The following is a 72,089-nucleotide window of genomic DNA, read 5'->3' as shown; positions in this document are numbered from 1 at the left end:
CATTTCGTGATCGGTGAGAGTGATCTTTCCCCTCCTTGTCCTAACGTTGTGCAAACAACTCCTGTGCCTCGAACCGAATAACATATGATCTAACATCTTCTTTCGCATCTGTTGGTCAGGTGGGTTAAATGTATACCGGTGCACTAACCGGTGTCGAAACCAGGTTCCACCAATCAACAGGTCATGAGAGACACAAAAGGACAACAATTTTTCTGAGTTATCATTCTCCTCGCCCATTCCAAAGGGGCCTCGGCAAGGCATGTTGACATCTGATTGTTGACCAGGTTCCGCATTGAAGTCTCCGACGAGGCAGACTCTCTCCCTTTGTTTGAAACTGGATACCAAGCTGCTCAACTGATTCCAAAAGTTGTCTTTCGCTAAGTCGTCAGCTTCATTTGTGGGCGCATAACACGCAATCACAACAAGGTTAGCTCGTCTCTGAGCTGCAAAATTCACATAAGCCATTCGCTCACTAAGAGCACTACTACTACTACTACTACTACTACTACTACTACTACTACTACTACTACTACTACTACTACTACTACTACTACTACTACTACTACTACTACTACTACTACTATTTTTACTATCCCCGTTAGAAAGTAAAAACAGGAAATGAATCCCTGAGTGCATAATTCAAATTCAAACAAATTTTCCTAATTTTTTTATCGCTGTTATCTTACAAGACGAACTTTTCATTTTGAGAGTGCAAACTTAACCCTTGAGAGAATCCAGAAAAAAAATGAAGATAGAACTACTCCGCATATTTGACTCAATTGGTTATTTTGATCCATTCACTCTAAGTTTAAAAATATTTTGAAAAATTTTTGGGTTGTCAGTGGCAATGACCTGAGTAGAATGCCAAAATCGTCTCTACTGTAGAATGCCCGAAGGATCTCTCCAGTAGAACGGCGGATGGGTCTCTACTGTCGCCGTAACCTCCTCGTTGGCCATCCTGCAAACATTTCGGTCTATTGAAGTCTCAAAATCCTCGAGCAATCTCAAAAATCACCAGGACTCGAAGACTTAGTGTCAAATACATGTTCATTGCCGGTCCAATAATCATTGCAGGCATGAACCGGAGATGAGGAAGTTAAGGTAGGCATTGAACAGTACCCTTGAAGGAACTGAGCAAAAGTAGAGTAGTCATCGTTGGGACCCTGTATTAAGGTGGGTCTTGAGGCCAAGTCTTACCGATTAATACCTGTTGGGATGTCTTCAATGAGCAACAGATGGTCTTGCTGACTAGAAAATCAACAAAGTAAATGTGGTGAAGTCGAGACTAGTAGATGACGTTCGACCCTTTAGTAGCAGTTTGGCTAGACTCCAATGCAAGTCTCTTGCAAACTCTAATCATCCTGAACCACACTGCTATTAGGCAACGAAAGCAGGGCTAGTAGGGTTGAGATAGAATGCAGCTTGGGAAGATAGCTGCACTGTATGACCGAAAGTTGATGAGTAGTGGATGAGAAAACTGTGTAATTCCTGCAAACAATTAGTATCTTCTTGTTTGAAGTACTGTGGTCGGTCCAGAAAAAACAGATGTAGTGATGGTTACAGAAATAAAATCACAGTATAGTGTTGTATCTGTGATAGCAGAGCTCAATTTATAAGAGTGGCTATGCTACATTTCCTGTCTAGACAACACATGCTCTTCTATTTCCAGATTTAGAAAGATGAATTAAGGAGACTTGAGGCTCACGGTACTCAACACTGAGGCTCACGGTACTCCACATACAGTCTTTGTACTTATGCTCTGGTTTTCAAGGGTCAGAACAAGTTGGATTAAAGATCTGATGACTAAATAAATGAGGCATCGGCCAAACGTGAGGTGCACTGGGATGACGAGATGCCTATATAGACCAAAGAGCAAGTTCTTGGTTGGATTGTTTAAATGTTCCAATTGGCTGAAATTTTATACACAAGAAGCTACATTACAGGATGGTTCAATTATCTAATTTTATTTTCTTTTCAAGAAATCTAACAAGACATTTTCCAAGTACCTTCTCTTTCCTTGAGACTTAATGAGAACCTATATTTGATCAGGCAAAATGCAACTAAGAAGTTGATGACCCTTCCTAAGTGGGAACTGCAATTTGCCATTATCGCTGGAGGCTGAGGAAGGGAACTTTATTGATCATCGACAATTACTGTATGTCAACAGATAGTACCATCGACTTGAGTTAACTCAACCTACAAACATCCCATCTTTTTTCTAAATCTTCTGAATAATATATTGGAGCATACCATGGGTGGACAGTGTAAACACGCCGCCACTTGAAATTATCCGACAGATAATGAAAAATTTGTACGTGTAAAGGGGTTTTAAATTCTTGAGAGCCAACGAATACATTTTGGTACCAGATTATGACGTCATAGATAACATCAAGATTGGAGTTGTAACCAAGCAACAAGATGATAACATCTCATCTTTGCCTCCATCTGACTGTTAGCAAACCAAGAAAAACTCAGATCCCGTTTGATAAATTCATCTCTGACCAAAAACTACTCTGTATAACGTCTTAAATGCTGCGTTGGCCCTCACAATCACAAAAATGTAACCATACTATTGGCTGTAGCATAGGCGACCCTTTAGAACCTGATGAACCAGCGCCAGCGTCATTTCCAGCAAGCTGTTCAAAGAGATTTTTCACTACCGAAAGAAAATTTTTCTTGAAAACAAAACCAGCAAGAATAATGGTTAATAGCTAGATAGATTTTGAACTGGCTAGTCCGGTGAAAACTTGATTTAACATGAAATTGCACTGTTCATTAAACTAGTGGACCTGCGATTCACCGCAGTTCCACGTAGACATCCAATCTGTGTAATATAGAACAAAATAAGATGTAGGGTTGATATAGACTGGAGTTAATATCCAAATGCGCAATCGTTACCTTTCTACAGTGCTGCAATTGAAATTGTCCAAAAACAGACAACTCAAAGAACCAGATTTCTGAACAGTTCTACAAAACCACCTAAGAAATTTAAATTAGGTTTAATTAGTGACACTTCTCGACGCTCACATGGTGAAGAGTCCATCGATTGGGAATAGTACCTACAAGACTATTCGGTTATTAATCCGGGTGAGCTCGAAGACGTCCCAAGGGTACTCCATGGTGAGGATAAATTCCACAAAGCATCTTTGAACAAAAACCTCTTTTCTTGATCCAATTTTAAAACAGATTTTTTCAATTTATTCATAGGATTCAGACAAAAACCATATTCAATTTTGTCCTACATAGGAGGGAAGCTATTTTTGGGTTTGTGTTTAATCACGTGACTAGTCAATAGTGAATTTTTTTTTGCGGGAGGAGAAAAAAAATTTAAGTGGTGTATCGATACACGCGCCATGATTTCGGGCCTGAAAACTCACCCAGTCGTTCGAACAGCGCACGTCACGTCATAATGCTAATGGGAAACCAGAGGCAGTTAAGGTAGTCCTAGAACACTTTTAATTGAACGAAAAGTTGGATCCAGTGAAGTGTCCCGAGAAAGCCCTCAACCTATCAAACTAAAGAAAACAGTTTCTTCATTTAGTTAGATTTAAGCTTATTGAGTACCCCTGCTGGCCTATGGGATTTATGGATGCCATCAATCAAATGAATCCAAGACCAAATTTTTACCGAGCTAAGAAGCTAAGATTGATTTCACATGCTTTAGCCTAATTGGGACCAAAATAAATATTCGCCAGTTGTGAGCAGGACTGAAAGCAGCCATAAAGCGACACTTTTATCACATCACTTTGTGCAAATCCCAGTGACAAAAATATTTGACCCAATTGGTCTTGTTGAATTGCTTGATTTAAGTCTACAATTAAATTTGAGAAACATTTGCGGTGTCGGTGGCAACACTGGGAGGACGAGTTGCCTATACACACCTTAGAACATGTAGTTCGTCGGAAAGTTGAACTGTTCCAATTGGCTGAAATTTTTTTAACGAGAAGCTTTTTTACAGGACGGTACAAGTATTTCATATCGTTTTTTTTTCATGACAACTCACAAGTCGTTTTCCAAGTACCTTCTTCTTCCGAGAGGTTAAATTAGAGCTTAAATTTTTTCGGACAACTTGCAATTAAGAGGGTGACGACTGTTTATAATTGGGAACTGCAATTCGTCTGTATCGCTGCTGGCTGACAAAAGTAATTTTATCGAGCATTGACCGTTACTGTGTGTGTACAGATTATACCATCAATGTGCAGTGAATAACTCAAACTACAATTAGCCCGTCTTCTAAATCTTGTAAATGAAATCTTGGAACATACCAGTGGTGGCCAGTGGAACCACCTCGCCACTTGTAATAATCTGACATATGCTAAAAACATTTGTATGCCAGCTGCAATTTTGTATTCCAATAGCTGTTTAACGGGTTTTAAGTTCTTGAGAGCTAAACCGTTCCCTTTCGTACCAAATGCTGACGTCATAGATATCATTTAGATTGGAATCGTAACCATGCATGCAACAAGATGATAACATCTCTTCTATGCCTCCATCATGAGCCTGTTAGCAAACCAAGTGAAGTTCAGGTCCCGTTTGATAAATTAATCTAGTTTGATTACTAGTCTGTATAACGTCTTAAATGCTGCGCTGTCCCTCAGAATCACCCAAATGTTATCGTAACACTGAATGTAGCATAGGCGATCTTTTAAAAACTGACGAAGCTCAGCGCCACCGTCATTTCCAGCAAGCTGTTCAAAAAGATTTTTCTGTACCAAAAGAATGGATATTTATGTTCATTTTCGTCCTATATAGGAGGGAATCAATTTTTGGGTCTTTGTTCAATCACGTGATCAGTCAATAGTGAAATTTACTTTGAGGGAGGAGACAAAAAATGCAGTGATGCATCGATACACGCGCGATGGTTTTGGGCCTGAAGACTCACTCACTTGTTCGAACTGCGCATTACAATGCAGGTCACTTGATATTGCTAACGGGAATTCGGAGGCAGTTAAGGTAGTCCTAGAACACTTTTAGTTGGACGAAAAGTTGGATCCAGTGAATTGTCCCGAGAAGGCTCTAAATCTATTGAAGCAATTGGTACAGTTTTCTCATATAGTTAGGGTTACTCTGATTGAGTACCTCTGCTGGCCGATGGGATTTATGCTTGTCCTCAATCTAATGAGCCCAAGGTGACATTTTTATTTAGCTAATTCTGATCAAGTTTTGGCCTAATTGGAACTAAAGCAAATCTTTGCCAGTTGTCAGCAAGAATAACAGCAGCCATATGGTGACACATTCAATCAGACGCTTTGTGCTAAGTGCAGCGCCAAGGATATTTGTCTCATTCGGTCTTGTTGAACCGTTTACTGTAAGTATACATTTTTTGAAAATATTTGGAGTGTCAGTGGCTGCAATCGGATGACGATTCACCTAAATACACAATGAAACATATTTTTGGATGGAGCATTGAACAGATCCAATTGGCTGAAATTACAGCAACAAGAAGTTAATTTACAAATATCTCTTAATATGTGTTTTTTGTGACAGCTCACCAGACATTTTCCAAATACCTTCTCCTTCTGTGAGACTAAAATAGAGCTTACATTTCTTCGGTTGAATGCAACTTAAAGGGTGATTACCGTTCTTAAGTGGGAACTGCCATTATCGCTGCCAGCTTGGAAAGGGAGTTATATCTAGAATTGACCGTTACTCTGTGTGTACAGATAGTTCAATCAACTTGCAGTGAGAAAACACAAACTAAAATCACCTTATCTTTCTTCCTAATTTTGTAAATGAAATTCGGGAGCATACCAGTGGTAGCCAGTGGTACCAGGTCGTCACTTGTAATAATCCGACAGATGCTGAAGGAAATTGTACGTCAGCTGAAGTTTTCCAGTCTAGTCGCCGGATAACGGGTTTTAAGTTCTTGAGAGCTAAGCAGTTCCCTTTCGTACCAAATGCTGACGTCATAGATAACACCATGATTGGAATCAGAACCGAGCAACAAGACAATAAAATCTCATCTATGCATCCATTAGCTTGTTAGCAAATCAAGTGAAGTTCAAATCCCTTTTGGTAATATCATATGTGATCAAAAACTACTCTGTATAACTTCCTAAACGCTGCTTTGTTGCTGAAAACTACAGAAATGTAACCGCTACATTGACCTTACCATAGCCGATCCTGTAGAACCTGACGAAGCCAGCGTCATCTTCAGCAAACTGTGCAAAGAGAATTTTTTAGTACCGAAAGAAGGAAAATTCTAGAAAACAAAATCATCAAGAATAATGGTTAATAGTAAGAAACTTTTTGAACTGGCTAGTCCTGTGAACATTTGGTTTATAATTAAGGCGCACGGTGAATTAAACTAGCGTACCAGCAATTCACCGCAGATCCACCTAGGCATCTAATCTGTGTATTATGGAACAAAATAAAATGTACACTAAAGAGCACGTCACGTGATATTGCTAACTGGAAACAAGAGGCAGCTAATATCATCATAGAACAATTCTAAGCGGTTGAATAGTTGGATTCAGTGAGGTGTCCCGAGAGGACCATCAATAGGTGAAGGTAATTGGTACAATTTGATCACCTAGATGAGTTTAATTTTTTTAGGTTCCTCTTTAATGTACGGGAGCTGGTCTATGGGATTTATGGTTGTCCTCAATCTAATCAATCCAAGGCCAATTCTTTTTATCAGGCTAAGGTTCATCACACGTGCTTGCGCTTGAGTGGACCAATAACAAATAATCTGCAGTTGTGAGAAGGAATAACCGCAGCACCATATCGACACATGCAAACCAACGCTTTGTGCAAAGTGCAGTGCCATGGATATTTGACCCAATTGGTCTTGTTGAACCGTTCACTGTAAGTGTACATTTTTTATGAAAATATTTGGGGTGTCAGTGGCGGCACCAGATGACGAGTCGCCTATATACACAATGAAACAAATTTTGGTTGGAGCATTGAAATATTCCAATTGGCTGAAATTTTAGTAACAAGAAGTTGATTTACAAGACGGTACAAATACCTCATAATATGTTCTTTTTGTGACAGGTCACAAGACGTATTCCAAGTAGCTTCTTCTTCTGCTTCTGTGAGACTAAAATAGAGCTTCATCGGTTTCATTGGGTAAGTGCAACTTAAAAGGTGATTACCGTTTTTATGTGGGAACTGCCATTATTGCTGCCGGCTGCGAAAGGGAATTTTATCTAGAATTAACGGTTGCTGAGTGTGTACAGTTAGTACCATCAAATTACAGTGAATAAATTCAAGCTAAAATCATCCCATCTTTCCTCATAATCTTGTAAATGAAATCCTGCAGCATACCAGCGGTGGCCAGTTGAACCACGTCGGCGCTTACAATAACCCGACAGAGCTGAAAAAGTTGTATGCCAGCTTGAAGGCTTCAGTTTTATAGTCTAGTACACGGGTAACGGGTTTTAGGTTCTTGAGAGCAAAGCAGTTCCCTTTGGTACCAAATGTTGACGTCATAGATAATATCAGGACTGGCATCGTAACCAATCAAGAAGATGACAAAATCTAATCTATGCCTCCATCAGCCTGTTAGCAAACCATGTGAAGTTCAAATCCCGTTTGGTATTTTTATCTCTGATCAAAAACTACTCCGTATAACGTCTTAAAGGCTTCGTTATCTCTCACAGAAATGTTACCGTAACATTGACAGTTGCGTAGCCGATCCTGTAGAACCTGACGAAGCCCAGCGCCAGCGTCATCTCCGGCAATTTGTTGAGAGGGAATTATGTTACCGAAAGAAGAGATATTCTTGAAAACAAAACCATCAAGAAGTTTAGCGCTCTTGCTCAGTTTTCACTGTTTATTTGGCCTCAATGTTTCACCCGTTCTTTAGGTAAACTCAGAATGCTAGTGGAGGCTGACTGCAACGTTAGGATCCCTATTGCGTTGAAGGCAACTCATCTTTTGTTAATGTAATTCAACGGCATTCGCTGCAAGATTACCTTCAAATCTTTTACTACTTGCGTGCTAAACTACGCAAAAACCTATGCCATGCCATCCTTAGATTACTTTCCTCACTACGTTACAGTAATTCGGCATGTGTTTTGTGCAGAAAGTTCGGAGACGTCCCGTTCATGCACACTAGTGCTTTTTGTATGAGATTGGAATGGTCTTTTTGTCGGGGAACGCCTACCATGATTTGATCTGATAATGGTTGACCTTCGTTGGAACTAGAAAAAGAGCTTAGTGAGTGTATTGAAAAAAGAACACGCTCAGTATTACATTTGAGTTTGCATATAAAATCTTTTAGTGGAGGTTCAATCTACCCATTTTCACACACCAGGTGGCATCTAGGAGAGGGTGGTCCGTAATTTTAACAGAGTACTGTATACATTCCTCTTTGGATGTCGCTTCAAAGAAGGAGCTTTGAATACTACAATTTGTCTAGCCAAAGACGCAAAGGCCGCATGTCGGTACACGCCCATGAGCATCGGCCCCAAAAAAATTGGCGCTACAAACGCTAATCGTTTTCTACTTGATAGCCAAACAAATGAATTCACGTCATTTGTTTTGATTTACGAGTTCGGTAAATTGTGAACGGTAATCTCTTGCAAAGTCCTATACCAAATATGTGGCAGAAAATTGCCAAGCAGCATTTTGAGGCCAGTGACTGAGTGTTGATAGTCAATGAAAGTAATCCTAATTTTTTTTATCCAACTGCTCGTATTGAAGAACTCCGGTTTGGCACCGACAGCATCAAATGCGCTTGCACCGTACGCTAGTCGTTGGTTTGCTCGTTGACCTGCTCGTTAGGCGTGTCGGAATCCCCCGAACACTTTCCCGGCAGGTTGGGCGTAACCGAGTATAATTAATTCAGCGGAATTTTCAGAAAATTTTCACCCAAATCTATAATACGTTTTAAACTCCGTAGAGAGATCGTAAATATCTTGGAAATTGTTATATGCATCTTTTGCTGCTCATAAGAAATTTTGTTTTGTTTAGCAAACTTCAAAAAATTTACGATCGTTCTGCATAACAACAGTGGCGCAAAATTGTGCCCCATCTGTGGGCTGAGTGTCTTTGTAGTGGACTTTTTTGGAGCACTGTACAACTGATTTCTATTTTTTTGCCAAAGTTATTCAGAAAAGCTCAAAAAATCCCAGCAAATATAAAAAGCCTTTTTTTGAATTCTGATCTCTCAAAACGACCTTTGCCTTTTTCTGGAAACAGTTTCCACGTGGTGCACCTCCCCTTTGGTCGGAGCCTTGAGTATTTAGTCTACTGACATTTAGAGGAAAGAATTCCAAGCAATGGCAAATTAGAGCTTCGGTGTGAAGATCATCTGGGTTCCAGCTCTTTGAGATGTTGTGTCCCAGAGCAGCAAGTCTCTTTGTATCTCAACTATCTTTTGGGACAAACGTGTAGTATATCCAACTTTTATCTATTAGCTCTGCGATCACAGTTGCAACACTACTCTGTGATGTCCTTTCTGTGAAAGGCACTACATCTTTTTTGTCTGGATCATACAGAGTATTCCCTATTAGAGTACGTGCGTTTCAGATACTAGTTGTGCGCAGGTATCGCACACAGTTTTCTCTTCCACTACTTATTATCTTTCAGTGAATACAGTGCAGCAGTTGCCTCGAGCTCCCTCAGAAGTCAACCGGACTAACCCTGCGTTCGTTGTCTACTAACACGGGTTTCTGGCCGATTAGTGTTCACAAGCGTCTTCAATTGGGGTCTAGCCAAGTCAATAATAAATAATCAAAACCTCATGTACTAGTCTCGATTTAACTTTTGTTGCTTTGTTGACTTTCGAATTCACTAATTTTGAACATCTTTTGCTCATTGGAGACATTTTCAACAAAAAGAATTCAACGATACTTGAGTACCAGAGCCCTTTCTATTCACAGGGTCCAGCCAACAACCTATTTTCTTCACTTTTTTCATGGGCGCTAATTCATTGCTCTGCCTCAAAACCTCGCATCTCAGGCTCTTGTCTGCGCTGATGTGAAATGGACTGGCAAAAAGAGAGTTCTTTAGAACTGTTTTGTTTTAGGTAAAAGTGACTTTTTCAGGGCTCAATCCTCACAGTGTCAGCTTAGCAAACTTCTTTTGACTGAGCTAGCGGCAGTGTCCTAGAGGGCCCGCACGTAGAGGTTAATGTCCAAGCCTGCAATCTACGCCTCAGGTCCTTCCTCATAAAGGTAACTTCCTAGCATTGCACAACCAAGTTTCCCATGATAACGTCTTTCTTTCCCCAAAAGACTTGTGTGAAAAAACTAAGTTGCATTTGTACGTTGGCTATGTCTCTATTATTCCTAGAAGAGTTTTTTTGAGCTTGTCAACATAGACTAGAAAAAGTGTTGAAAAGTTGTAACTGTTTCGATTTTTTCCCAACCCAATTTGTTGGGAGAGGAAATATATACTCAAACAGATCTTGCAAACTGTTATATGCATCTTTAGCTGCTCATTAAAAAGTTTGTTCTGTTTAGCAAAATTCAGAAAACAAAGGTCGTTCCGCATAACGAATGTGGCGCAAAATATTGCCTCTCATGTTAGCTAAATCTTTTAGAGAAAATTTTTTGACCTGAGTTTCCGTTAAGTTATGCAAGCTTTCTTGATAGGCCTTGTAGTGGAATATTTTGGCGCACTGTACATTTTGTTTTCAGTTTATGTGGCAAAAATTGTTCAGAAAACTACAAAAAATACCAGCAAATATGAAAAGTCCCTTTCTAATTTTGGTCCCTGAAAACGAATATTGCCTTTTTCAGAAAACAGTTTCCCCGTGTTGCACTGCCCCTTTGGCAGAGACTTGGGTATTTAGTTTACTGACCTTTAGCGGAATGAATTCCCAGCCAGGGCAAACTAGAACGTCGGTGTGAAAACTATCTGGGTTTTGCTCTTTTGCTACTTCCAGCTCATGTGATGTTATTTCTGTGACTGGCACCATATCTGTGTTGTCTGAACCATTCAGAGTATTCCCCTGTTAAACAAAAAGTTGCATATCAGATACTAGTTGGGCGCATGGATCACGCACAGTTTTCACTTGCACTACTCATCAACGTTCAATGAATACAGTGTAGCAGTCGCCGCAGGCTCCCTCACATCTCAATTAGATCAAACTTGCCTCTTTTGCCGACTGACAAGGGTTTTTGGCCCATTAGATTTCAAAAGAATCTTTAAATGGAGTCTAGTCAAGTCCATAATAAATGATGAAAACCTCATCTTTTAGTCTCGATTTAACTTTTGTTGCTTTGTTGACTTTCGAATCCACTAATTTTGAACATCTTTTGCTCATTGGAGACATTTCCAACAAAAAGAATTCAACGATAATTGAGTACCAGAGCCCTTTCTTTTCACAGGATCCAGCCAACAAACTCTTTTCTTCACTTTTTTATGGTCGCTAATTAATCGCTCTGCCTCAAAACCTCGCATCTCATTCTCTTGTCTGCGCTGATGTGAATTGGACTGCAAAAAGAGTTCTTTAGAACTGTTTTTTTAGGTAAGGTGACTTGTTCACTGCTCAATCCTCAGAGTGTCAGCTTAGCAAACTTCCTTTTACTGAGCTAGCGGCAGTTTCCCAGAGGGCCCGCACGTAGAGGCTAATGTCCAAGGCTGCAATCTACGCCTCAGGCCCTTCCTCATAAAGCTATCTTCCTAGCATTGCACAATCAAGTTCCCCATGATAACGTCTTTCTTTCCCCAAAAGACTCGTGTGAAAAAACTAAGTTGCATTTGTACGTTGGCTATGTCTCTATTAGTCCTAGTAGAGTTTTGTTGAGCTTGTCAACATAGACTAGAAAAAGTGCTGAAAAGTTGTAACTGTTTCAATTAGTTCTCAGCCCATTTTGTTGGGAGAGGAACTATATATTCAAACAGATCATGGAAACCGTTATATGCATCTTTTGCTGCTCAATAAAAATTTTGTTCTGATTAGCAAAATTCAGTAAAAAAGGTCGTTCCGCATAACGAGTGTGGCGCAAAATGTTGCCCCTCATGTTGGCTAAAATTTTTAGAGACAATTTTTTGACCTGAGTGTCCGTTAAGTTATGCAAGTTTTTCTTGATAGGCCGTGATGTGGAATCTTTTGGCGCACTGTTTGTTTCTTTTTCAGTTTATTTGGCAAAAATTGTTTAGAAAACTACAAAAAATACCAGCAAATATGAAAAGTCTTTTTCTAATTTTGGTCGCTGAAAACGAATATTGCCTTTTTCAGAAAAGAGTTTCCCCGTGTTGCACTGCCCCTTTGGCAGAGACTTGGGTATTTAGTTTACTGACCTTTAGCGGAATGAATTCCCAGCCAGGGCAAACTAGAACTTCGGTGTGAAAACCATCTGGGTTTTGCTCTTTTGCTACATCCAGCTCCTGTGATGTTATTTCTGTGACTGGCACCATATCTGTGTTGTCTGAACCATTCAGAGTATTCCCCTGTTAACCAAAAAGTTGCATATCAGATACTAGTTGGGCGCATGGATCACGCACAGTTTTCACTTGCACTACTCATCAACGTTCAGTGAATACAGTGTAGCAGTCGCCGCAGGCTCCCTCACATCTCAACCAGATCAAACTTGCATTTTTTGCAGATTGACAAGGGTTTTTGGCCAATTAGATTTCATAAGAATCTTTAATTGGAGTCTAGTCAAGTCAATATTAAGTGATCAAATTTCATCTACTAGTCCCGGTTTAATTTTCGTTATTTTGTGGACTTCCTAGTCCGTTAATTTTGAACATGATTTGCTCATTGGATACCTTTCCAACAAACAGAAATCAACATTGCATGAGTACAAGAGCCTCTTTTATTTACAGGGTCCAGCCAACAACCTTTTTTCTTCACTTTTTTCAAGAGGCCGCTAATTCATTTCTCTGCCTCAACGCCTTGCATCTCAGGCTGTTGCCTGCTCTGATATGAATTGGTCTGGCAATGAATGCTTTAGAACTAATCTGTTTTAAGTCCAAGTTGATTTGTTCAGGGCTCATACCTCAGACTGTCAGCTCAGCAAAATTCTACTATGTGAACTAGCGGCAGTTATCCTGGGGCCCCACGTGGAGGTTTTTGAACAAGGTTGCATCCAACACCTCAGGCCTGTCCTCGTAAAGCTATCCTCGTAGCATTACACAACCAGGTTCCCCATGGTAACGTCTTTCTTTCCCCAAAGGACGCGATTGAAAAAACTAAATTGCATTTGTACATTGGCTGTTGCTCTATTAGTTGTAGAAGAGTTTTGTTGAGCTTGTCAAAATAGATTAGAAAAAGTGTCGGAAATTTGTAACAGTGTCTATTTTTTCCCAACGCATTTTGTTGGGAGAGGAACTATATACTCAAACAGATCTTGGAAACTGTTATATGCATCTTTAGCTGCTCATTAAAATGTTTGTTCTGTTTAGCAAAATTCAGAAAACAAAGGTCGTTCCGCATAACGAATGTGGCGCAAAATATTGCCTCTCATGTTAGCTAAATCTTTTAGAAGAAAATTTTGATATGTTTGCAAACTTTTATTGTTTTTGATTTGAGCGTCTGTTAATTTAAGCAAGTTTTTCATGATAAGCCTTGTAGTGGAAACTTTTGGCGCACTGTACGTTTCTTTTTCAATTTTTTCTCTTCCACTACTTATTATCTTTCTGTGAATACAGTGTAGCAGTTGTCTCGAGCTCCCTCAGAACTCAACCGGACTAACACTGCGTTCGTTGTCTACTAACACGGGTTTCTGGCCGATTAGAATTCACAAGCGTCTTCAATTGGGGTCTAGCCAAGTCCATAATAAATGATCAAAACCTCATCTACTAGTCTCGATTTAACTTTTGTTGCTTTGTTGACTTTCGAATCCACTAATTTTGAACATCTTTTGCTCATTGGAGACATTTCCAACAAAAAGAATTCAACGATACTTGTGTACCAGAGCCCTTTCTATTCACAGGGTCCAGCCAACAACCTCTTTTCTTCACTTTTTTCATGGGCGCTACTTCATTGCTCTGCCTCAAAACCTCGCATCTCAGGCTCTTGTCTGCACTGATGTGGAATGGACTGGCAAAAAGAGAGTTCTTTAGAACTGTTTTGTTTTAGGTAAAAGTGACTTGTTCAGGGCTCAATCCTCAGAGTGTCAGCTTAGCAAACTTCCTTTGACTGAGCTAGCGGCAGTTTCCCAGAGGGCCCGCACGTAGAGGTTAATGTCCAAGCCTGCAATCTACGCCTCAGGCCCTTCGTCATAAAGCTAACTTCCTAGCATTGCACAACCAAGTTCCTCATGATAACGTCTTTCTTTCCCCAAAAGACTCGTGTGAAAAAACTAAGTTGCATTTGTACGTTGGCTATGTCTCAATTAGTCCTAGAAGAGTTTTGTTGAGCTTGTCAACATAGACTAGAAAAAGTGTTGAAAAGTTGTAACTGTTTCGATTTTTTCCCAACCCATTTTGTTGGGAGAGGAACTATATACTCAAACAGATCTTGGAAACTGTTATATGCATCTTTTGCTGCTCATTAAAATGTTTGTTCTGTTTAGCAAAATTCAGAAAACAAACGGTCGTTCCGCATAACGAATGTGGCCCAAAACATTGCCTCTCAGGTTAGCAAAATCTTTTAGAGGAAAATTTTGATATGTTTGCAAACTTTGATTGTTTTTGACCTGAGCGTCTGTTAATTTAAGCAGGTTTTTCATGATAAACCTTGTAGTGGAATCTTTCGGCGCACTGTACGTTTCTTTTTCAATTTTTTTCGCAAAAATTGTTCAGAAAACTACAAAAAAACACCAGCAAATATGAAAACTCATTTTCTAATTTTGGTCTCTGAAAACGCATGTTGCCTTTTTCAGAAAAGAGGTTCCCGGTATTGCACTTCCTCTTTGGCCAGAGACTTGGGTATTTAGTCTATTGACCTTTAGCGGAAAGAATTCCAAGCCAGGGCAAACTAGAACTTCAGTGTGAAAACCATCTGGGTTTCTGCTCTTTTGCTACTTCCAGCTCCTGTGATGTTATTTCTGTGACTGGCACCATATCTGTCTTGTCTGAACCATTCAGAGTATTCCCTTACTAAAAAAGTTGCATATCAGATACTAGTTGGGTGCTTGGATCACGCACAGTTTTCACTTGCACTACTCATCATCGCTCAGTGAATACAGTGTAGCAGCCGCCGCAAACTCACATCTCAATCAGATCAAACTTGCCTTTTTTGCCGACTGACAAGGGTTTCTGGCCGATTAGAGTTCACGAGAATCTTTAATTGGAGTCTAGTGAAGTCAATACTAAGTAATCAAACTTCATTTACTAGTCTCGCTTTAACTTTTGTAATTTTGTTGACTTCCTAATCCGTTAATTTTGAACATGATTTGCTCATTGGAGACATTTCCAACAAACAGAAATCGACATCACATGAGTACAAGAGCCTTTTTTATTCACAGGGTCCAGCCAACAACCTCTTTTCTTCTTTTCTTTCAAGGGCGGTAATTCAATGCTCTGCCTCAACACCTTAGATCTCAGGCTCTTGCCTGCTCTGATATGAACTGGTCTGGCAAGGAATGCTTTTGAACTAATCTGTTTTAAGTCCAAGGTGACTTTTTCACGGCTCAATCCTCAGACTTTCAGCTCAGCAAAATTCCGCTAGGTGAGGTAGCGGCAGTTAACCAGTGGCCCCACGTGGAGGTTACTGACCAAAGTTGCACCCAACACCTCAGGCCCGTCCTCGTAAAGCTATCTTCGTAGCATTGCACAACCAAGTTCCCCATGGTAACGTCTTTCTTTCCCCAAAAGGTTCTTGTGAAAAAATTAATTGGCGTTTGTACGTTCATTATGGCTCTGACAGTCCGAGAAGAGTTTTTTTGAGCTTGTCAACATAGACTAGAAAAACTGTTAAAAGTTGTCACTTTTTCAATTTTTTCCCAACCCATCTTGTTGGGAGATGAACTTTATACCCAAACTAGTTTTTTGTTCAAACAATTGTGGCCAATCGATATATTCATCTTTGAGTGTCGTGCATGTGTGCGTGACATTACTAGAAATCCTGTCATGCGTAGAATACATAAGTAAAAATATTTTCCCTTAACTTTGGTCTTCATCACTGAGATATTATTGTTTAAGGCTTGGTTAGCATTTACTGATTTCAGTTATTTTTGTTCACATCTTGTTTGTTGTATAGACTTTTCTGTCAAACTTGCTCTAAGTCTAGTGAAATTGTCATAGGAAATGTTATCATTTTTGCCTCTAAAGCAAAGGTAGAAGAGTCTGGTTTATCCAAAATTCTGGCTGAAGTTTTGGCTAAGTTTTCCAAAAAGCAGCTTTTTAAATCAGAATTGGACCAAGTAAGCCTCTTTAGTCCAGTTTGTTTAATTATTTCAGAGACACAAACTCAAAAACTGGGGACACAATCTTTGTTTTCTCAAAATTTCAATTGCTTTGTGTTAAAAAGTTCCTTTTTGTCAATTGTGCTCAGAGGTTAGTAAAATTTTGTCTAAAACTTTGGCTAAGTCTTCCAAAAAGCAGCTTGTGCTCATTTTTTCCACTCTTTTTTCCACTTTGTTTTTTATGCACAGATACAATAACAAAAATTGCTAAAGCGTTCTTTGTAAGCTCTAAATAGGTTTAGTTATGATTCAACGTACTACGAGAAGATTATGCAAAAAAAAATTGATGGGTGCTGACTTATTTATTTCGCTAATTATCCAAAATGCATCATATATCTTTCAAGCGTTGATTTTGTGCAATAAATTGTCCCTTTAGAGGTTCAATTCATCGATTTAGCCACACCAAGGCGGCATCTAGGTAAGGGTGGTCCGTACTTTCAGCAGAATAGCGTATATATACCTCTTTGAACGTCGCTTTACAGAAGGGGCTTTGAATACTGCATTTCATCTGGCCGAAAACGCAAAGACTGCACGTCAGTAAACGCCCATGAGCATCGGCCTAACCAATGATCGCAATACAAGAGCAAATCGTTTTCTATTTGATAGCCAAACAATTGAGTTCCCGTCATTTGTTACAATTTACAAGTTCGGTCATTGTGGACTGTAATCTCATGCAAAATCCTATGCCAAATAAAGGGCAGAAATTTGCCAAACAGCACCGTAAGACCACTGACTTAGTGTTGATAGTCGATGAAAGCAACCTTGAGGTTTACTCTCACGCTGCTTGGATTGAAGAACTCCGGTAAGGTCTTAAAAGAATCAAACGAGCTTCCACCGTGCGCTACTTTTCCGGATTGCTGTTCGGACTTCTTGTTAAGATTGTCACAATCCTCTAAGCTATAATACGTTGTAGCCTATGCAGTGAGATCGGAAATAATTTGTTTTATTTTCATCACTTGCTGCTGATTCATAATTTTTGTTCTGTTCAGCAAACCTCAGCAAAAAAATACGGCCTATCTGCAAAATAAATGGGGCGCAACATATTTCACTTGATGTTGGCTAAATGTTTAAGAGGAGAATATTTATTTGTTTGCAAGTATTGATAACTTTTGATCTGAATGTCTGTTGGAGAGCGAGCCGGTTTTTTCTAGGTAAGTTTTAGAGTGGAAAGTTCGGCGCACTCTACCACTCTTTTCATTTTTCCGGCAAATATCATTCAGAAAATTTTCAAATATATCATTGAAAAAAATGTATTTTTTTATCTCAGAAAACGACTACTACATTTTCTAGAAACAGTTTCCGCTCGTTGGTGCAGATCCTCTTTGGCCGAAGCCTCAGGTATTTAGTCATCAGACCTTTAGAGGAATGAATTCCAAGGCATGAAGACCAGAGCATCGGTGCAAAGACCATCTGGGGTCTAGCACTTTGAGGAGTCGAGTCCCGTGAGCCTCAAGTCTCCTTAAAACCTTTTTTCGGGACTTTACAGAGCGTGTGTTGTCTGGACCAAACTTGTAGTGTAGTCACTCCTTATCTTTTAGCTCTGCGATCACGAACATCTTTTGCTCATTGGAGACATTTCCAACAAAAAAGACAATATTACATGAGTACAACAGCCTCTTTTATTCACAGGGTCCAGCCAACAACCGCTTTTTGTCACTTCTTTCAAGGGCGACAGTTCAATGCTCTGCCTCAACAAATTGAATCTCAGGCTCTTGCCTGCTCTGATATGAACTGGTCTGGCAAGGAATGCTTTAGAACTAATCTGTTTTAAGTCCAAGGTTGCCTGTTCATTGCACAACCAAGTTCCCCATGGTAACGTCTTTCTTTCTCCAAAAAGGTTCTTGTGAAAAAATTAATTGGCGTTTGTACGTTCATTATGGCTCTGACTGTCCGAGAAGAGTTTTGTTGAGCTTGTCAACATAGACTAGAAAAACTGTTAAAAAGTTGTCACTTTTTCAATTTTTTTCCCAACCCATTTTGTTGGGAGATGAACTTTATACCCAAACTAGTTTTTTGTTCAAACAATTGTGGCCAATCGATATATTCATCTTTGAGTGTCGTGCATGTGTGCGTGACATTACTAGAAATCCTGTCATGCGTAGAATACATAAGTAAAAATATTTTCCTTTAACTTTGGTCTTCATCACTGAGATATTATTGTTTAAGGCTTGGTTAGCATTTAATGATTTCAGTTATTTTTGTTCACATTTTGTGTGTTTTAAAGACTTTTCTGTCAAAGTTGCTGTAAGTGTAATGAAATTGTATAGAAAGTGTTATCATTTTTGTCGCTAAAGCAGTAGAAGAGCATGGTTTACCCAAGTTTGTGGCTGAAACTTTGGCTAAGTTTTCCAAAAAGCAGGATTTTTAATCAGAATTGGACCAAGTAAGCTGCTTTAGTCCAGTTTGTTAAATTATGTCAGAGACACAAACTCAAAAACTGCTGACGCAATCTTTGTATTCACAAAATTTAAGTTGCTTTGTGATAAAATGTGCCTTTTTGTCAATTGTGCACTAAGGGTTAGTAAAATTATGTCTAAAACTGTGGCTAAATCTTTCAAAAAGCAGCTTTTTTTCTGCTAATTGAACCAAACAGGCATCTTTTTTCCACTTGGTTTTCTATGCACAAAGCAATCTTTGTAAGCTCTAAATAGGGTTAGTTATGATTCAGCGTGCTACGAGAAGATTATGAAAATAAAATTTTGCTGGGTGCTGACTTATTTACATCGATACTTATCCAACATGCATCAAATATCTTTCAAGCGTTGATTTTGTGCAATAAATTATCCCTTTAGAGGTTCAATCCACCAATTTAGCCACACCAAGGCGGCATCTAGGTAAGGGTGGTCCGTACTTTTAGCAGAATAGCGTATATATAACTCTTTGAACGTCGCTTCACAGAAGGGGCTTTGAATACTACATTTCATCTGGCCAAAAACGCAAAGACTGCACGTCAGCAAACGCCCATGAGCGTCGGCCTAACCAATGTTCGCAATACAACAGCAAATCGTTTTCTATTTGATAGCCAAACAAATGAATTCCCGTCATTTGTTACAATTTATAAGTTCGGTCATTGTGGACTGTAATCTCATGCAAAATCCTATGCCAAATAAAGGGCAGAAATTTGCCAAACAGCACCCTAAGACCACTGATTTAGTGTTGATAGTCGATGAAAGCAGTCTTGAGGTTTACAATCACACTGCCGGGATTGAAGGACTCCGGTATGGTGTTAACAGAATCAAACGAGCTTCCACCGTGCGGTACTTGTTCGGATTGCTGTTCGGACAACTTGTTAAAATGGTCACAATCCTCTAAGCTATAATAAATTGTAGCCTATGTAGAGAGATCGGAAATAACTTGTTTTATTTTCATCATTTGCTGCTCATTCATTTTTTTGTGTTCTGTTCAGCAAAACTCAGCAAAAAAATACGACCTTTCTGCAAAACAATTGGGGCGCAACATATTTCACTTGATGTTGGCTAAATGTTTTAGAGGAGAAAATTTATTTGTTTGCAAGTATTGATAACTTTTGATCTGAATGTCTGTTGGAGAGCGAGGCGGTTTTTTTCTAGGTAAGCCTTAGAGTGGAAATTTTTGACGCACTCTACCATTCTTTTCATTATTTTGGCGAATATCATTCAAAAAATTTTCAAACATATCATTGAAGATAAAAAGTCTTTTTTTATCTCAGAAAACGACTTTTACTTTTTCTAGAAACAGTTTCTAGAAACCCACGGTGGTGCACTTCCCTTTTGGCCGAAGCCTCAGGTATTTAGTCATCAAAACTGTAGAGGAATGAAATGCAAGTCATCAGGACCAGAGCATCGGTGCAATGACCATCCTGGGCCCAGTTCTCTGAAGAGTTGAGTCCCGTGAGCCTCAAGTTTCCTTAAAACCATATTTCGGGCCTCTAAAGAGCATGTGTTGTCTGGACCAAACTTGTAGTGTAGTCACTCTCTATATTTTAGCTCTGCGATCACAGTTGCACCACTGCTCTGTGATGGAATTTCTCTGACTACCACCACATCTATCTTGTCTGGACCTTACACAGTATTTCCTGTTAGCGGACTTTCATTCAGATAATAATTGTGCGCAGGGTTCACACAAAGTTTTCTCGTCCACTACTAATCAATTTTCAGTGAATACAGTGTAGCATTAATCTCAAGCTCCCTCACATCACAACCACTTTAGCCCTGCTGTCGCTGCTTACTAACAAGGGTTTCTGGTCGATTAGAGTTTGCAAGAGACTTTAATTGGTGTCTAGCCAATTCACTACTAAACGATCAAAACGTCATCTACTAGTCTCAATTTCACTTTCGATACATTGTTGACTTTCGAATCAGTTAACTTTGACCATTTTTTGCTTATTGGAGACATTTTCAACAGCTGAAGTCAGCGATACATGACTACAAGTGTCACTTTTGTTCACAGGGTCCCGCCAACAATCACTTTTGCTCCCTTCTTTCAAAGGCGCTATTCCAAACTCTGCCTCAGCTTCTTCATCTCAGTCTCATGCCTGCGTGAAGAGTATCAGACTGACAAAGATATTCACAGCAAATTTGTTTTGAGTCAGTAGATGGCTTGCTTAGGGCACAATCCTCAGACTATCTGCTTAGCTAACTTCCACTAAATGAGCTAGCAGTAGTTACCCGGGGGCACCGTGAGGAGGCTACAGATCACGTCTACAACCTGGGTTACTAACCCTCCCCACGGTAACTTCTCTCCTTCCCCAAAAGACTTCTTTGAAAAAAACTATTTCCCGTTTGTACTTTTGTTATGGCTCTGTTAGTCCTAAAAGGGTTTTGTTGAGTTGGTCATCATAGAGTAGAAATACTATTAAAAATTTGTAACTGTTTCAATTGTTTTCCGACCAAATTTTGGTGGGATAGGAACTACATACTTAAACTGATAGTGTGTGTTCAGTCAATTTTGGTCGATCGATAAATTCATTTTATAGGGTTGTGAGTGTTTGAGTTACAAAACTAAGAATCCTGTTAAGCGAAAAAATTTAAGTAATGAGATTTTCCTTTAACTTTGGTTTTCTTCACTGAGTTGTTAGTGTTTAAAGTTTGTTGAGCATTAACTGATTTCAGTAGTTTTGTGTAAAAAGTTGCTTTTTGTCAGTTGTGCTGAAAGGTTAGTAAAACTTTGTCTAAAAGTCTTCCAAGAATTAGCTTTTTTTGGTATCAAAATTGAAACAAACAGGCCTCTCTTGTCCGCCTTGTTTTTTTATGCATAGATACAATTACAAAAAGTGCTAAAGCAATCTTTGTAAGCTCCAAATAGGGTAAGCTATGATTCAACGTCCTACGAGAAGATTATGCAAATTAAATTTTGCTTGGTGCTGAATAATTTTATTCAATAATTATCCAAAATGCAGCATATATTTTTGATGCGATAATTGTTTGCGTTATACTAGCCATATTCATTTTATTTGGAACAATTGAGTGGACCTGACGGACAGACAGCAAAGACAAGACTACTTTTGATGCAGTCGTTCCTTTTGTGCAGACTAAAAATACCTTGGATCGAATTCAATCGTTGTCTTCTCTAATTTTAGTTTTTTTTAATTAAAAGAACTTCAGTTTTTTAAGTCCAAATGGTCTCTTGTGATAGGGTCACTTCAAGCAAATATCTGTTTTTTTCAACTTAAGCTTATGTTCATTTTGACTTTAAAAAAACAATTTCAAAATAAACAATGGATTATTGAAAATTGTTGATTTTTCCCGCTCTTTTGGGTCATCTTTTGTATTAAAGACAGCAAAAACAGATCGAATCGTCTTCTAATAGATTAAAAATTTGTGTTTTTTATGTTTGAAATTCTAGGTAATGATTTTATGGTTCTGATACTGCGAATTTTTACAAAAAACTGATTTTTGGACATTTTGCGGTTTTTTTTGGTTCCTTTCTGTTCTTGGAACGTAATTGACAGGTCAAATAATACACTAATGGTATTTAAAAAGTGAGTACATTTGAAAATATTAATTTTTACAGTGAATAGGGGATGGTTTTAACGGCTTGAAACCCTCGCAGCATCTATTAAATTTTTTTATACAATTTTGTCTTTATTTGTTTTTCTGTTTGCAGGCGTAGCAAAGATCTGCATACCATCAACTTCCTGCTTTTGCCTACGAATGATCAATTAATCCCATTAGTTGATTTCACTTATAGCTCAGGTTTTTCATTTCTTTGAAATGAAATATTTCAGAAAAACTTTCCCTTATTTATTATTTTGATACTCTGTTAGACCAGTTGTTAGCTAGACTCATGAATTACAGATAGCAAGTCAGATTATTGGTGTCGAAAAAAGTAACAATTGATCATTTCTTACGTTTTTAATGCGATGCTTATTATTTTAGCTGCTGACACCGGTATAAAAACTTACTCGCAAAATTTTGATTTACGTTTTTAATTGTGTTTTATGTTCTTCTTGTAGACGTATTGAATATTCAGGATTACGAGAGATTTCAGTGGCTTTGTGTAGAGACAGAGATTTAATTTTAAATGGTGATTTAAATTGAGAGCTAATGTTTTCGTGACTTTCAAATTAACTGTTTTCGAAACGAAATTAAATGTGTTTTTAAACTTTGTCAATTTTTTTCTTGTTATCTAGTCTCACTATTCAGAGGTCACACGTCACATTATTGGTTTTCAAAGAAAGCACAATGTACGATATTTTATTTTTTACTGAATAGATAATGGCTTTAACGGCTTCGACACCGTTTCCCGCAAAATTTTTTGGACTTTTGTTTTTGTCTGCAGATGTCGTTTGTTTTTGTTGACGTAGGACATGTTCTGGATAATGACCGGTCTCAATGTCTTCATGTGGAGATATGATTGAACATAGGCGCCATTTTGCTGTTTTCCTTTAAAAGTCTTGTTTCAGTTGCTTAAACTTGTAACAGCTTCAGTTAAAATTCTGATTGAAAAACTCCCGATGGTGACCCAAATCAATAGAACTATCTCATCTTGCAAACAGAAACAATTTCATCAACTCATTACTGCATTGAAGAGCGTTCTGCAGGAAATTAAGTTATACGACACATTTTAGGAATATTAATTTAAAGTTGTTCTTTTTTCTCAAGAATCAACTTGTGGATTTTGACCAACCCTCAGTTAAGCTCAGCAGTTTCTCCCCGTACTTAACGCCAAGTCAATATCAGTACTGGGCAAGTCTAATTTCAAGTCTAGATATCAGTACTGATTCAGAGCTATGATCATAACACATTTAAGACTTGTCAGACTTGGCAAATCTAAATACAAGTGCGAAAATAAAGTTCCGTACGGGGATAGATCCCACGCTCTTCATCTCCGTAGGTCTTTGTCCTTTTTACTGCGCCACCGTGACTGTTGAAAGTATGTCTTTTGCGCTGTTCTAATACGCTTGAAAGAATCAAATTTCAAGCGAGAAAGCGAGGAAATTATATTATATGGAGACTTGCATTTACAATTGCCCAGTACTGATTAACACTTGGAGTTCGGTACGGGTCAAGACATGTACAAGGATCACTTCTGATTTCATGCAAGTTATAAACTGACTGATGCCCATATGCTTCACCGTATTTAACACCCGAACCTAACTCTCAGCCGAAATCAGTACTGAGTCAGAGTCTAATCCGGGTCACATTTTGCACTGAATTTGTCTGATTCAGAGCTAATTCAGTGAGTCATTCTGAATTATCTTCTGATTCAGAAGAACACGGAATATTTTCTCTGAATTTTGCTCCGATTCAGAGAAATTCAGAAATCACTTTTGATCTGAAATCCTTCTGAATCAGTAGTTAAACTTAAATTTTCTCTGAAATTGTTCTGAATCGGTACTGATTGTCAATGAACTGTAGGTACCCGCACTCTCATATGCTTTCTCACATAAAATGTCACAACCATTATCTATCATTTCTTGGATTTCATCCAAGGATCTTGAACCTTTTTTAATGATACAAAAATCATACTATGAATTACGATATGATTTGTATGACATCATACAATGACTTTTCATGACAACTTGAAAATGGCGACCAGGGGTATTTACATTTGCCTTGTACTGGAAAGCTAACTCACTTTCATTTAGACGTTCTCAGTAGCGATAGGCATAGACTTGGTGTTTTGTATGGGATAGCACTCTTTAAACTTCACAGAGAAAAGCATAAATACACTTTGAGAAATTGAAAATTATTCAGATGAGATTTTTGAACGGTAAGATAGCGATCTACATTTTTGTGAGTGAGATCAGAGAAAGTGGAATAGAGAGCAAGAGATTATTGGGAATTTTGAAATTATGCAAATCTAAGCAGTGCTCTAATGCCATTTAATAAAGTAGTCAGCCCGGCACACTCCATTGGAAATTGGTCGAATTTCGGCCTTAATTGAGAAAAGTGTCGAGCTGAGAGATGAAATTTCATATTCTGAGCCAGATTCCTGTACACGGCTTGGCATTTAACCAGATTAGGGGAAAGATGTAAGAGCCTTAATAAAATATTCTTTCACTCCTTCCACCTCTCAAGCATTAGGCACTAAATAGTGGACACTAATATCGCTGATCCTTCGAGGCGACAGAAGCATATAACACAACAAGCGCATATTTCTCTATTCTTTTCTTACTTCTTCTCTTTGACTAACTCATACCATATTCTGGTTTTGCTTCGGCTGCTTCACAATTGAAAACGAAAAGGTCCAAGAAAGATTCTTATACTTCAATTTTTCTTCAATCAGTAGTAATCAGTATCGACACATGTTGTAAAAGAATAGGGCTTTCGAATGTCTTATTCGCTGTAATTGCTGATGACTTGATTATTTGCAGAGATCATTTTAATAATTTCACCTATTTTGATTAACTCAATTTTTTGAAATAATACTTTGTTGTGGTTTTGACAGCTGTTCAGACAGATATTGCACTGTGAAATATGTGGAATGTTTCTATCACTTTTGTGAGTTTTGAGTTTATTCTCCGAATTCAAGATTGCTAAAGTGTTCTTTGTTATTCTTGGACTAGAAAACAAAGTTGTTCTTTTCTTTATCATAACTATTCTTTTCTTTATCATATCTAAAGATAGTTGGGTGAGCTATATAATGGATTGATTGATGGAATGATTACACAGCTGATTAAGGATATGGCGGAGGGTAAAATAGTTGGTGGGGGATTATCCTTATTGGTTGCCATATGGAGGGCGGGGTGGGGGTTCCTTGTAAGGTGGAGAGGACTGTTAAATGCCTTTTGGTGGTTAGGGTTTAATGTAGGCGATAGGTGAATGGGAGAGGGGAGAGGGGGGAATTTGTATGTAGGGTAACTTTTGTGAGGTTATCGCAAGTGACAAGCCGATAAAAATTAAAGCAAGTTTAACCAAGTTATCATCTGTCGATTTCATTCCCTGAAGGCTCTTTTGTCCTGCCCGCCTCCTTTCCCATTCCCTCCTCCTCCTCCTACTCTCTACTATCCCTATCCCTCAATTACATCATCATTTACCTGTTTCGCAGCAGCAGCAGCAGATTCGGATTGAACAGGAGCAGCCGACCGCGGTGTGATCAAATTTGGGGGGAAGAGAATATTAGATCAGTGCGGGTGACGGTGACTGTGATGGTGGCGGGGGGTAAGTTAAAGACTGTAATTGCTGTCGGGCAATGAATGCTTTTAAGGCATTTTTGCCACCCTGTTGCGCTAATGCATACTCTTGTTTATTTCGTAAACTAACTCAAGAACGATCTTCAAATAAATACACAGATAAAATCTGGTGAGTTTGAGTTAATTATCTCATTTTTTAAAGATTTTAAGCAATCGTTTCAGTTTACATTCAATCACATTTTCTACCTGTAGTTAGAAATATTGCTCAGAGTGCAAAATTTTGATCAGACTATTTTGACATTTTTATATTTCTGCAACACATTCGAAAAATTGATGGCGGTTTTCTGGAGAAAGATAACTAGCTTCTCAGGTAGAAAAATTGTAATCCCAGCAGAATTCTTGCATATTAATACATATTTGTGTTACCTCCTGGGATCAATAAACTTCCCAAGAAACTTTTTCTAACTTTTCCAACTCGTTCCGCCTATTGTTTTTGTTTTTCGTCCCTCGTCCCGATCAAAAACGCACGGGTCTTGAGCGGAATTTCCGGGTCTTTCCCATTAAAGCCCCCACCCCCACCACAAAATTATAGCCCCTTTTTGGTATGTTTAACATGATGGGGCTATAGTTATATAAGCATTGAGTTCAGTGGGGGGGGGGGGGGGGGGTTGCTGCAATGGGAAATTTCCTTCGCATTCCGCCCAAATTCCGCTCATTTCTTGTTCCTTTTTTGACAATTCTTCCACTCAGTTTGAGATTACTTTGTGATCCAAATAATTTGGCCAGGTAATTGTGTAATAAGTGGATTTCATAAACCCTCAACAATCTCACTTCAAATTTCCTTCAGTCTCTCAGTTTGTTGTTTATTAGACAGTCGTTAAAAAGTTAAAGCTTTATTAAAACCAAGAGAAAACATTTAATTTCAACAAAGTCTATAAATCTTCATAAAACATAAAACTATCATAAAATGCACTCTTAATCATTGTATATTATCTCGACACATTTCCTTGTTTTTCAATTTATTTGTCAGGAGACTGGTTTTGTTGGTAGTGGCTGTTAGCAGAAGGAAGAAGCAATTAGTTGACTGCCAGATAAAGTTAAGTATTTTTGAAACATTTTTGGGGTAACAGCATGTCCAAAACAAGCGTTTGATTGACAATTGGAAATTACATTTGCCGAAGATCTAGTTAACAACAGACCAATAATTATATCTTCAATAATTATTTTTGTTTAAAATTGAAATCTCGGTTGCAAGTGCAATGTTATTTTTCTGTGCTGGCAACTTAATAAAATTTTAATAAATTTTCTTTTCTTGAGAACTCTACACCGATTGAGAACCCGGCAGATTTCCCGATTTCGTCTATTTTCACAGACATGAAAAATTGACTTTTCACGTACGCAGAATATTTCTTGAGAAATCAGTGGCGAACTTTTCCTCTTTTAATGACACTGCGCTCTTGGCTTTTGAGCAAAGGTATTGAAAGTTGGTTGTAACATTTCTGCAAGGCTAAAGTTTGAATTAATTTTTTTGAGTTAATTAAATCTTGAAATTTTGACAACTTTTCGATGTAGGACGCGGAACCTGTTCACCGAAGCAGAGTTGTGGTGTCAAAAATTTTTAAAAGTATTTTTTAAAAGTAATTAAAAAGCAAAGTATTTTTTAAAAACCGTATTGATGTTTTTGGAGTTTTCTGCACCTGTGTTTTTAGACCAGACTTAAGTTGCAGATAATTTTTGCCAACCCGTCATTGCTTTGTTTTCTGCTAAACTATCAGAGAACATTTAAACTAATATGTTGTAAAACCTTCGCTTGTATCATTCCATTGATTGGACTTTTAAAAATAATAGCTCTTAAAACTCAATTTTGCTATAATTAAATTTAAAACAAATTCATTTTTTTTCGTTGTTTTTTTATATCGTTTTTTTGCAGGGCAGTTGTTATCAATGTTAAACAGTTAGTTTCAGTTTTCAGTTTTCTTCAGTATTTTTTTCCTCACATTTTCTGATGATTTTGAAGCTCTGGTGATATTTGACACATTAATTTGCTGGCCATGTTTACTTTCAAAGATTTACGGGAGAAAACTTGAAGTGGTAAAAGTTATTAAACAACATAGTACTAATAAGATTGTGCTGAAATCTAATTATTGGGAAGAATGCAGTGCTATATTCATTTTTTGAATTCACGAACCAAAACTTTCATCTCAAAACTGAAATGAAAAATTGTTTGTAGATGTTTCAAAAATTTTGGTTTCGGAAACTTTACCAAGTTCCGAATTGATCAATTCTGACAGCAAATACAAATGGAAAACTTAATTTGTTTCAGATAATGGATGAAAAATTTTAAAAAAAGCAATACTATCCCCCATTTTGGCATTTTATATCTCTTATTAGATACGGTAGTATCTTTAATTTTATTCAGAGAGCGTATTTTGAAATACTTTCAACTGAAAACAAAAATTTCGACTCTATTGGTTCGGATTTTGAGATGTTTGAAGAAAATTGACTTGCCAAAATTTAGGGGAGAAAATTCTTGGACAATGGATGACTGTTGCTACTACGTTCAGTTTCTATTCTCCAAATCAACGGAATGTTGCACTACTGGCATTAGGGGACTTTTTTCCCGGAAAAAGGAATTCTTAGTAATCAATTTATCCGATTTAGAAGTAATTCGGTCCACTCTTTCAGAAGAGATTCTAACCTAAGTTCGGATTCTAAACAGTTGTCTTTTGCATTCTAGGCGAGTTGGCGTTATAGGCCAAGTATTATTTTTCTATTGTTATTTAAAATGAAGCTTCATATTTAAGTTTCATGCGTAACTGTTTTTTGACTATTAGTATTGACAAACGTAAATAATGAAAAATTGAACAAATTTTGTCCAAGAATTTGTAATTCAATGGGCAGTTTGAGTAGATTTATAATTTTTTGAATTTGTTAAGTGACAACGAAAGACAAAAATTTGATGAGATTAGCAGAGAAGAACTTACTTTTTTCTATGTTAGCACAAAGAAATTAAAAGTGGAAGTTATTATGACAATCATACCATTTCTGCAACTTAAGTACTCATCCTTTTTTTAATTTTTTATTTTGTGCAAATTGCGTTTTTGAGAAAAAAAATGAGATCTATTACCATTCTTACCACCTTATTTGAATTTTGTGTACTTATTCCACGAGAAAAATGAGATTTTTTTAAAGACGTGAAAAAGTTGGGCGCAAATGTGAACTTTTCCGACTGTGGGTGAATGTACCCGTGAAATGGACAGTAGAATACACAGTCATACACATCTGTCTACATTCTGACAAACATTACTTAACTCACTCTGGTTATAACTCATTAATCCCACCCTTTTCGGGTACACTCTACAGCCCCATTTGTCATGGCCTCCCTCTGTTTTTGATTCCTTCTTGAAGCAACGCTGAAGTAGGGAGGCTAGAGGGTAGTGGGTTGGTGTTTGGTTTGGGGGGGGGGGAGGTTGTTGTGCATATATACGTGTGTTTATTGGTTATTTTACGCTGTTATGGCCCATTTGCCGATCTAATCAATGATAGCTATTGTAACTGCAACAATTTTTGTTCACTGTTTTCAGAGGAAATCAGATGTGAACAATTGTCTAATTTCCGTTCTCCTCTGTGGCGATTGTTTGTTCCTGAGAAAAGGTTGGTAGTAATTTCACAAAAGTGCTTTTTCACAATCTAAAGAGCGGTCACTTATTTGTTGTTCAGTTCCTGAGAGAAATTAGGTAAGTTACTAAATTCAACATCAAATATCATTAATGTCAAAAACTTCAATAAGTTACAGCATGAAACGGTCGGGCCCAAAGTCTAAATAGAATACATTTAGGGTTAGTTTTTTTTGAAGTTTTCAAATAAACTGAAAATTGATTTTCACTACAAAAGTTTGCGAAAAGCCTTTGATATTTTTTGCGCTATTGACTAAAATTTTCATTCATTTATGGGAAATATTCTTTGCTTTCATATACTTTTCTGGCGCAAGCTAACTTTTTTCTCTGGGATAAGTTATTTTTCTGTCATTTTTTCGGTTGCAATTTTTTTGCTCCTTTTGCAGGGGGGATGAATTGAAATGTAGTTGAAATTTTAGTTACTTGGGAGCCAAATTCATTTTTGCGCAAGCTGACACTACTCGAGCCATTTGTCTATTTTTCCTTAATTTACCAATCTATTGTCTTCCCAAACCTCTCCAACTTTTCCAAATTTCTCTTGGGGAAGTCACTTGAGGAAAGCTGAGCTATCTACCACAATAGATCTGTTCAAGCTAATTTTCCCAAATGAGAGTTTGAAGCACCCTCGAATTTCTCACATAAGCATTAATGGAAGCCACACGGACAAACAAAGTGTCTGTTTAAATATAAATTAAGGACCCCGAGCTGCAGTGCTGGTTTGTATCTGTGGCAACTAAGACAAAATCGAATCGCTGGTCTAACTTTGAAAGCACTGGAGCAAAAATTCCAGCAATTTTGTACCAGATTAGAAAAGTATATTACACAGAGGAAAAGCGAATTGTCTGCTTCAGAAATTTCCTCGAGTGGGTTTAACCCTCAAGCAGATTTTGTTTAAATTTTCTTCTTCTCCGATGGTTCTTAAAAATAAACACATGACAGTAATTGTCCACAGAAATGCTCTGAGCCAAATCTTACCAGAATAATCAAAACTTTCGCCATTTACACTCAAATTACCTTCAAATCGTTCCCTCAAAACTGGCACACAACTTTCCCAGTAAACATATTATTGTTGCTTTAATGTTTTTACAAGAATTTACCACAGACGTTTGCGCAATTCCCCCCCCCCCCCTTACGTGGCAATTAAGCGGGAAAATTTCATGTATTTGAACAAATTCGGCGACTGAGAGTCTGCAGCAGTCCCGGATATTCAGTCTAACGTGATATTGTTTACCAATTGATTATATTTATAACTGTTTTAATCCCTCGAATTATAACTAGAGAGACGTTCAGAGAGTCCCGAAAATGTAAACATTTTTGCAATTGACAAAATTCTTGCGCCAAATTGTTTTTGTTTCCTTTTGCACTACATTAAGAAAATATTCAGGCTCCCATAAAATTGTACAAGCAGTTAAAATAAAAATTAAGGACGGATAGTTGGTGTGTGACAGTTGATTGAATTCCCAAATTATTGTCTATATCAATTCTTGTGGGATATTTTGCGACACTTGTCTGGAACGTAAGTTGATATTGCCTCATGACTAATTAAACGGGTTAAAAATATTTAACAACTCGTGGTTCATTTTTTCAGAAAATTATTACTGCTTATTGGTATATTTTTTATACAAACATGCAGTTAACTAGTAATCCTAGTTTAGCAGAAGTAAGTACTTGAAATGAATTTCCATATGCGGAATTGTTAGACGTCAAAATTTTGCATCAGATAAAGTGAGTTTTATTCATATAGCTAGTTAGGTCGCTAAAGTTATAACTTATATTTGTAAGGCAACTATTTTTCAAGTGTTCCAGAAAAAACGTGTAAAAAACGTATAGTGATCAATTTCATTTTTGTATAGATCTTTTTTCTTTTGTTTTATTTAACGTCTATGTTTCATTAGTTTTTAGCTTAAGGGTCTCTAACTAACAGTCTTTGATTGAAACCTTAATTAAATTTTATGCAATAAATTAATATAACGTTCCTGATTAGCTGTTGAATTTAGTTCGAGCCATTTAGAAAAATTTGCGCTTCAGAAGTACAAAAAAAATCAGTCAATTTTGAGGCGGAAAATTGGGGAAACCATTCAAAGTAGTTTTCTACTGTGTGCTAACTATATTTAATATAAATTGATAAGGCAAATAATGTTGTCTGCTCATCAAAGCAATTTTGTTTGTTCAAAAAATTATCTTCGGTGACAAGTTTCTCTAATTGTCTGCTGCGGAATATTTACTGTTAAAAATAGTCTGACTCGCATATAATTTAATTGTTAATCGTCTTTACCCAATTTAAATAAAGATGCCTCCTCACACTGTTTCAATTCTTTAGTCGTCGGAAACTTACGCAAACGTGTATTTTTTCATCATTATGATTTTTAATAATAGCAAGATTTTTAGAAAGATTTAATCATACAAAAACTTATCAGAAGTCCGGAAAAATTTATTTTCATACATACATTGAAGTCAATATTGCACAGAAAATTATCCCAATTGTTTGTACAATTTGAGAAGCGTCCTAAGCGCATAAAGAGTGAAAATATTTTTTCTCCATCAATTTCTTCAGATCTATGATAACACAGTTTGTCTACACTGAAATCACCTGTTTTTTGGAAGTCAGCAAAAGTTTTTAAATATAGTTTATAGACATAAAGCTTCTCAACAACACCCCTAAAGACAAAAAATATACAAAACACCTTCAAGTTTGTGTCCAGTAAATGAAAAATAGTCTTTTTCAAATTCGTAAAAACAATCTCAGTAGCATTTGCTATGCATCAAGACCATCAATTTTTCATTTCTCAACATTGAATAGTTCAAAACAGTGAATAGTTCGAAATTTACAAAAATTTCTATCACCTAATTGTTGCAAAGTTGAGGACAAATTGTTTAGATTTTTTAAAGAACAACTGAAAGTGACAAACAATTGAAGGCGTAGAACATTTAAAATTACACTGAAGTATTTTATATCAAAATGAACCAAAATGATTTTATTCAGGTGAATTTTTCATAATTTTGCGGGACGAATTAAAAAAAAATTAATAAACTTATTTATGTTAACTGGAGAATTGTCAACCATAATTCTTTACAGTTTCAAGACTCACTTGAAACGATTTGACCCAGAATTTCAAAAAGACAAGTATTATGCTTTTTTAAATCAAAATCTCGTTAAATTTTTTGAAACCTCCACATGCTTTTAGCTGGTTACACAATCAATTGCAAACAATTTTTTCTGAATATCGAAGCATTCGGGCAATTTAGATCTTTCAAATTAGCAAAAGTGAACTTTGAAAACATGAAACTAAAAGCAGAGAGATGTGTTCTTTTCTAAATTCTAAAGCTATTTTTTCAAATTATTCTAATGATTTCAAATGAACTCAGCAATTCAGTTTTCGCATGAACTCCAGAAGTTAAAAAAAAGTTCCATGAAACTAACATCAAGTCAAACAAAAATTGTTCTGAAAAGTGGAGATGGAAATCTTTTTTCTTTTCATTTGTATTCTTATGTTGCCAGTGCACATAGTTCAAATTAGTCTCCTCTAGAACAAAAAAGGAGAAATTTTTGAGATTTTTGAGGTTTTTGAATCTCCATGCTGAAAAAGTAAAGGCAAATGTAGTATATAAATTTTTTGTTAACACAAATTTTGTTTTTCATTTCTCTATAATTGGAAAATGCTCCTCGATTTGTTCTTCCCAATCTTTGGTCGGTTGCGTAGTTTAAAAAACCATATACATTTTCACTGTGAAATTTCTCATATGAAGAACTAAGTTTTCTTTGGAAAGAAGAAAGAGGAATCTTCTGTTCATTTTAATACACAAAATATTTTAAATTCCCTATTTCTTTAAAACTAATCTTTCTTAAAATTGTGAAAAATCTAAACATAAACATAGCTATAAACCAATGTTTACCAGCACTATTAAATAAAAGCATTTAAGGATAGTCTTTAACGTTCCTTTACATGTTAGAAGCTGAGTGCAAAAACTATCAAAAATTTTGAAAAATTAGGAAAACTGTTAAATATCTGCTGCAAGATGCGGTTTTAAACGTATTCGAACTCAAATTTTTTCAGTCAAATCTAGCTGGAACAAAGCATCTCTTGGATTTTAAAAAACGATACGGACGACTATACAACAAAAATGACAAAAAACTTCAAAAATTAAATTTCAATTTATAGGGTCCATTATACATTTAGCGAAACTATTGCCTTAAAAATTAGAAACCCAAATTTTCCAAGAAAAAACAATCCAGACCTAAATAAACGGTGAAGTGTCGTGAGTAATGGTCAGATGTCAACAAGAAAATCTCAAAAAAGTTCCATTGATGGCAAGGTTTGTATTTGTGTTTGTGTGTGTGTGTGTGTGTGTGCGCGCGCGCTTGTGTGGGTGTACGTATGTGTGTGCGCCTTTGCAATGTGTGGTATGTAAGTAAGAGAAACAATGAGTAAGTCAGAGAGCTAGCTCCTTTGAATGTTAGACACCAAAAAAGGCAGAGAGCAAAAAATGTCAGACTTCTTGAAAAGTTTGAAATGTTACTTAATATTGGCTACAATTTACCGCTTCAGACATGTCAAAGCCAAAATTGCGGCTTTTATTAAATTCAAAAAAATCATTTTGGTTTAGAATCTCGCTGATGAGACGTTTGCCAAATTTCAAGAAAGTTTTCTTCCAATCTGAAAACAAAATTGACAGAATTTTTTTAAAAAACTTCCAAGAAATTACATTTCAAATTTTAATGTCAAAATTGCTCTAACCGATACATTTCTTTTGTTTGGACAAAATACAGAAAATATTAATGAACGAACCTTTAGTATTGACCTATTGCCAAAACGAAAAGTTTTTTTGATGTTAGTGTTTTTATTTCTAAAAAGTGTTGTGTGTGTTGTTTTGTATGGTCCTTTCTGTGTCTATGTGTTTGAAATTGTATTACTTTTGTTTTATGGAATTTGGCGAGTATTTGTTTTTGACTGCAGAGAAGAAACGGCATATTCTTTGATTCAAATATTACAATTAATTATCTCCTATGCATATTAGTTGCTTTCGGATACCAACAACAGTTTTTCTGACAAATTTCATGTTGCTTTTGCAATTTTGAGAGGTGTGTTGAAACATTCTGTGCTCAGCATAAGTTTGCAAGAGCCATCTTGTGCTTTTTTGAAAGAAAACAGTGAAAAGAAAGTATTAAGTTATGAAGATCTTTATATACAGACATCTAGTTTTTTGTATATGAAGCCTGTTGTATTGTTAAAGTCTTCTGCATTCTTAGTTTAAATTACTTATTGCAAGATTTCTGGTAGCAATTATTATTACTTTGATTTTTTTTGCTTCGAAATAAGGAAAATTTTTAATTGAGAATGATAAATAAAGGATTTAACTTTGAAGATCATAAATTCTAAAAACATTTCATTTTTAACGTTTTGTTGAATTTGGCAACGCCACAAAGTTTGAAGTCAGCTATGTAATTACATTCATATATTTTAAGTTAAAGGCCGTATCTAAATGACAGTTTGTACATCCCTACAAACCATAAACAACAAACAAATATTGCTGTCAGTTGTTTTCCAAGAAAACATCGAGAAGATTTCAAACACTTTTAAGTGCAAATTAAAAGACAAAATCGCGCCAATAAAACAGTGTGAGAACATTGTTCAGGTAACAAATCCAATCATTTCGCAAATCATATTATATCACAACTAAATTACAATTTGAGATAATTCTCTAGTCGTTATATCCGTTTTCTGTGATCAATATTTCTACTGAAAACTATCTGAACTCAGCCAGCAAATTTGTGACGATTGAAATTTATGCAGAGCATCAATTTTTTGAAAATTGAAACAAATAATTGTTTGTGGATATACGGTTGATGAATCGCTCTTTTGAGGGAACCATTTATCTTTTCTTCTCTTTCCAAACGTGATCAATCACTATTTGTCACGTGATCGCCTGGTCGATACGTGAACAGGTGTATTTTTACTCGGTTACAAACGGGCCAATTGTTGCTTTTACTAAAACTACAAAAGGATCGGTTATAAATACTAACCAACCGAAAATCAACCAGAATTTAACCAATTTCCTTGTTCTTGGACTACTTGATAAAATTGAAGAATTGTTGGCGCTAGAATTGAGACTGTATGTTGGTTTTTAATTAAAATCCGCCTCTAAGAGAGGGAAAATTTTGTCTTTTTTGTTTGCTTTTGCCACATTTTGACTTTCACGCTGGTAAAACTGGCTCAAGTTGAAACAGAAAATGGCAAAAATAAACATCCCATTTGTTCGCGTATCATCTATTTTAACAGATATGACAATTATTGTTGCAGTTTTATGTAAACATTTCATACGCTGAGCCAGAATTCTCTTTTATGAGAAGTAAACTTATATTTACAAATTATTTCGCAATTCGTTTTGTCTCATAGAATACAGAAATTAGAAAGCAGACGAGAGAAAGGAAACGAGTGCGTGGGATTGGGTGCTCGTGGATAGATGGGGCGAGTAGCAGAACATCGGAAGGAAGCTTCTCGAATATTCTAGAAGAATATCTCATAATTCCAACAGTTTAAACGACAAAACAGCTGACGAGTTGTTTGCTATAACTGGTGCTCCGACTATCGTCATATATAAATTCGAAGGTAAACAAAAAAAATTTTCTTTGATTTCTCGAAAAGCTGATGAACAAACTTGTATATTTGTCACGTGATCGCCTATGCATATAAGTTGCTTCCGGATACCAACAACAGTGTTTGTGATAAGGGTACTTAGATTTACAAGGCTGAGTTTTTTTCAGAATTCCCAATCTGATTAGCAATCATCGTATTCATTTATTTTGGGTTGTAGCAGTTACCGGAATTGCTAAATTTGTTAACCTAGTGAGGGACAGGATTGTACCAAAAGCTCATAGTTCTCAAAATAAATTGGGATTCGCTTAGGACCCATTTTCTCCTTCTTCCTTGTCCTTCAAAGTGACATCTCTAAAGCAAAGTTTGCCGAGAAGCTTTGAACAAATAAGAATTTTTTTAAATGACGAATGCTAGATTACTTAGTTTGATGCTGACATGGTTCTAATTCAAATCAACAGTCTACTAATTGAGTTTACCATCCCCTCCTGTTCTTTAAATTCATCAATTGCGTTCCACTTATTCGTTTACTCGGGCGATTTGTTCGACTCCTCTTTCATTGGGTGAGTCGAGAATAGAGCTTCTTTTTCAATTATTTCAATTTTTTCGTAATGAGCAAATTAATGTGGCTGTGACTTCAACCTTGTAACAATTTACGCAGGTCCAAATCATACCAGAGTAGAATAGAGCCATGGTTCTGGGGGAGGTGACAAGTCTGATCAAGCAGGGGGGATCCACCCGGTCCACTGACATGGTGGACAAACTGAACTTCACAGTGACCCCTTTCATCTTCATCCTATTTGCAACATTCACAACTATGCGGATGTTCGTGGGAGACACTATCAAGTGCTGGACTGAGAACGACTTCACACGTAAGATACCGAATGAACGCTTCAAATTTGTCAGTAGAAATACTTAACCCGTGTTAAGAAAATGCGACGAAATCGTTTTTTGACAATTTTTGTCGATTTTGTCGGTTTTTTATGTAGGAAATGTCGATTATCGTCGTTTTTGTCGGCATTGTCCGTATTTGATACAAGAAGTGTCGAATAGCGTAGTTTTTGTTGTTAATATAGTTAATATAATTTTAAAATATTGTGGCGCATCGACTCGTTACAGTTTTCACTATTTTTTAACAAAAATCTGAATGACGAAGTGTCAATTCTAATCAACGAACCAACTTGAAAAGCAATGATGACTGTTGAATACACAACAATAATTAAATTAACTGCTTCGTAGCTATCATCTATGATAACTAGTTCTTCCTTTACCTCACCAAGGAGAAAAATAATCTTAAAAATCTTTAGAAAAATCTTTTTTCAGTGGATTCAAAAATTGAAAACTAAATCGTGTCAAGCGCAGAGCTGCTATGTTGCTAGATGTTGCTAGGAACTAATGCGCTCGTGCTATATTTTCACTATTAAGTAAAGTTGAAAACCGTTTCGTGGGTTGTTCTAGTACAAAAAAACCAGTACACAGACAACATGTGTTGGGTGTCTAACACGTACTACCTGCCCCAGAGGACTATGCCTTATCAGGGCAAAATGGACGGGACAGATGAGGAGATAGTGTACTACCAGTGGACTGCCATCATACTCATATCCCTCGCAGTCACCTGGTACCTCATCGCCCTCTGCTGGCGATTCTTCATATCCAGACATATGGACTTAGAGACCATCCTCAAATATGCTGAGTCAACGTTAGTCTTCCAATGTCACTCTGTTCATAGTTCCACTTGTTAAAAATCTTTAAAAAAACTTCCTTGCCAACTTTAAATCAAATCAAATGTTTTTGACTCCGATTTTAACTTATGAAGACATGAACTAGCGGGGATAATTTTTCCTCCTGCCGGGTACTTCCGTATTGGACAATTTTTTGCTAAAACAGAAGTTCGTAGATGCATTAAATGTCAAACCCTACGAGCAATTAAAAACTGCCCTCTGAATTAGAAGTCCTAATTTGAGTCTCGAGTATAGTTTTTCATGTACTAACAATGCAATGTAGTTGTTAACAGAAAAAAAGTTAAATGTTAATGAAATAAGTTTTGAGATTACTTTTTCCGGTTCCTTATTGCTCTTAAGGCTCTTTCTGAAACCGATCAAAAATCAAACTCTTTAGATTCTCTTGGTTTTGAATCTGTGTTGAGGCGCGATCTTACAGCTTTAAATCCAAATTTAGCGCTTTTTAACGAAATCAACTGAATTTTTTAACCGGACAACATTAGTTATAAGTTGATTAATTAATTAGGTAGCTTGAAACAAGTTGGGGGAGTTTCATGTGGTAGCCCCCCACCCGAATAGCCCCCCCCCCCTCCTTACACCCTTACCTCATATATTCCATAACTGGGGGTATAATTTCATGGGATGATATAATGGGAAAGACCTCAGGATGGTTGATGAGCTTAGATGCTTTAAGAAAATAATAGAAATATCACACTTCGACTTTAGTGTTCTTGTGTTAACCAAAGCAATTAAAAAGCTGCTTAAGATAAAGTTTTATTGGTTGATTTTAGTCGTATCAACATAGACCCTGCGACGAGGCACAAATTTGTGAACGACACCCTGTCTAAACACTTCAAAATCTACATACAGAGGAACAGGAACTCCTACTCCATCAGTCTTGCTTACATGGCTGTCAAAATTGCTTGTCTAGGTTAGTTAATGGCCCACTATTGCACTTATTTGATGCCCGGTTTAGTACTTTTTGAACTATGATTATTGATTATTCTGCAAGATATTACAGAAATGTGTTATTAACGATGTTTATGTATGACAACGAACAACCCAATTGCGACGTATCATTGTGGCAATGAACTAAAATTGGGTGATATGGTTATTTAAATAAACATGTGAGTATTTAACCTATTGGTTATATTCTACAGTTTCCATGCTTGAGAGGAAAATAAAAAACTGTATTGAATTAGCTAAAAAAATTGTATTGAATTAGCTAAAAAATTGTATTGAATTTGCTAAAAAAAATTGTATTGAATTTGCTAAAAAAATTGTATTGAATTAGCTAAAAAATTGTATTGAATTTGCTAAAAAAAATTGTATTGAATTTGCTAAAAAAATTGCATTGAATTTGCTAAAAAATTGTATTGAATTTGCTAAAAAAAATTGTATTGAATTTGCTAAAAAAATTGTATTGAATTAGCTAAAAAATTGTATTGAATTTGCTAAAAAAAATTGTATTGAATTTGCTAAAAAAAATTGTATTGAATTTGCTAAAAAAATTGTATTGAATTAGCTAAAAAAATTGTATTGAATTTGCTAAAAAAAATTGTATTGAATTTGCTAAAAAAAATTGCATTGAATTTGCTAAAAAATTGCATTGAATTTGCTAAAATAAATGTTATTGAATTTGCTAAAAAATCTAGAGTGTAAATAATTGTCACTTTTTGGTCATATTTGAAAACTATTTATGCGCCTCGATGAAATTGTCATTTTGGCCTTTAAAAGCTGGCAACGGGGATGTATTTTGATTAGCTAATAATAAGAAGCAGATATTCCAAGTGTGAATTTCCGGTTATCATTTTGTTTACACTTTATGGTTCATCTTTTGACTCTGCTAAAGCATGCAATATGATAGGATTTTTAAGCCAATAAATGATAATTTTTCAATTGTATAACATCAATGATTACAAAATGACTTTAAAATTATAGCCATAAAATAAGCGATTTATGAAAAATTGTAAGTTCAAAATCATATTTTATGTTCTCAGTATAAATTTCGTAAAACTGAACTTCTAACAACAAATTTATAGCACATTTCAAAACTGGCAGCGCAGATATGGGTGAGATTTGTAATTGAACTTTGTTTTATGACTTATAAGTTATTCACGTGTGAATTGGTCATAAAAGTTCTTCTGGTTCCATTTATATAACTCAAAACTTTTACAACTCAAATTTATAGTGGATCAAATTTGGTCAATTAAACAAGTACTTAACAGTATCAACCATCTGGAAGAAAACGTTTGGTCCAAAAATCTGATCATAAATGCGTCATATAAAGTAACATTTTTCAATTCGCGTTGAAGTCTCCAGAAAGAATTGATTGCACCTGGATAATTGACCTGCTTAGATCAACAAATTGTTTTTAATGAAGTATTTCATGCCTGGAAACAAAAACCCTAAAAGTTGTGAACAATTGTGTTTATAAATTGTGCTACTTCATGACAACCCCGAAGAGCCAAGAAGAACAACAAGCAAAAGTGATCAGCTTAATTTAAAATAATTGCTATTCATCAATTTCGTTTTCTTGCCATTTTTCATTTATTTGAAAGATGCGTTGGAAGCAATTTTTGTCGGCCCTATTTTTAGGGTTCTGCAAAGGCTATTGCGTATTGTGCTTGAGTCTTGATAGGCACAGAATGTATCAATTTTCCCCTTCATAAAGCTTAAAAGCAATCAAACTTTTGCTAGAATTATAAAAGTTTGCAAGAAATTTTTACCTCTTCTCCATGCGACCCAAACAGCTTTTCATTTGGCTTTAAAAGTGAAAAGTTTCAAAATTAACTTAAGAATTTATCATTTGATATTGATGAAAGCCAGTGAAAATTATCTAGCAAGAAATTTAACCCTAAGGAGCTTGCAACTGTTCATTTTTGATGCCTGAAAATATTTTTTTTTATTTTGTAACACTGAAATCAAACCTTAAGGAGAAATTGTTAAAACAATTTGTACTTTGTTCTAAGGAGTTTTTGTTTTACATTTTTGTTTGAATATGTTGCACAAATGATTAAATGTTGTATTTTAAAACAATTTAACTTTTAGTCTAAAAGTTGTTTCTGCAGTAAACACATCGGAATTGGGGGCAAAAATGTCACATTTGATTTTAAACATTTGAGAACACATGCTGGTCTATTTTTATTTTAATTTCAAATCATTTCTCAAAGTACCCGCTGCATAATTTTCTCTCACATATCCGATGATTGCCGAAATAGCTATAAAACAGACGTGGGTGATGTAAAATATAGACAGTAACATATATAATGAGTTGACTTGATTTAACTGAAGCCCATTTGAAAACCAAAAACTTTTTAAACCTAATGTTTTAATTTCAAAAAAAATTTCAACCTTTTCTTGGATTTTGTTCGCTATGTTTTATTATTGACATTGGTCATTATGCAGGACTTCTATAGTGATTTTATGTGTTAGAGTGAATTGAAGTAACCTTTTCACCATTTAAAGGGTGAACTTGGCCACGGTTCAATTGTAACACGGTTCAACTTCTAACAACAAATTTATAGCACAATTCAAAACTGGCAGCGCAGATATGGGTGAGATTTGTAATTGAACTTTGTTTTATTACTTATAAGTTATTCACGTGTGAATTGGTCATAAAAGTTCTTCTGGTTCCATTTATATAACTCAAAAAATTTTTACAACTCAAATTTATAATGGATCATATTTGGTCAATTAAACAAGTACTTAAGAGTATCAACCATCTGGAAGAAAACATTTGGTCCAAAAATCTGATCATAAATGCGTCATATAAAGTAACATTTTTCAATTCGCGTTGAAGTCTCAAGAAAGAATTGATTGCACCTGGATAATTGACCTGCTTAGATCAACAAATTGTTTTTAATGAAGTATTTCATGCCTGGAAACAAAAACCCTAAAAAGTTGTGAACAATTGTGTTTATAAATTGTGCTACTTCATGATAACCCCGAAAAGCCAAGAAGAACAACAAGCAAAAGTGATCAGCTTAATTTAAAATAATTGCTATTCATCAATTTCGTTTTCTTGCCATTTTTCATTTATTTGAAAGATGCGTTGGAAGTAATTTTTTTGGCCCTATTTTTAGGGTTCTGCAAAGGCTATTACGTATTGTGCTTGAGTCTTGATAGGCACAGAATGTATCAATTTTCCCCTTCATAAAGCTTAAAAGCAATCACACTTTTGCTAGAATTATAAATTTTTGCAAGAAATTTTACCTCTTCTCAATGCGTCCCAAACAATTTTTCATTTAGCTTTAAAAGTGAAAAGTTTCAAAACTAACTTATGAATTTATCATTTGATATTGATGAAAGCCAGTGAAAATTACCTAGCGAGAAATTTAACCCTAAGGAGCTTGCAACTGTTCATTTTTGATACCTGAAAATATTTTTTATGTAATCTAGGAAAGAAAACTTGCATTTATTTTTTCTCACTCTTTTGCTCAACTTTTCAATTAAAAGCCAAATGCCAATAAACCTAGTGCAATATTTTTTCTCCTATGATGCTAAATAAAGTTATCAAAATTTTCTCAAAAAGCTAACTTGCTATCTATATTTTCCAGATCCTTAATGTTAGCAAACTTTGATAAATTATAAGTGCATCGAGGTTTTAGAGATTTGAAATTCGCAAGTCTACACTGTTTGAAGAGTATAAGCGAAAACTCTTTTTTTGAGTATTTCTGATTAATTGTTCTCAGATTAGTGATCAGTTACCATATAGCCTTCCCTCAATAATGTTGTTTTTAATTATGATGTAAATATTTTGTAGGAATACATCATTTCATTAGAAAAGATCCTGTTTTAAAAAAAGTTCTTTATTTTTTAACACTGAAATCAAACCTGAAAGAGAAATTGTTAAAACAATTTGTACTTTGTTCTAAGGAGTTTTTATTTTACATTTTTGTTTGAATATGTTGCACAAATGATTAAGTGATGTATCTTAAAACAATTTAACTCTTAGTCTAAAAGTTGTTTGTACAGTAAACACATCGGAATTGTGGGCAAAAATGTCACATTTGATTTTAAACATTTGAGAACACATGCTGGTCTATTTTTATTTTAATTTCAATCATTTCTCAAAGTACCCGCTGCATAATTTTCTCCCACATATCCGGTGATTGCCGAAATAGCTATAAAACAGACTTGGGTGATGTAAAATATAGACAGTTACATATATAATGAGTTGACTTGATTTAACTGAAGCCCATTTGAAAACCAAAAACTTTTTAAACCTAATGTTTTAATTTCAAAAAAAATTTCAACCTTTTCTTGGATTTTGTTCGCTATGTTTTATTATTGACATTGGTCATTATGCAGGACTCCTATAGTGGTTTTATGTGTTAGAGTGAATTGAATCAATCTTAAAAATATGGAATTCATTTAAAGAGTGAACTTGGCCACGGTTCAATTGTAAATGATTCAACTTAAAATTCATCAACATTTAGTTTTAGGAAATGCCGTTATTTACATAAAAGACCTTAAAGAATCAGCAGCACAAAAAAATCGACAGAAGTTACTGTTTGAAGTTTGTGGCTTGAAACAATCTAAAAGGAGAAAGATCGATAAAGAACTAGATCACCGCGATATGGCAAAACTCAACTTATAACTTCGCAGCCATAATAAAGACGTCGGCATGCAGTGATCTAGAGATTTGCAGGATTTACAGGAATCGAAAGATAAACCAAAATTTCTTCGTAAAGGAAGAGCAATTTTTTTTGAGACAGAACATTTGTTCGGAAGTTGCATCACCCATCTGTTGAAATGAAGATCTTTAAAATTCAATTGCTTCTTACAAAAACTACTTTTCACGACAAATTTTCTCTCTTTTATTAGTTTTTTTGTTTCTATTTTTGAAAAATTGTTAATAAAAATTTTTACTATGTTCTAAAGAGTTTAAGTTCTTTTTTGTTCATATTTGTTTGAATATCTTCTAAAAATTATCAAGTGATGTCTCTTAAAACACTGTAACTCTAAGTCTAAGTTTTGTTTTTACACTAAAGACATCGCAATCGTTGGCAAAGATGTTACTTTCAATTTTAAACAATTGAGAAAATTTGCGGGTTTCTTGCTAGCTAAGTTTTGATTCATTTTTCAAATTACCCGTTGCATATTTTTTTCTCACATAGACTGGAGATTGCCAAAATAGCTGCGAAACAGACTTAGGTGATGTAAAATGTAGATAGTAACATACATATTGCGTTGATTTCCTTTAGTTGCAGACTTTTTTGAAAATTTTTTCAACCTAATTTTTTTTCAAAGAAAATTTTAAACTTTTATTGGATTTTCGTCGCCATATTTAATTTTTAACTTTGATTATTATGCAGGAGTCCTATTTTGCTCTCTAAATGTGTTGGAGAGAATTGAAGTGATTTTAGTGAATTTAGAAGTCATTAAAAGTGTGAAAATGTCAGTCATGATAGAAAATTATCACACAGTTCAGCTTGAAATTCACCAATAATTAGTTTAAGAAATGCCATCATTCACATTAGGAAACAAAAGAAGCAGCAACATTTCTCGCATGACGATTATGGCCTGAAAAAATCTAAGAGGACAAAGAGCGTCATTTGCCAACAAAAGCAGACAACAATATCACCGCGATATAGCAAAGCTCAGCTTACAGCTTCGCCGCTTCTATAAAGAAGTCGGCATAAAAAAACTTTGTTTGTAAAGAAAGAACAACTGTTTTTTAGAGAGTTAGACAATTTTTCCGGAAATTGTTTCACTCATCTGTCGAAATGTAGGTATTTAAAACTCAAATGCTTCTGACAAAAAATTATTTTTCAGTTCAAATGTTTTCTTCTGATTAGTTTTTTGTTTCCATATTTCAAAGGTTTAAGCATTGTTCTTATAAAAACATTATCTGCACTTACAAATTATCGTTAACATTTTATCATCGGTTATATGGGAATGCCTTTTCTAAAACTGAACCTGGTACAAATACAAGAGATCACATATATATAGTTTTCTGTGAAAATTAGCCGTTGCTGCGAAGATAGAACCAGAACTCCGATTGAGCCATTTTTGATGTTATCTGGAAAGAAACTGGCTCTTATTTTTTTGTCACTCATTTGCTCCTCAACTTTCCAATTAGATGCCGAATGCCAATAAAACTAACGTAAATTTACAAATTTTTCTCTATGATGCTGATAAAAGTTATCAAAATTTTCTCAGTAATCTAATTTTCTATCTAAGTTTTCCCACTTTTATAATTTTATCAATATTTGACAAGTTATTGGTGCACTGAGTAGAGATCTGAAGTTCGAAACTCAAAACCGTTTGAAGATTATAAACGAAAACTTATTTTTGGGGTATTTCTCATCAATGGTTCTCAGATTAGCGGTCATTAACCGTATAGCCTGCTCTCAATAATGGTGTCTGTAAACCTGATACAAATTTTTTGTAGGAATACATTTTTCCATTAGAAAATTTTCTGTTTAAATGAAATTTCCTCTCTTTGTTAGGCTGAAATACCTCACATGAGAAATTGTTAATAAAAATATGTACTATGTTCTAGGGAGTTTGATTTTCTTTATTGTATTTTTTTGTTTGAATATGTTCCACAGATGATTAAGTGATGTCTTAAGTTAATTTAACTCTGAGTATAAGTTTTTTTTTACAGTAAACCCATGATCTGTAAACAATTTATCAACTTTTTACAGTAAACATTTTATCATCTGTCACCTATGAATTCCTTTTCTAAAATTGAAAATGAATTTAATATGTTTCTACAAACAGAAGAGGTAACATATATCTGTTTTTTGTGAAAATCAGCCGTTGCTTCGAGTATAAAAACAAAAACGCCGCTCGGTTGGTTTCTATATAAACAATTCGTTTGATAAAAAATGAGAGGAAAAAATTTGAAAGTGCTTATTTTCGTCGTCTATTAGATAAATTGAAACTAAAGAGAAGGATCTGGATAGGCTTGAGAGGTTTCTATTTGTTTGTTGGAAAATTGTATTTGAATTCATAATCCTCCCAAAAACTTGCAAGATTTTTGCAATAAATTACATTCAAAAGGTGTAACGGCTGCTCTCGTTGTGTTTCATAAAGAAAGTGTTACACTGCCCAGTTCGTTCTGAGTGGTTACAAAATCTGTCCGGATACTTCGTTTATGCAGTTCGCTTTTGTAACTGTATATCCGCTCTGCTGTACTTACCGTTGCATTAACTAATTTCACTTACTTAGTTTAGGATTTTCTATCAATTGAACTGGGTCCACAGATCACACAATACGGGATCTCTATATATTTACCAGTTCAATCGTTTTGATGAAACAAATCTAAGGCAAAAATATATGCCTAAGAAGTGTTATGAAAATTGGTTTCTAACTTAATCCTACGTGTGTGTGTGTGTGTTGCGATTTTCGCAGAGTACTCACGAGTTGAAAACTGGAAATCAGGACACAGAAAATTGAATTCACTGCTCGAGACCTTTTCGATACAAGACACAATATTTGATATAATATTGCTCAAAACAAATTTTTGTTATCAAAACACAGTTTAATTTTAACAAATATACTGCTCAAGGGTTTGGTTTTAGCAAGACGCAGTAACAAATATGCTGCTCAAGACTATATTATTTCAACAATTTTTTTGCTGAGTTTATTTGCTAGCTCGAGTTGCTAGGCTGACAAGACAACAGGCATACGCGGCTGTTTCTGATTTGCTATACACAGTTTTCTCGCTGGCTTCACAGTTTTCACAGTTTTCTCGCACAGTATTCCTTAAGCTCAGCTCCAACAAAAGGGATTTTGGAAAAAACCATTAGAATTAGTTCTGCTGATCATTTTTTTTGTAAAATTCAATTTATTTGGTTTTCAGTTTGTTTTAGCTACGACATATAAATTTAAAAACTCAGAATTTAAAAGCTTGCAAATTTCTAGCAAGATTTTGAGTCCGGGCTAATTTTTTCCCATGAATATTGGTTTTGTAACTTTTTAAATCAACAATAATTTGCTTCAAGGGTGTTTTCTACAACAATAGTATAAGTTTCATTGTTTAAAAGTCTACAATTGTTATAAACTGATTTATTTTTTTGCCTTGATTGATCTTGCAAGTTTCTTACAAGAATCTTGCAAGTTTCGAATCAGCTTGCAAGATTCTTGCAAGTTTTAAATTAACCCTTCACTAGGTTAGCATGTAATTCATAGTTTATAGCACGTAGTTTGTATGTGCATATTTATATATCATATACTCTGTACTATATAATATATTCTTCACTGCTGATGCTTCGATATATAGTCAGTCCGATAAAATTGCAACGCTATTGAACGTTCCAAAGGTCAAAGTTCAATTTCATAACATGCAGATATCTAGCAAAACACTGTCCATTTGCATGCCCCGAGCTTTTCGAACTTTCGCTTGCGTTGCAACTTTATGGTACTTACTATACACATAACTGTCTAGAGATCGGTGGTTGTAGTGAAACATATATTCTAGACTTTTAGTTGCTCATATTTGGTTGCGACTTCTTGTCAGATGTTTTTGGGAAAGAGTAACTCTCTGGTTTTTGGCGGTAGTTTTAATCATCAGCAAATGTCATGCTTTTCTTGAGTTCCAAAGGTCATTGGGAACATGCTCCAAGAAGGAGGGCAGGGGTTGGAGATCATCTTGATTGTCGTTTGATCCGATATCCTTGAACCTATATAATTGGAATGAAAATACTGTAAGGGCAATAACATCAAAGGGGGTGGATGTAGCTCATGTTGCCTAAGACCGAAGCGAAAAATTTGAATTAAAAAACTACGGAGAAAAAACCCGTGCGAGGCCGGCGACAGGACGCATGAACGAGCCGTAAGCCGTTTTTACTTTGGCAACTCGTACTTCGCCGTCTCGTCCAGGGGATGTTTTCACAACTCTTCCAAGGGGCCAGATTCCTCTCGGCATCAAGTCCTTGAGTACCCACACAACATCTCCTAATTTCAGAGGAGGCTGGTTGTTGTCTGTCCATTTACGTCTCTTGAGTAATGTCGGCAGGTACTCCTTAATCAAACGCCGCCACACGTGGTTCATCAACTGCTGCACGTGCTTCCAGTTCTTGAAACTAGCTGGCTGTTGGTCTCCAAAGTTTCCGGGTGGCAAGGAACTGTAAGGGCGTTGAATGAGGAAATGGTTAGGAGTGAGTGGTTCTTCGTTTTCAGGCTGATCAGCAACGTTTGTGAGGGGTCTGGAATTCAGGATTGCTTCGACTTCTACCATTATTGTCTCAAAGATGTCGAAGGAGAGACGCTTAGATCCTAGAATGATTAAGAGTGTCCTTTTGGCTTTCTGAATCAATCGCTCCCACACGCCACCGAAATGAGGGCCGTATGGTGGGTTAAATTTCCATGTAGTTTTGACTGCGGCTAGGGCTTTATAAATCTTGTCTTTGTCTAAAGCATTAACCGACTTCTTCAGCTCTTCGGAGGCGCCAATAAATGTTTTTCCATTATCGCTGTACAATAAAATAGGTTGGCATCTTCGGCAGGTGAATCGTCGATATGCATTGAGGAAGGTGTCTGTATTTAAATCTGGACATGTTTCTAAATGGACTGCTCGCGTAACGAGGCATGTAAAAATAAGTCCATAATGTTTCTCTATTTTGCTTTGTTTGTCCTCAATATAAAACGGGCCTTAAAAGTCCAGTCCTGTGTTGGCAAACGGAAATTTGGTTTTTCTGCGGGGAAGCGGGAAGCAGGAAGTGGGGCCATTATTGGTTGTATATTTTGAGTGTCAAAATGGCGACACAGAAAACATCGGTATTTTATTGAAAGTTGTGTTTTTCGAAGTCCAATGACGTAGTAGCGTTGTTGTACGAATGCTTTGACCGGTTCTGTTGCTTGATGAGCACAAATTCTGTGTACTTGTTCAAGGTATAGTCTCGCAATCTTTTCCTTTGCGTCCAAGATTATTGGACATTTTTCGATCTCCAATTCTGTTGGAGCAAATAGGAGACGGCCACTAAATCGTAGGAGTCCGTTTTGGTCAATTATTGGATTTAAGATTCTCAGTTTGCTCTTGGCGTCTAATTTTTGTGTTCTTTTTAGTGCGTTGATTGTTGAGGAAAAAGTATTGTTTTGAGACAACTTCAGCAGAAAATGCTGAGATAAACAAACATCATCTTTTGTGTATTGGCTTTTGTCGGAACGATTCTTCTTAGCTCTGTAAATTAAATTGAAGACAGTTGCGAGGGTTAAAAGTAGCTTATTCCATGTTGAAAAGCGGTTTGGGTCTAGAACAGGTTTGATTGGTGTTTTTGTATTTCTGGTTACGGAACCTACGGTTGAAATCTTTTTCAAATCTTTCCAAGAACTTTCAGTGTTTTGCAAAAATTGAGGTGCTGTAAGCCATTTCGGGGGGACTTCTGATGGCTCAAAGCCACGCGTTCCATGGTCGGCTGGATTAAAATTAGTTGGGACATCACTCATCAGTTTTAGTTGTTTTCTTAATTTCTTCAAGTCGATTTGAGAAGAAAACGTTTTGTTTCTTAGTTGAACTGATCCAATCTAAGACAACACGACTATCAGTCCACAAGTAGACTTTTTCAAATTTTAATGTCATTTCAGTTTGTATCAGTGTGCGGAGGCGTGTACCTAAAACGGCTGCTTCGAGTTCTAATTTTGGCACACTAATTTGTTTTATTGGTGCAACTTTGCATTTTCCAAGCAGAAAATATGTTTGAAAGATTTCATCCTGTTTTTGGGTGCGAATGTAAGCAACTGCTGACAATGCAACGGTTGAGGCGTCAACAAAGACATGGAGCTGGTGATTATTTTCCTGATTCGTTGAGGAGTTCAACCATCTGGGGATTTCGATATCAGGCATTGCAAAGTAACTATCGAGCACTTTTTGTAAGTTGGAATGAAGTTCTGCGGGAAGTGGTTCATCCCACTTCTTACCTAGCTTCCAAACTTGTTGTAAGAGCATTTTGATTCTAATTGTGAGCGGGGGCAAAATTCCTAGGGGATCGAAAATTGTTGATACTAAGCTGAACATTTTCCTTTGTGTATACTCACTTGCATTTCGGGGAAAATGTTCTAATGTCTTCATTAGAAAACAGTCAGTTCTTGTATTCCGTTTCTGACCGAGGACTCTATTGATCTCTTTCAGTTCATCTCGATCTTCTTGCTCAATGAACCTTAGGGCTTCATGTTTGTTTGACAAAAATTTTGTCAAGCGAAAGCCACTTTTATGAAGGCTATCTTTAGTTTGGTTAATGGTGTCAATTGCTTCTTCTATAGATGGCAAAGAATGGATATAGTCGTCCATATAAAAATGGTTCTTTATTGCATTAACTGCTTTTGGAAATTCAATTGCATTATCTTCTGCTCAACGGTTCAGAACGACAATTGCACAAAATGGGGAGCAGGTTGCTCCAAAAAATAATCTGGTGAACTGGTATTGGTTAACCATCTCTTCATTGGGCCAGAGAAAGCGTTGTGCAGATTGGTCCTCACGCCTTATTGCTATCTGCATGAACATGCCTTCGATATCAGAGAGAATGGCAACTGGGTTTTCACGAAATCTCAGAAGAATTCCTACCGAGTTGTTCAGCAAATCTGGTCCTGTGATCAAATTGGAGTTCAAAGATTGTCCTCTAAACTTGGCCGCAGCATTTGCTACTCTGCGCACTATTCCGGGCTTGTTTGGATTAATCACTGGGTGATGAGCAAATACCAAATTTTCTCGGGTTCTGGCTGCTGCATTTCAACTGGCTTGACATAAAATTTTTGAAGATCTGTTGTGAGAGTTTGCTCATACAACTCTTTCAATTGGAGGTCATTACTGAGTCGCTTCTGAAGGCTTTTCAGCTGGCTGAGAGCTGCAAAATAATTATTTTCAATTCTCAATGGTTTTTTCCAAGGCAGTCCAATTTCGTACATCTCACCATTGTAGCTGATTGTTTTGTTCAATATATCAAGGGCTTCCTTGTCAACGGGATTTTTAGATTCAGGCTCGGGTTGAGTTCCTTCAGCTTCAATTTTCCAGAATTGCTCAAGCAATTCATAAAGAGGCTGATCGTCGGAGCTTCTTCGTGATACGTGGTACACGTACTGTTTCTGCTGGTGAGATCGTTGTTTGGGTTGCTTTTGCACTCTTTCATACTCTCCAGCTAGGGTCCATCCAAGCCTCGTCTTTACGCCGAAAGGCTGGTTTTTAGTTGCCGGGATGACTTCAACTGGATGTGCGAAAGCAAAAGTGTTTATTCCCAAAAGGGCACCGATTTTGCCTTCAGCTATTTCTGGGAAGTGAATGTGACGGAGTTCTTTGAATGCATCGCAAAGTTGGTTGAGTTCAAATGTATTAGCTGGTGCTACATTTAAACAAGGAGTGCTATAAGTGGTTGTCATTTGAAACTTTTGATCCAAATTTTCGTAGGATGCAACTGTCACTTGTTCAGAAATTTTTGAAAGTGGCATATCATGCTCTGTGTTAAGATACTGAAGCGTAGTTGCTTCTTGATCTTCGCATGGAAGAGCAAGGAACTCTGTGATTTTGTCAAGTATGAAAGTAAATTGGCTTCCTGGATCGATCAGAGCGTACGTATCGAAACCTTTTTTTGCCGTTTAGAAAAGATACTGGGATAAGTTGAAGTTGTTCGAACCATTCTTTTCGTGTAGACTGTAGATGATTCACGCTAAAACTTTGGTTGGCATTGTTCAAATTAGCGCGCTGAAATTGATTCTGATTTTTGTTTGCAAAAGACTGTCCTGAGTGGCTCTGTTGTGATTTGGATGGGGATTTGGAGGCGCTTGCGTTGTTGTTACTTCCTGGTTCACATTGCTGTTTGACAAGCTGATTTGCTTGGTTGGTAACACTTGTACCTGTGGAATTGCTGGTGGCAAAAGCAGCTGGTGGACGCTTGATAATTTTAGCAGGGTCATGCAGTGTTGTGTGGTGGTATCCGCTGCATGTTTGGCAGCGTTTTGTTGATGGGCAGTTTTGCTTCTTGTGTTTATTGCTCAAACAGTTCGAGCAAAGATTGCTCTTGCTTACAATGTCAAATCGCTGGTTTGGGCTGCATTGTTGGTAATTGGGACAGGTCGCTAGTATATGATTTCCTCGACATTTTTCGCAAGAACGCTTTGGTTGATATGAGTTGTTTAGGGGTGGAAATGGTGGAGCGCTAGGTGGTTTCACATTACCGCTACTGTTTATTGCTGTTGACTGATTTAGGCTAGTCGGCTGTGCTGGAAAACCTAAATTTTGGGTACTTAAATTTCTTGAGTGATTAACGCTGTTGTTCAAATTTCCAGAGATACTAAAGTTGTTTATACGAAGGTTATTTTGCTGGAAGTTTTCGCGGTTTATCTTATCGTACACATGTGCTTGAATTTCTAACCATTTCTGAATTCAACTAAAGTAGCTGGTGTTGGGATTGATGTAGGAGGATGTTATGCGGGACTTTTTCTTTAGCTTTCTTCATAATTGTTGAGCTCTGTAGGTCCGCTGTGTATCCCAGGTATTGGAAAGCTTGCACTAAACGTTTCAAGAACAAAGCAAAGGCCACAAAATTTTGCTTGTTATAGTTATTAGTTGATTTCCAGTTTTCCAATTGATTTATGAAGGCGTTCACCACTATTGTAGGATCACCAAAATTTGACATTAGTTCGTTTAAAGCTGTGCTATAACAAGCAGGATCACACGAATAAGCTTGGATAACATCTTTTGCTTTGCCAGTAGCTGCATTTTGCAAATAGGTGATACGGTGTGTGTCGGTGATACTGGTGTTGTTATGTACGAGGCAAAAAAAGTTATTTATCCTTTCGTGGTACTTCAATGGGTTGCCATTAAAGTTTTGAATTGTAAGAGGTGGTAACTTTATTGAGTGCTTACTTGTTGAATTCTGGCAATATGGAGCTGTGTTTGAGGTCCACGGTAAAGAATTGATTTCAAATGAAGGGTTTTTGAACCTTTCATTTGATATTGGATTCAATACGCTGGAAAATTGATGTGAATGTGCTAATTGTGGCTGGGGATTTTGCTCTACTGAAGGCAGTGCATGTGGGGGAAACGTTGAGATTGAACGAAGAATTGGAACACTTTCAGTTATTGTTTTTGAACAGGCGGTTTGTTGAACACCGAATGGGTTGACAGGCTCAATGCCTACGGTATTGACTTGTGACTGTGGCTAAGGTTGAGTGAAGTTTCCAGGTAAATTTTTATTCTCTGTGTTTTTCGATTCCTGTCTTTTATGCCATGGTAAAGAAAATATGTTAGATGTTTGAAAATTGATTGCGTTTTGGCAGAAATTTTCGTAAAACTGATTAAAGTTTGTCATTGTGTTACTCAGTTCAATTGGTTGTTTTGTCTGTTGCGGATCAAAATTTAGATTCTGTGCTTTTTCTTGACTGTAATATTTGACAAAACTGGGATTCATCAAGCGGGGATTATGTGTTCCTTGGAATTGGGAACAACCCATGCTCTTTGGTTCAAACGTTTGCGTCTGAAACCGTTCCTCGGCGATATCTCGAGAAAATTACGATAACATATTTTTTGACTGTAATTGATTATTAAGGTTTTCCTGAGGAAAACCGTTTTGAAAGTTATTTTGCGTGCTAACAAAACTGAGTGGCTGGATTGAATCATTGTCTGCTTTAAACTGCTGCTGGTTGACTGTAAAATTATCAACAGCAGATAACGTTGTATCACTGAGAGCAAAACGATCGGGAGTTTTTGCGACTGTCGTCTCAGGTTTCGCAAAAGTTTTATCCGAGTGTTTTACTTCTGTTTTGGAATCAACTGTCAATTGGTCTGAATAAACTTGTTGTACTCATTGCAATAGAAGGGGGATTCTCGTTGCCATTTAAAAACTTTGAAAAACAGGGGGGGTTTCTCCGGTCTCGGTGGGAGAGGTGGTGTTTTGTTGGAGAATGATGAACGTTCTGGGTTGCTTGCTTCTGGAATCTCGTTCATTGATGGTGAGCATCTCCGTGAGATTGGATATCTGGCAGTCGTATGAGCTGTTACACTGACATCATCGCGTATCCTAGTTGAAGATTGGCTGAGTAGTCCATCGTCATCTAAACTGTCAATTTCGTGTTCAAATTTCTCTAGCCGTGACAGAAAGTTTGAATATCGTTCCATGACAGATGAAGTACTGCTGGAGTTCGGACTTTCTTTTAACACGGCATCAAGTGTTGTTTTCAGCTCGTCAACATTTGATTTTGCTTTATTGATGAGCAGGGTGAGTTATCTGAAACTCTTTCGCTAATCAATTGCAGATTGTAAGAGGTCCAGCTTGCTTTTCAAACTCAGCTCTGCAATTTTGAGTTTGTTTAAGGCGTACTGGCGACTTTGACTGTTCTTCTTTGTCATATTGTTGGTCTTTTTCGTACTAACAGGTAAAAAACGGCTTCGAAACCGGAGCGATGCAAATTTCAAAGTCGAAAAACAATAATTATGACACTGTGAGGCTAATCAGCCCCAGTTTTTGTTTTTAAAACACGACGCAGCTTTTCTGAAAAATAGAATCCTATTGTTTTTTTATACTAAATCTAGCTAGTTTTATCTAAAAAAAAAGAAAAATAAACGTGTGCGCGCGCTTGTTTCGTTATTTCAATAAACACGACCAAATAATTGCTAAAACTTGGGGAAAATAAGATTTCCTTATGAGTATAATAAGTGTATGGCTCTTGAATAGTTTTTTGTTACAATCTTTTACAAGTACAAAACCTTTTTTGAAAAAGGACAAAACGCTTAGAGGCTGTTACTGCTTAGTAACTGTGTTGAAAATGTTTAAAGTTTTTTTATTGCGGTGCGAATAGGCAACGTGAGCTACAGACAAGCAGACAAGACAACTCGACTTGTACTGGGGCTCGTTTGAAATTCTTTCCTCTTAAATTGAACTGCTTGCTTCTTGTTTTCTTTTCAAAACTTTTGAAATCTTTACTTTGAGAATTCCTTCCGCCCTTGTGACTGCTGACACTAAGTTTTGAAGATCATCTACTATGGTAACTACTGACACCAAAAATACTCTCTCCTTCTATCTGGTGACTACTGAGACCAAAAAGAGGGGCAAAGGGACTTCTTTCGGCAACTTCTGAGACCGCGGACAAAAAAGGAAGAGACGTTTGAGTTATCCTCAAGGAAGTATTTGTGTGAGCAAATTTAAGTGGGGAAATATTTCGAGCTTTTGATTTTCTTGCTTTTGATCTAATGAGAAAAATGTTCTTAGTTTTTCCTCTTTTTTGTTTTTTTTTCTTGAAGTTGTTTTCAGTGCATACTACCTCATTAACTACGCGCGCGGCTAGTAGTATGCACAAATTGAAAGCAAAAATGTGATTGTCTGGTTTTCTTAAGAATAAAGTTTTGCAAAAGTGATAAAATTTATTTATCAGCTTGTTTTGAAATAAACTGAGGGGGTGCGATCAACAGGTTTTCTGGGACTAATAAATGTTTTAACCAAAACTTTGGGAAAACGTTTTTAATTTTTTTTTTGAGTGAAAGAAGCAATTTTGCCAATTTTTTGTTGCCTCTTTTCTAAAAGTTAAATTGATAAACTAATTTTAATGCTCGAATCATAACAAACTGAGGGGCCCAATCAATAGGTTTTCTTGGATCTACTAATTGTTTGTATCATAACGTCAAGAAAACATTTTTTGAATTTTTAAGGTCAAAGAAGCAATTTTTGCCAAATTCTCGTTGTCTCTTTGCTAAAAGGCAAAGTCCATAAACTAACTTTAAAACTTGTGTTATAGCAAACTGAGGGGCCCAATCAATAGGTTTTCTTGGATCTACTAATAGTTTATATCATAACGTCAAGAAAACGTTTTTTGAATTTTTAAAGTCAAAGATTCAATTTTTGCCAAACTCTAGTTGCCTCTTTGTTAAAATGCAAAACCCATCAACTAATTTTAAAACCGGTATAATAACAAATTGAGGGGGCCCAATCAATAGGTTTTCTTGGATCTACTAATTGTTTGTATCATAACGTCAAGAAAACCTTTTTTGAATTTTTAAGGTCAAAGAAGCAATTTTTGCCAAAGTCTCGTTGTCTCTTTGCTAAAAGGCAAAGTCCATAAACTAACTTTAAAACTTGTATTATAGCAATCTGAGGGGCCCAATCAATAGGTTTTCTTGGATCTACTAATAGTTTATATCATAACGTCAAGAAAACGGTTTTTGAATTTTTAAAGTCAAAGATGAAATTTTGCTAAATTCAAGTTGCCTCTTTTCTAAAATGTTAAAATGATAAACTAACTTTAATGCTCGAATCATAGCAAACTGAGGGGGCCCAATCAATAGGTTTTCTTGGATCTTCTAATAGTTTATATCATAACGTTAAGAAACCTTTTTTTAAATTTTTAAAGTCAAAGATGAAACTTTGCTAAATTAAAGTTGCTTCTTTTCTAAAATGTTAAATTGATAAACAAACTTTAAATCTCGAATTATAGCAAACTGAAGGGGCCCAGCAGTAGATTTTCTTGGATCTACTAATAGTTTATATCATAACGTCAGGAAAACTTTTTTTGAATTTTTAAGGTCAAAGAAGCAATTTTTGCCAAATTCTAGTTGCCTGTTTGTTAAAATGCAAAACCCATAAACTATTTTTAAAACTGGTTAATAACAAACTGAGGGGGCGCAATCAATAGGTTTTCTTGGATCTTCTAATAGTTTATATCATAACGTCAAGAAAACTTTTTTTGAATTTTTAAAGTCAAAGATGAAACTTTGCTAAATTAAAGTTGCTTCTTTTCTAAAATGTTAAATTGATAAACTAACTTTAAATCTCGAATTATAGCAAACTGAGGGGGCCAGCAATAGATTTTCTTGGATCTACTAATAGTTTATATCATAACGTCAAGAAAACATTTTTTGAATTTTTAAGGTCAAAGAAGCAATTTTTGCCAAATTCTAGTTGCCTCTTTGTTAAAATGCAAAACCCATAAACTAATTTTAAAACTGGTATGATAACAAACTGAGAGGGCCCAATCAATAGGTTTTCTTGGATCTACTAATAGTTTATATCATAACGTCAAGAAAACATTTTTTGAATTTTTTAAGTCAAAGATGCAATTTTTGCCAAATTCTAGTTGCCTCTTTGTTAAAATGCAAAACCCATAAACTAATTTTAAAACTGGTATAATAACAAACTAAGGGGGCCCAATCATTAAGTTTTCTTGGATTTATTAAAAAGTTTTCATTAAAAGGTTGGAATAACTTTTTTTGATTTTTGGCGCTCAAAAAGCACTTTTGCAAATTTTTTGTTTTTTGAGCAAAAAATTTACATAAACAACTAGACTTTAAAAAAGTCAATTTAAGGTCCAATTGAGGTGTTCTATTCAACTACTAATTTTACTGTTATGTAGATTTTTTGCGACAAATTCAGAAAAATGTTTTTTAATTTTTCTGATGCAAAAAACGCGATATCGTTTTTTTGTACAATCTGTGTGTTTTTTGCTGCTAAATGCTGACATGTGGTTTCTCATGGCTATTTTTTTCATAAAGCATCGACAAAAGCTCGTTGGGGGACAATTTTCATGTTTTTGAGATTTTTGTCGCAAAAAAATTCAAGTATTTTTTTTTTGATACGTCTAACCGGGGACTTCTGAGGCGACGTCTGGGACCTCGGGCTATCATCTTTTGGTGACGTCTGCAACCAAAAAAAGTCAAGCCTTCTTGATCGGGTGACGTCTGGAACCAAAAAAAAAATCAGGCCTTCTTGATCGGGTAACGTCTGGAACCCTTGATAAGAAATCGTCTTGGGGGCTTTTCTTGATGCAGCCGCTTGGGGGCTTTTCTTGATGCGGCCGCTTCTTCCTCTGACGCTCTGACACTTGGAGTGGTCAGGTTTGTTTTTGTTGTAACTGGTGGTCAGGTAGACCTTGGCACGGATTCTTGTCTTGGGGGGGTTTTCCTGATGCAGCCGCTTGGGGGCTTTTCTTGATGCAGCCGCTTCTTCCTCTGACGCTCTGACACTTGGAGTGGTCAGTTTTGTTTTTGTTGTAACTGGTGGTCAGGTAGACCTTGGCACGGATTCTTGTCTTGGGGGGTTTTCTTGATGCAGCCGCTTGGGGGCTTTTCTTGATGCAGCCGCTTCTTCCTCTGACGCTCTGACACTTGGAGTGGTCAGGTTTGTTTTTGTTGTAACTGGTGGTCAGGTAGACCTTGGCACGGATTCTTGTCTTGGGGGGGGGGGGTTTCTTGATGCAGCCGCTTGGGGGCTTTTCTTGATGCAGCCGTTTCTTCCTCTGAGGCTGTGACACTTGGAGTGGTCAGGTTTGTTTTTGTTGTAACTGGTGGTCAGGTAGACCTTGGCACGGTTTCTTGTCTTGGGGGGGGGGGGGGGGGGGGTGTCACCCTCTTTGTTAAAAAAAAATTCCGTTTCAGAAGGTAGACTATGTTTCTTAATCACGGAGGTAGGTCTCCATTTTATGTAGTGAAACATATATTCTAGACTTTTAGTTGCTCATATTTGGTTGCGACTTCTTGTCAGATGTTTTTGGGAAAGAGTAACTCTCTGGTTTTTGGCGGTAGTTTTAATCATCAGCAAATGTCATGCTTTTCTTGAGTTCCCAAGGTCATTGGGAACAGTGGTTGAATTCTCACAAGTTCACTGTTTTGAGTCTACGATTCTGCATTGCTTGAGAATTGAGTTTACGCACGCCCAGTTTTGATACTGGCTTGGAGTTAGGTACAGGAAAAAAAGAGGGGGTGAAAACTCATTTCAAGTACATTCACATTACACTATACAAGAATTTTGTCAGTGTTTTAAGTGTCATGTAGGATAAGAGATTCAATTATGACCGACTTAGTATGATTGCTAGAATTTTGTATGATGGGCAACCAGGGGATAAAGACTTTGTTTTCAGTGCTACCAATCCTGCAGATAACATTTCTGTCTACCCTGTTTGGGGAGGGATACATCTGGTATGGTATCGACATAATCCAGAGGAACATGCACTGGCACATAGCAGAGATCAAGCCAGTCAGATTCCCAATTGTGGCTTGGTGCGACTTCTTCAGAATTGTGCCTGGAAACCTACAGCTGTACGTATTCAGTTATGAATTGCTTCAATAAAAATTTGAAATCTTTTTAATACTAACCTTCCTTATTTTTTCTCTCGCTATCACTTTAATTTTGATCTCCACTGAATAACTTTTGGAATAAATATAATGAAATTTCTCTTCCGACTATGAGACGCCTGAAAACGGACCTTATGGTCTAATGGCGATCTTTCTGGTGCACCTTTTTCATTTTTTATGTATTGATCATGTGTAAGTCTATTTATTCTGTAAAGACACCAGTAAACAATTTATTATAAACAATTTATTAATAAAACAATTGTACTGAAGTGTGCTACACTCAGTAACACTATTTGATAATCTTAGTGCTATTTTGAGAATTTACGTTATAGTGCGTGAAGCACAAACTTGATTTGGACAAAGTCCATGTTAACGTGTGAACAAATTACTAAGTAGTTTTGAATAAGCTACTATTTTAAGATCACTAACTAAAACTGAGAATACTATGACGTGATATTATCACGCCACACAGATAACACCAAATTAACCTTGGTAACTCTGTCGACACTGTTATCTCTATCCAATAGCATACTAGAGAACCACGTGTCAGCAAGTATAAAAGGAGCTTGCACGCTCAACCACCAACACTTTTTGGTCCCTGATAACTTCTGATTTTAAAATCATACTCCCGTATTGCTCCCTTGCTCAATCTCAGCTTACTTGAGATATTTTTCAAACTTAGAATATTTTGTGACTTGTTCTTAACTAAGAACTCTCTAAGTCATAAAATATTAACTTAGCACAAATTTGGAAATCAGGTAAGTTTAACTTAACTTCTATAAGTTATAATTTAACGTCTCTTAAACTCTATCTAAGTTATAAGTTAACTTAGAATAACTCAACCTGTACTATTTAGTGCTATCTCAGTCTTAACAACTTTAATTATTCTATCCCTTCATGCTCGGTTCATAATTGATGCTGTTTAACATAACTTATTAATTCATATTTGCATTTAACTTTCTTTAATACTTAACTATATACCAAGAGTAGAACTAGGGGTTGAACTCTCAAGTTATACATGTGGTCCCGCGATTAACCCCGTCGTTTAAGTATCTAATGTACGGACCAGCAGTATAAATGGTGGTCCCAGAGAGGCGACTTCAATTTAACTTGTTCATTTAATACAGAGAGGCGACTTCAATTCAACTTGTTCATTTAATATAGAGAGGCTACTTCAATTTAACTTGTTCATTTAATATAGAGAGGCTACTTCAATTTAACTTGTTCGATTAATATAGAGAGGCAACTTAATTTTACTTGTTCATTTAATATAGAAAAGGCAATCGCAATTTAACTTGTTCATTTAAACTATCAGAGAAGCCTGCCTAAATTTAACTTGTTCACTTATTGTAGAAAAGCCATTAAATTAACTTGTGTAAGTTAACTAGTCAAAGAGCTTCTCACTAAAATCCTTTTTTGATTTCGATTTAAACTATTCCTCTGTTCTTAATAATTCTAATACAATAACTTCAGTCCTTTAAACATTGACCAGTCCTGGTGGTAGTACTCCTCCACCTGCCGTTACTCCCCCACCTGAAACTCCCATAACACATCCAAATCTTTCACTTGTATCTTTTTCAGGCAATGATCCTAATCAGGATGCCACTTCTTTTTGGAACTCTGTAGAAAACAAAATACTCTTTTCACTAGGAACTAGGCCTACAGCACCCTCTGCACAAACTAGCTATGATAAAAGGCAACAATCCTTATTCGGCTCACTTTTAACTGATACAGCACTAGAATGGTTTGAAAGTGAAGTCACAGATGCTACAGATTGGAATACTTTAAAAGATGAATTTATAAAAAGATTCACAGACGGTAGAGACCAATTTAGATTTAGACTTGAGGTTGAGAACACATTTAGGCAAGAAGGAGAATTAATAAAGAACTATCTACATAGAATAAAGAGTGGAGTTGATAAAGGTTGGCCAGAAAAGATACCAACAAGTATTGAAGGTGATGACAATATAAGAAAGGAGAAAGAAATCCAACCAGAGACAACGAAGTCAGAAATACATAGATTTTGCTATAAGAGGACTAAGACCACAAGGTTTAAAACGCAAAGCGCACGAGAAACTTATTGAGAATCCTTCAATAACTTGACACAGTTTGTTGATCACTTAGTCGTAAAGGACTTAACATTTTCTGTAACAACAGAATCTAGTGGAGCTACAGGCATAGATAAACTTAAAACACTCGAGAGCAAAATTAACGATTTAACCAGTCTTTTCAAAAGCAACGAAGTGAATGCTATAGATACTCGTAGGCCTAGAGAGCCAAACATAAAAGGCAGACCTAACAGTACTAGATTCTGTGATTATTGCAGAAGCAATGGTCATTCCATCTCTAGATGCACAAAGAAGCAGATAGATGATAGTGTTAACAAATTGAGAAAGGAACTAGTTGAACCAAGAAGGCCAAATATAACGTTCTCTAATGATTATAGAAAGAATAATCGAGGCAATGCAAGATTCAATGGTCCTAGAAACCAAGGCTATCAACCAAGAGGTGGCTACTCAAACTATAATCCTAGGTTCAACAAGCCTAACTATCAACCACAAAACACATCTTTCAGCAGTTATGGCAATAGATTCACTCAACCATACGAACAAACTTTCCCTCAGCAAAATACCTATAGAAATAATGAACCAAACCTTGAACAACAATCACCATCACCACAACAACAGCAACAGCCACAACAAGGTGCTAGCTTCTATACACCAAATAGAAATAACAATTTACAACAAAGACAACCAAAACCCAACAATATTCAGCAACAACCAAATCAAATAAGTTTCGTTGAAGGCGACGATGACTACGTAAATGCTATAACGGACTTCTTTCCTTTAAACTTTTGAAGTCTCCGAACGCTACTAAAGAAAGTATTACTAAGTCAAGAATTTATCTCAATTTATATCACTTTGCCACCGGAGACATTAAAAATAATAGTGGTTTAGAAGTAGAGTTCATGATTGATCCAGGATCAACTTGCACTATCATCAATCATCCTACATACCTTGCTCTAGTAAACCTTGGACAAAATTTGCATTTACAAAATACAAATTGTGATTCAAAGACATATACTGGTTCATCAATCAGAATGCTTGGCTACACAACTATTCAATCTAGCTTCGAAACTGACGGTAGATATACAGTCCCCCATAAAGTATTCGTTACTAAAGAACAGAGACAGAACATAATAGGTATTGATTTTTGTCATTTGTTTCTAAAAGCACTTCACTTCGATATCCCCGCAGTAGAATTAAAAACTGAGAGAAACCTAATTTGCTACGGCTCACTCAACAATGAGAAAGATTACCCATACATAACTGAGATGACTGCTTTAAACATAGCTCAACCACTCTTTCTACAACAGAAAAGTACACAATTGCACAAGCAAAAGCACCCCAGTCAAGCCTTATTTCCAACAGGAACATATTTCATGCCCCATATTAACGTTGCAAAAACTGACCTAGTCTTTGTGAACACAATTTGTCCACAACCTGAAGAATTTCTACCCATATTTATGGAGAATCAAAAGAATCACCCAATACAGATAAATAGAGGAATAATAGGTTATGCTATGTGTGATATAACTGACAAACCTATACAAAGATACAATATCAAAAACTGTGCCGAATTTACAAGTACAATACTAAACGAAAGTGAGGACTATAACAGTTGCTTCATACTGAACACAGTAGTAAACAATTTACAAGAAGGACAGCAAATCCAAACTAATTCTTGCATTTGATATATAGATTTTCGTACCCAATCTATATTTGACTCTAATATGCCTATAGCGCACACGATATCCTCAGATGCAGAAATGAGAAAAGGTTTTGCTAACACAATCTCCAAAAGAATACCCTTATTAAAGGACTACTGTAAGAGTAGAAACTGTGATATAGGTGACATAATAACTTTCAGAGCAGATAATAACTTAGTATACAATCTCATCACTAAGGCTAATCATTATGAGAAGCCAACAATTAATACAATCAAAACAACACTACTTGCTATGAGAGATCATGCACTAGGACTAAATTTACGCTGTATAGCGATGCCAAAAATAGCTTGTGGTTTAGACGGAATGGATTGGAGAGAGATATATTCTCTAATTGAACAAACATTTAAGAATTCAGGAATAACTATAAATGTGTATACAAGCAAAGATGATATTGATAAACTACAAAAAGTAAAAACCAATACACTAGAACAGGAAGAGGTGCTCGAAATTATTGAGAGTGAGTTAATAGAAAAATGCAAAGAAGACGAGAGAGAACTAGCCACAGACTTCTCTACCGAAGCAAAAGAATTATGTAGACCTAAAGTCAACGAACAGTTTCCTAAGTTTAGAGATAAACTACATAGCAACCGAATCATAAATAAAGCAGTTAGTGATTTTGTAATTAAGCAAAATAGAAATACAGTTCAAGACATAGAGTATCTAGAAAGGTTCTTAGATAACTTTGATTTCACGCAAAGTGATTTGACTGATGATGAATTGTTTGAGTTGATAGAAATAATACTTCAGGATAATGATGTCTATTCACATCATAAGTATGATATTGGCAGAACTAAACATAAGTTCAATTTGCCCTTGAAGAAAGACGCAACCTTTAAAAAGCAACGACCAAGCAAAATACCCATTCATCTCAGAGATAAATTAGAAAGACTTATGGATGAATTAATTCAAGCAGGGATAATCAGAGAGCTAAATGAAAACGATGATATGAATAGTTGGTTTGTCAATCCCGTTATCATATTACCGAAGAAGGATTATGTAAAACTAGTCATTGATGCTAGATACCTAAACTCTATAACTGATACAAGTAATTCTAGTTGGCCACTCGAACCACTAAACGTTCTAATGACAAGAATAAACGGAACTATATTTACAAGTAGTGATTTGTCATCGGCTTATAATCAAGTACCACTAACTGAAGATACACAGAAGGTTACAAGTTTTATTGTAGGAGGCAGACAGTACACCTATCAAGTAGGATTTTATGGTCTTAAACCATTACCCAGTTTCTTTAGCAAACTAATGCGTTATGCATTTGGACCCCTTATAAAACGTAAACAAGCCATAACATACATAGACGATACTTTATTACAAGCTAAAGATAAGCGAGAAATGTTCACAATAGTAAGAGAGTATCACTTTTTGCTTCGAAAGGCAAACCTTAAGGCAGCCCCCGATAAAACAATGTTTTTCTTACGAAAAGTGAGATTTCTAGGACATGTTATATCTAAAGACGGACTATCGCCTATTGCTTCGCGCATAGATGATATTAGAAACCTAAAAACGCCAGAATCGAAAACAGAAGTTTTAAGAGTTTTAGGAATGATGGGTTTTTATCACACCTATATTTTGAACTTTCACATAGATGCAAAACCTCTATATGACCTAACTAAAGATACAACACTATTCAAGTGGTTACCAGAACACGAAAAGGTATTCACAGACCTTAAACAAAGATTCTGTCACGATATTTCTAACGCGTTTCCTTCTAATGACTATCCCTTTCATATACATGCTGATTCATCTAATTTAGGAACAGGCTGTGTTCTTATACAAGATTTTCCTGATAGAAAACGTATGATTTCAGCAAACTCGAGAGTATTTGATAAAGCTGAACAAACGATGTCCCCTCATCATAGAGAACACTGCGGAATAATATCTGCATTACAAACATATGAATTTTATGTTATTGGATCCCCTTTTCCAATTTACCTATATTGTGATCACAGACCAATTCTATTTATTTGGTCACGACGAGGACAAATGTCACATCGTTTCTTTAAGTATCAAGTTGTAATAACTAAGTTCCAAAACTTGCAAATTATATACACTGAAGGCAAAAACTTAGCGTTCCCTGACATTCTTAGCCGAAACGTTTCTTTAGCAGATGCTAAACTTTATGAACTAGAACACAAAGTGATACCTAAGGATATAAAGTTTCATATTAACGGAAAAGAAGTTAACTACTCTGTATTGCATCAAGACGATAAGGACGCATCAGCTAACGACTGTTATCCAATTATTGCTCAAGTCAAAGGCGAAAGAAAGAAACTTATTAATATAAATGATGAAGGTGACTTTAGCGTAGATGATGCACCAGACTACATAGATGAACACTGTAATGCTATACACAGTTTCTCTGATTGTTTTCGCTACGGCACACAAATAAATCAAATAAAGAAGTTAACTTCAGAACTAACTAGCGAGTATGATAATCATTAATATTCCGAGATAGAAGAAATAGCTGAAATAAGTGATGACCGAGAAGGTTATGATAACCAAGATTGGTTAGACTTAGTAGAAGGTAATATTGAAAACTCACTTATTGAACAATTAGAATCTGCTAAAGCCGACTATATCAGACGGACAAAATCTAAGAAACTTATTGAACCAGAAGCTTTTCAAAACATCTCAGAAAAGGATGTCCATACAGATACATTAGATTTAATAGCTAAAGTTACAGATTTTGCAAAAAACGCTAATCTTGACACCGATAATATTCTTGAAGAACAAGTAAACGAATCCGTGATAAATAAAGTTAGAGATTGGCTGAAAGTAGGCAAAGCTCCAGAAAAGGACTACATTATTAAACAATCTAAAGCACTACAAACCTATAGAAATAATTTCAACTTGTTGTTTTTAGAAAGTCAATATGATTTACTCTGTTATTCCGAACCTTGTGAAGACGGCTCTTTTGACGTTAGGATATGTGCACCACTTTCACTATTTATGAAAATATTCGAAGTCGCACATACGCATGAACTTAGTGGTCATAGAGCAGAAAGCACAACTTACAATAGAGTTAAGCGATATTTCTATTGGCCCGGTATGTTTAAATGGATTGAAATGTTAATGCTAGATTGCTTAAGTTGCCAAAATAATAAGTCAGCACGCAAAGATTTGAACGAAGCACCCTTAGAACCATGGGGACAACTAGAAGCTATACCCCTACATACACTTCATATTGATCATAAAGGTCCACTACGACCACTCAGTAAAGGAAATAGATTTTGTCTTGTAATAGTAGACGCTTTCTCTAGATTTATACAAGTATACCCTAGCAAGAATGCTGAAGCTCTCGAAACAGTAAATCAACTAGAGAAATTTATAACTACATTTGGTATACCGCAACAAATAGTACATGATAACGGCAAGGCTTTTATTAGTAATGATTTCGTTCACTACACAAATGAAATGGGAATTACACTATGCCCCCGAACTGCATATTCACCGTGGACTAACGGCAAAGTAAAAGTACAAAATAAACATTTGACTAATTACCTAAGACATTTTATTAGTAAAAGTGGATCTAATTGGTCCGAGTACACTAGTAAATTTGCATTTTCACACAATACTGCAGTAAACTACAGTACGGGATATACCCCTTATGAAATACTATTCGGAACGAAACCGCAAATACCCTTATCACTAAAGTTAGGACTACTACGAGATAATCAAAAGAAATGCACATCAGAGTATTGTAATAATCTACCGCCACACTCGCATAGTGAAGAAACTTGTAATAACAAAAAGATAGAGAAATTGTTACAAAACAGATTATCTAACGAAATGTTAAAGCGAGAGAATACATTTAAAACAATATACTCGAATACCTACACTAAATGTAGACAAACTACGAATAAAGCGCACAAGTATAGAAATAGATTTAAACTCGGAAAGCCTATACCTGAAGGTAGAAAAGTACTACTGGAAAATCACTCTAAAGGACTACTAAAGTCTAAAAAGCTACAAGAGCTACGCTCAGGCCCTTACACTGTGCAACGAGTGCTAACTAATACTACATATGAAATACAACAAGATAAAACAAATGAGAAGAAAACCGTGCATAGAAATCATATAGTACCTTATTACCAGAAAGAAGAAAAAATACAAGAGTTAGTTGAGAACTACGTAGTCCCAGACGACACTGACGATTATTATACTCAATATAACAAACATAATATAGCCAGATCTAATGCTAATAGAGGCGCACAACATATTGCTATTTCGCAGTGGCCCTTAGTAGAAACACAACCTACTATAAATTCTAATACTACACTACAACCACCTTATAATGTTGAGGCTACCCCAACAAAGGACTCAGGCTTAGAATCGCTACAAACACGAGCAGATAGTACTACGCATATACAAGGCACAAGCTCTTCTAATTTTCTACCCCCACGCATTTCAACCCCCTACCCTATGCAAAATATGTATTCACCTAATAGCCCACAGCAGGAAAATTTTTCTACACCACCTGATAATACTAGTAAATTTAAAGCTACACGCAAATTATTCCCCCAAGCAACGCATAATAGCCCCACATCATCACCTTATAATCCTACACCTACAGCATCACCTAATATATCTAATTTACCTGACGCAAATGAAGTATTGAGTAGACCTCAATGTAATAGAAAAGCACCTACATTCTTTGTTGAACCTATTCCTTCTGACTTGATACAGAAACTCAAAAAGAAATAGAGACACAAAATCTCTTTTAAATAATACCTTTTATTTTAAAAGTGCAACCGCGCGCAAAAAAACAATAAAAATAATAAAATTAAAATACACAAAAATAATAAAGGCGCAAACCAATAGTTAATGCGCAGAAGTTAACAAAAATATTTATTGAGCGATATTTAAGAATTTTTGTTTCTCTCCCCTTTTCAATTGCTTAGATGCTGCTTGATTACACCTCTCACGGTTCTGGCAACTAAGCTCTCCGTCTCAAAGACCAGACACTCCTTGTAATTGAGCTGTATCATTTTCAAATACAGCTCCTGTAGAGTGGGCCCTGTCTTTGGATCCCACCACGCATCCCTCAAGGTCCATAGCTGGTTTTCCCATTTCTCGTGCTTGTCGCACCACTTTGTCATGTCTTCTTCCCCCCTCTTAGCATATAGTTTTCCACAAAACTAAAATAACAATTTTTTTTACTAAAACAAAACTACTCAGTCATAATCTCCGGACCCCACTTTTACAGTTAAATTCTTGCAACCCCGATAAAGACCTAAATTAACTGCTAGTTAATTTGAGTAAAATTAACACTCACTTTTTTTCCGAAGAAGAACTCGATGACTTCTATAGTGTGCTTAGAGACACACTGAGTACACCTCATTTCCCATGGACTGTAGTTCCCACGTGCCCTCAGTATTCCCCACACCTCGTCGTCAGATAACACGAGAAACATATATTTATAACTTTGAGAAAAGAAATAAATAAATTCCGCTGGCCCTAGACCAGAAGTATCTTCATAAATAAAATGAAGGTACTGAGAGCGTCGGATTCGCTCTAGAGCTCCCGAAACAGGTTCCAACACCACTCCGCTCGAACTACATTTCCATCTGGCATTATCCAAATCCTCGCTGTTTTCAGCATTATCTCTAAGATAATTCTTAGTTTCCCAATTCATAATTCTTGAGAACGAAGGAGTAGAAATAGAATATATAAACGGAAATTGAAGAAGAAATGCAAAGTTTAAAATAAATTAAAGATTGAAAGTGAAATTAATGGTCAAGAACAAAATAAAAGTCAAAGATTAAGAAAAAGGAAGAATGAAAGTTTAAGGATTAAAAGAAAGAAAGTTAGATATGAAAAATCAGCAGGATAAAGAAATCAGAGAAAGTTTAAAGATTTGAATAAGAGACCAACTGTATAGTATGAACGTTTAAGGCAAAAAGCAAATAGCCCACTCAACACAAATCTTACATAAAGTACGCAATTAATCACCATTGCAAGCTGTTGCACACACATAATTTCTATACATGTTCAAGACTCATACACCTTCACAATTTACGCATACCTTTTATTGCAAAATAATGCTGAAAACACATGTTACCCAAAGCAAAGCTAAGTAGAAGTTATTCTCCCATGAGCAAATATTTTATCTAAGTTAATTACCTTGAGTACAGGAATGTGTCCCTTGCAAACTATTTTACCACACTGAATCGCATATTTGTCAGGAAACGCACACTTAAGCAACCCATAGAGTGAACAAATAGAGCTAACCTTACTAGTTTAAGGACCCAAGGAACGTTTAAAATAAACATTAGAGCACTTATGAACAAATAACTAACCACAAAATTACGACTTCTACACACAAGAGTTATTCAACTAAGAGCAGACAAAATTCCGCTAATAAGACAAGTAGAAATCGATTTAGTATTATGGCTAAGACCCACTTCTATCACCAGTCAGTTGAACATGCATATTAATCCTACACTAACTTAAATCAATAAAATGAGCGAAATCATAAAAATTATACGAAAAACTTCAAATATTAACTAACCCTTTTTCTGAACGCGTCCAGATAATAAACTCAAAATTTGTCCAAATATGCACAAAAACATAGCGAAGAAAACTATGGGAACAGATTTTTAATATCTAGCCTATAAGTAGAGAAATCTTACCTTGAACAAGCACAAAAATATCGAAAAACAGAACTTACCGCTCATTAAGTTCCAAGAGGTCTCCGAAAGTTTTTGCTGAAGAAAAATTGTTATTTTTTGGCTTAACTCAATCACTCATAAGTGTACTACAACCCTACATCTGGGATTTCTCAAATTCGTATCCTAAGTTATTATAAGTAGAGAAACCACACCTCCAACAGCGCAAAAATACAGAAAAATAGAATTTTCGGCTCAATAAGTTCTAAAAGGTCTCCGAAATTTTTTGCTAGGCAAAGTTGTTAGTTTTTGGCCAAACTCAATCACTCACATCTGTCCCACAACCCTACATCTTGGATTTCTCAAAATCGTATCAAAAGTTAGTATAAGTAGAGAAAACACAACTCAAAGAGCGCAAAAATATAGAAAAATAGAACTTTCAGCTCAATAAGTTCTAAGAGGTCTCCGAAAATTTCTGTTGAAGTACAAGTATTACTTTTCAGCATAACTCAACCATTGACATCTATACTATAGCCCTACATCTGCGATTTCTAAAATTCGGACCCGAAGTTCCTTTTTAAGACACATATTTTAATCGTATAGAACATATAAAAACTGCAAAACCTGAACGTTCAGTTTTGCAAAACTATCGTAATGTGCTTGTCATATGACCAATTTATCACGTTGCTATATGCCACTAGTCAAGGCTAGCCATTGGCCAATCAGGTTTGGGCACACAAATTATGGTAACTTAACCCTGAGAACCACTATTTAAGAGCCTTACCCAAATTCAAAATCACTTTTCTCAGTTACCTTCTGAAATCAATTACTTCTTCTCTCTCAAAATTCAGCTTTAACTAAACCATCTCTCTCTTTCTCTCCATCTCTCTCTCTCTCTCTCTCTCTCTCCCTCTATTTCTCTCTGTCCCAAAATCTATCTTCACATTTTGCCCATTTCAAATAATAAGAGAACTTAGAAAAGTTTTCAAGCATTTCAATTTGTGAACACCAAAAATTTGTCACAACACATCTCCACAACACATATACCAGGTATCTCAGTTCAATATTGATTCTCAATTCAATTCTCAGTCACTAACTAAAGCAGGAGTTTATAACTCTTTAGAGACTGACAATTCAGAAAGTTTCTAAATCCCGACAAACACTACCATACACTTTCATCACCAGTTAAACACACCACAATACACCAACACCGTAAAGACAATCAATCCTAATTTATGACCGAAGTTTCATTCGACCAAAAGGGTTTTCTTATTTCTCTTTCTATCAACCCTGACACACTTGTGAAAGTTTCCATTAAGGCAAATCAAAAGTTGAAATTCAACAGTGAACTTAACACCTTAACTAGTTGTCAGATTTCTAACGAAGTAAGAACTGTAGTATTCTTTGCTACTAACTCTAACCAAGACCCTATTGCTGTCTTCTTGGGAAAGTATAACCCTCAACAACTTCACAGTTTATTACTTCAAATTCATTCTTCAAGCTTAGTTGACTTAGACATTTTAAATGTCCCTTGTTTGGTTTTAGAACCACCAACTGATCAATGAATATTCCGCTAAACGATTATTGGGTTATAGCTTCAAGGACAACATTCTCAACTTCTCACAGTCCCTATAACATCCCACATAAAACTTTGAAATATAATAACAAGTCAGCAAAAATTGATCGATCATAAATTTCATATAAAGAAAACATCGTTATTTTCTTCGTTAAAGACCAGTTTGTAAACTTAGAAATAATTGTTAGTTGGACCCCTAACAAACCAGAACATATTGAACGCTTTCATTTCCAATTGAACAACAGAGACGAAATAGACCTTGATATCATCGAAGCTCCCTTTACTGTAGACCCTTAATCTATGTTACCACCTTCCCTTGAAACACAAGTTCTTACTGCCCTTGCATTCGACCCGCTGTCATATATTAGAATATTCGCCCTACAGAAAATATTGAAATTCGGAAATAAAACTGTAACACTTGACAAGTATTTTGTTTTTAATCAACAGAGAACAGTTGCATTCTTCGTAACATCAGAAAATAACGCAAAATTTGTCATATTTTGGGCACCCTATAATCCCGCTCACGTTCACGAGCTAAAATATCAGATTGCTTTCACAGATAATATTAACTTGAATTTGTTAGACTCACCTTATACTGTCTTCGTTTATTAAATGGAAGACGGAGAAATCAAGAAATCACCAGCAATAGACGAAGTAATAAACGTAAGTTACAAAATGCTTATTTTTATATTACTTTGCTTAACTCTATTCCTACCTGTAACAACTGATATTGAATCTGAAATTGCTCAGCGTATTACAGAATTAAAATTCCTAGTTGAATATAACGATTCTCACCCACACTTCATAGAATGTGTCGTAAATAGAAATAATTGTTTACCTGAAGAAATTCCGTACCTTAAATTACTAGACCCTCCTGAAAAGCTATTAATTTGGTCAAAACGCAACGTCCATATGCCACTATCACTGATTAAAGACCAGTTCTTTAAAGAGAAAATTACTGATAAGAAATCACTTCTCTCAAAAGTAGAATATTTTTTAACCTACATAGGAAACCATATTCGTTCTGCTCAGTTTCTTAAGATTATTGCTATAATACCTCTCGCACTTCTCTGTGTTATAACTGCTTGCTCTGCAAAATATTTGATCTTTTTTATATTTCTTGCATTATTACTCTTAACGTCTTTCACTGACGCCAGACCAATTGAAAAGATGAGGATCTATGAAAACACAGCTCCTAACCTTCATGTTAACCTCTTTGATTGCTCAAAAATGATTTCAAACCAGATGTATTCTCTCAACAAAGTAGCACCATGCGAAATTCGCCCTGATAAAATTAGC

At 36.0% G+C, this 72,089-nt stretch overlaps 1 protein-coding gene across 5 annotated transcripts; it reads left to right on the top strand.

Moving 5' to 3' along the window:
- Positions 1-25,116: 25,116 nt before the first annotated feature.
- Positions 25,117-58,808, top strand: LOC142340263 (innexin unc-9-like). Of its 5 annotated transcripts, XM_075390825.1 has the most exons (7): positions 25,117-25,174; positions 25,722-25,834; positions 35,879-36,091; positions 36,738-36,948; positions 37,535-37,775; positions 38,589-38,728; positions 58,585-58,808. In XM_075390825.1, exons 4-7 carry the CDS (start codon positions 36,768-36,770, stop codon positions 58,791-58,793), a joined length of 771 nt encoding a protein of 256 aa, XP_075246940.1. In that variant the 5' UTR covers positions 25,117-25,174; positions 25,722-25,834; positions 35,879-36,091; positions 36,738-36,767; the 3' UTR covers positions 58,794-58,808. The 5 variants fall into 5 exon arrangements, with proteins under 5 accessions (XP_075246940.1, XP_075246941.1, XP_075246943.1 ...); XM_075390826.1 differs by lacking the exon at positions 25,117-25,174 and having other exon boundaries at positions 25,667-25,834; XM_075390828.1 differs by lacking the exons at positions 25,117-25,174; positions 25,722-25,834 and adding an exon at positions 25,890-25,975.
- Positions 58,809-72,089: the final 13,281 nt, after the last annotated feature.

This window comes from Convolutriloba macropyga, chromosome 5 (genome assembly GCF_964194025.1).
Source record: "Convolutriloba macropyga chromosome 5, txConMacr16.3, whole genome shotgun sequence".
NCBI lineage: Eukaryota > Metazoa > Xenacoelomorpha > Acoela > Convolutidae > Convolutriloba > Convolutriloba macropyga.
Note: the sequence above shows the minus strand (reverse complement) of the source record. Positions and strands in the feature narration are given on the sequence as shown.

Excerpts from the sequence above, each read along its gene's own strand:
- LOC142340263 (XM_075390825.1), top strand. The coding sequence starts at position 36,768 with ATGGTTCTGGGGGAGGTGACAAGTCTGATCAAGCAGGGGGGATCCACC. Across the intron at positions 36,949-37,534 it reads GACTGAGAACGACTTCACAC|TACAAAAAAACCAGTACACA; the intron begins GTAAGATACCGA and ends GGGTTGTTCTAG. Across the intron at positions 38,729-58,584 it reads TGTCAAAATTGCTTGTCTAG|TGCTACCAATCCTGCAGATA; the intron begins GTTAGTTAATGG and ends CTTTGTTTTCAG.